The 72089-nt window shown below is 35.9% G+C and overlaps 2 protein-coding genes across 2 annotated transcripts; both read left to right on the top strand.

Moving 5' to 3' along the window:
- The first annotated feature begins 36653 nt into the window (after window positions 1–36653).
- Window positions 36654–49678, top strand: LOC114280190 (cytochrome b-c1 complex subunit 7-2, mitochondrial). The gene is made up of 4 exons (XM_028222519.2): window positions 36654–36881; window positions 36978–37135; window positions 48257–48304; window positions 49310–49678. The coding sequence occupies exons 1-4, from the start codon at window positions 36785–36787 to the stop codon at window positions 49376–49378; spliced, it is 372 nt and encodes a 123-aa protein (XP_028078320.1). The 5' UTR covers window positions 36654–36784; the 3' UTR covers window positions 49379–49678.
- A 16297-nt stretch (window positions 49679–65975) lies between these two features.
- Window positions 65976–69991, top strand: LOC114269708 (transmembrane protein, putative (Protein of unknown function, DUF642)). The gene is made up of 3 exons (XM_082894669.1): window positions 65976–66134; window positions 67467–67964; window positions 69138–69991. Exons 1-3 carry the CDS (start codon window positions 66065–66067, stop codon window positions 69671–69673), a joined length of 1104 nt encoding a protein of 367 aa, XP_082750795.1. The 5' UTR covers window positions 65976–66064; the 3' UTR covers window positions 69674–69991.
- Window positions 69992–72089: the final 2098 nt, after the last annotated feature.

The raw sequence follows: 72089 nt of genomic DNA, 5'->3' as shown, positions 1-72089 counted from the left end.
GTGGCGGGTAAACTATTAAACTATTATAAACAAAGTGGTGGGTAAAATGGTAAACTATTATAAATATATATATATATATATATTTAAATTATTAATATTATTTATTTAATTATATAAATTTTTATTTCAGTTCTTGTAATTCAATTACAAATAATTGTACAAATTATTAAGGGCTTTTTATTGATAAATCCCATTTAGGAGTGTTTTAACCCAAGAAGTCCATGAAAGAAATTTATTTCCACTTAGTCTCTTGTATTTATAGTTTTATTCCATAAAGTCATTTTTCTTGTTTTACACTCCTTTTTTAGACTATTATACCCTCATATTTAATATTATTATATATTACACAGGAAAAAATAAACATTATCATTATGTTTTGGTAGTTCCCCATGTTGGTTGTCATGCAGTTTTAATGTCGTTGTGAATTGATGTGCTATGTGATTTTTGGTTGTGTTAGGGTTTCTCTTATGTTTTAAAAAGACGAATAGTGTGCTTTGTTTGTTTACATTATTGTGAAGTCAAACTGTTAACCCCAAGGTTATTCAACTTTAAATTCTTATTGATTTTGATTATTGACAAATATTTAGAATTCATTTTATTATTCATGTTTTCAAAATAATAGTATACAACTTTTACTTTAATGGTTCTAGAAGATTTATGATTCAAGAGTATTGTTTTTCAATGGTTTTTAACCCCTCAAAACATGAGATAGCACTTGTATGCAAAAATCTATTTATACTTGAAATAGGTCCAAGAGTCGACACCAAAATAGCAAGGGTCGACACCAGAGTGAAGCTCAAAATGTCTAAGTGCTCTAGAAGTAAGGGTTGACACCAAGAACAACAAGGGTCGACACTAAATTTCATAATGCAATCCAGCAGTAAGGGTTGACACCAAGAACAACAAGGGTCGACACTAAATTTCATAATGCAATCCGGCAGCAAGGGTCGACACTAAGAACAACAAGGGTCGACACTAAATTTCATAATGCAATCCAACAGCAAGGGTCGACACCAGGAACACCTGGAACTTAACTCAGAGAAAAGAAGAAAGCAAAGGGTCGACACCTAATTTGCAAATCTCACTTGCCAAATCAGATCTGGATTGACACAGCCCTTTTCTCAACCACTTTTTCAGAGTTATGTGCAAAATATGTCATCTTTTCTAACTCCTAAGCAGATTTTCTGGCACCATATCCTCTCCAAGAAGTTGACCTATGAAGTGCATTTAATGATCCTTCTCTTCCCAAGACATGTCTACAGTCTGCCTTCTCCATACTCTGATCAAACACAACTAGAAGATATTGTAACGCCCCGAAAATAATATGATAATTCAACAGTAAAGACTAATACACAATAACATAAACAGAGTATTAGGCTTTCATTAATCAGAGTCAATTTACGAAAAGGGCACATGCAGTACACATTCATAAGCTCTACCCTGAATCTATAGCATGTGGCACCAAACTAAATGATCAACAAAATAAATGCCCTAGCTTGTACAAAAGTAAATACAAAATAATCAAAATTGAGCTCTCAGCTCCACAATCCTCCCAAGCTAAGCGCTTGGTGGAGGAATATCACTGGCACCTGAACATGATTTTTCCCAAATAGGGTGAGTCAAAGCCCAACAAAAACAATCTAGCACAGTATATGAACTTTAACAAGGTTATAAACATGATGCACCCGACCAATGCTCAAGGATAAAATCATTCACAACTCTTTTTCCAAAAACATATCATATCAAGTGTTATATCATAATCCATTTTATATCAATTCGTTTCATGTCATTTCATATCTCCTTAATTCATGAGTCATATCCATTGTTATCTAGAAGACCCAACTGAGATTACAACTCGGTGGTTTGCTTACCACACAACCATTATACACAAACACTTCACTTTGCCATTTTATGAAAATTTCGTCCACAAGATCGGCACCCATGTATACGAGCGGTTTTTGGGACTTGCACCCGGGACACACAGGCCAACTTAATTTAATGGAGTCCATCTCCTTTCTCCTCCCAAATATGAAGTACATCCCCTTTCTCCTTCCAAACATCATACATATACAATGTATTAAAACACTGTCATATTCAATAACAACCAATAATGAATTAGTTTCAATTTACCTAATCCTCATGCAATTTCTATAACAACCATAGCTATCCTCCACCGATAGCCCAAAACAGATATTTCTAAACAGATATACAATCTTCTCAACAGATGAATTATTCAAACTTCCGTAGGTGAAAGATAACACGTATCTAGCTACACCATTTCTATAAATGTCTATCCCATTTCACATTTCTTATACAATTTCCATTATTTATACAAAATAATTATTCAATGCATTTTAGGGAAAAACTCTCATTTATCTCAATCTCATCCCAATCACCCAAATCAACCATTTTAAAATAACCCAAGGTCACATACATCTATTTGAAAACCCCTCTTTGGAATTTAAATCCCAAACCCTGTTTGTTAAAACCACCTCAACACCCAATGTTCCTCACGTACCAAGGAACAGACAAGTTAAAACTCATAGAGAGTGTAAAAAGTCCCTACCTCAAGCTTAGATGACCAAGACAACAATGAAGGAACTTCAAAAACATCGAAACCAACTTCTATTTGGATCAAAACGAAGCTTTAAAGACATTCTACCTTTCTATCAAAGGCACACAGGTAGAGAAACCAACGGATCTAGGTGAAAATGTAGAGAAAAGGGGAATTTTAGAGAGAGAAAGTCCCGATCTAGGGTTTTTGAGAGAAAGTAGATGAAAAAGAAGGCTGTTGCGAACTGATATATGCACAGTCCGCTCGAGCGCAAGAGTTGAGGCTCGAGTATCAGACATAATAAGTTGTTCTGCTCGAGCGCAAGAAAAAATGCTTGAGCACAGAAATGCACACTCCTAGTAGTTTTACAGACAACAGGCCAACGCTCAAGGGCAATAAAGGCTGCTCAAGCACCCACCCACTCGAGCGTAAGAAACACCGCTCGAGCATAGAGACACCCTTCCAGTAGTTTTGCAGACCTGCAAAAATACTGAGAGTTCGCAAAACCCGCTTGAGCACAAGAAGTGCTGCTCGAGCAGAAGACCAAAAATCAAGGCAACAAGAGTTTGGAAACTAAGCAACCAACCTATCCTAAATGCAACCACAACAATCCAAAGCCAAACTAAAAGAGGTAAAAGGAAAACAAGATGTAAACAATAATATGAAACCATCAAATCCGAGTCCGGGATACAACAAGGGTCGGGTCAAAATCGAAATTGCTATAGATATCTTCCATGATTTGCTCCAATGGCTAAAATATGTGTCTCTACCTCTCTCCAACAACTAGAAGCCATTAATGCTATAAGAAGAAGCTCTACTTGTTCGAATAACACACTTCTTCAATACAACAAACCCAGAGCAATCAAGAGCTTTTAATATACTCTATTGTACTTCCATTTTCACATCTGAGTGAGTCTTAAATTACTTGTGAGCTTACACTTTCATATCCATCTTTTGAGAGAATATTTATAAAAGATGACAGTTGAACCTCTTTCTCTTGTTCCTTATTTTCTGAGTGAAACACTTGTAAAGTGAGGCACTTAGTTGGGAGGTCCTCAACAGATTGAAGTAAGTCCTTTGTAAAAATCCACAAGCTAGGTGAAGCTTGGTGGTGCATTAATTTTTAATGAAGAAATTCTCAAGGAGGTCTCCTGAGGAGTGAACGTAGGCCAGTGAGCCGAACCACTATAAATCCTTGTGTTGAGCTCTTCTTTTCTTTTCTTTTTTTTATTTTCTGTGCATTTATTCATTGTCTGCTGCATTTAATCACTTAGTCTTTTGAAATCTATTTTCTGGCCAAATTTTTTAATTACCCAATTCATCCCCCCTTCTTGGGTTGCTTTCCTGTTTAACAATTGGTATAAGAGCCTCGTCTCTAGTATTGTGACTTAACCGTCTTAGAGTGATCTATGACAATCCCTAGCTCCTCTTTTCCTGAAGGTCAAGCCTCAAACCGACCACCCTTCTTCAATGGCACAAATTTTAATTATTGAAAAACCCATATGATTATGCATATCCAATTTATTGACTATGAAATTTGGAAAATTATCTGTGATGGTCCTAACGTCCCCACCAAAATTGTAGATGGTTTGTTAGTTCCCAAACTTCAGAGTGAGTGGACTAGTGCTGATTATAAGGACATTTAATCCAATGCCAAAGCTGTTAATTTGTAGTATTGTGCACTTGATGCTACTGGGTTTAATAGAATATGTACTTGTACAACGACAAAAAAAATTTGGGATAAACTTATTGTAACTCATGAGGGAACCACTCAAGTCAAAGAGCCTAGAATGAGTTTGCTTGTTCATCACCATGAGCTCTTCAAGATGAAATCTGATGAAAACATATCCCAAATGTTCACTCGCTTTACAGATATTATAAACTGTCTTAAATCTCTTTGGAAGACTTATACGAAGACAGAAATTGTCAGAAAATTTTTCCGATCATTGCCAAAAAGCTGGGAGAACAAAGTTATAGCAGTGATAGAAGTAAGAGACTTGTCAATATTAAGTCTTAATGAGTTAATGGGATCTCTTCTAACCCACAAGATTATCATGCAAGAAGGAAAAGAAGAAGAAGACAAGAATAAGAAGAAAGGGATAGCTTTTAAGTTTACCTCAAAATCTCAAGAGGAAAAAGAAGAAATGGCTTTCATTACCAAAAGGTTCAAAAAATTTGTGAAGAAGAAACAAGGTGTAAGGAAGTTTTTCAAAAATGACTTCAACAATGATTTTCAAAAATGAGAAAATCATAAAAAATCTGAAGCTACTTGCTACGAATGTAACAACCCGAGACACTACAAACCGAAATGTCTAGAGCTCAAGAAACAATTCAAGAAGGACAAGAAGAAAGCCATGATCGCAGCATGGGGAGAAGATTGTGATGACAGCCACTCAGAGACTGATATTTGCAAAAATGAAGTCATAAATCAATGCTTAATGGCACTTAAAGATGAAAATGAGGCAAATGATGAATCTTTTACTTTTGACAAATTACAAATTGCCTTTAATGAATTGTATGCTGAATTTAAAAAACTGAGTTCAAAAAGTAGTTGTCAAAAGAAAGTGATTTTGAGTTTATCACAAGAAAAGGAATCCTTGACTTCTAAGATCAATACTTTAGAAAATGAAGTCTTGTCAATGGAAAAGGAAAAAGAATTTTCAACTGAAAAGGAATCTTCTACTTTTAAAAAGAAAATAGATGATTTGCAAAAGGAAAATGGAATTTGAAAAATGAGAAAATTGTTTTAAATGAAAACATAGAAGATTTAAAAAATGTTCTTTCAAAATTCACTCAAAGTAGAGATACCTTAGATAAAATTCTCAAAAGTCAAAATCAAACCTTTGGAAGGATGGGGATTGGATATAAACCTTTTTCAAAAGCAAAAAATTTTAAAAAGATATTTGTTCATGCATCATCTAACCATTCTCGTCTCACATGTCATTATTGTAGAAGAAAATTTCATATCTCTCCTTCATGTCATGCGAAGAGAAACTCATTTGCAAGAATGAAAAAGGAGTGGGTTCCCTAAAACACTTTAATCCTAATTCTCATGGACCCAAGAAAGAATGGGTACCAAAAAGCCAACAAAAATTTTATTTTTACAGGTGTGTTTTAGGTCAAAATCCAGCAACAACCGATGGTACCTTGATAGTGTGTGTTCAAGGCACATGACTGGCGATAGAGCAATGTTCTTAACCCTTAAATCCAAAAAAAGAGGTCACATAACCTTCGGAGACAATAGTAAGAGAAAGATCATCGGCGAAGGTAGTATTGGTAAAACTTTTTCACCAATCATCGAAAATGTGTTGCTTGTTGAAGGATTGAAACATAACTTACTTAGCATTAGTCAAATGTGTGATAAAGACAATCATGTCACTTTTGAAAAATCTCACTGCACCATTAAAAATTCTGCTGATAACAAAGTGCTTTTTGTTGGTCATGGGCATGAAAATGTGTATGTATTTGATTTGCATAGTTTATCTCCTAATCATGAAGTTAAGTGCTTATCTGTTATAAATGAATTTGGCTGGCTATGGCATAGAAGGCTAGGACATGTTCATATGGACTTGCTTTCAAAACTTGACTTAGTTGTTGGTTTACTAAAAATTGATTTTGAAAAAGATAAACTTTGTGATGCTAATTAACAAGGAAAACAAACAAGAGCTTCTTTCAAATCCAAAAATATTATTTCCACTTCTAGGCCTCTTCAATTGTTGCATATTGACTTGTTTTGACCTTCTAGAACTTTAAGTCTTGGTAGTAAATCTTATTGTCTTGTTTGTGTGGATAACTATACTAGATTCACTTAGGTGATTTTCTTCGCACACAAAAGTGATACTTTCTCTACATTTTCAGCTCTTTGTAAACGTATTCAAAATGTGATTAGTCTTGTTATTTGTAGCATTAGAAGTGATCATGGTAGAGAATTTGATAATGATGAGTTTATTTTATTTTGTAATGAGTATGGCGTTGATCATAATTTTTCTGCTCCTTGAACTCCTCAACAAAATGGTGTGGTAGAACGAAAAGATAGAGTTCTTGAGGAAATGGCTCGGACTTTGCTTTGTGAAAGTAATTTGCTAAGATATTTTTGGGCGGAAGCCATTAACACTACTTGTTATGTTATTAATCGTGCCATGATTAGACCCATACTTAAAAAAACGCCATATGAATTGTGGAAAGGTAGAAAACCCAACATTGGTCATTTTCATGCATTTTGCTGTAAATGTTTTGTACTTAATAACAATAAAGAAAATCTTGAGAAATTTGATGCAAAATTTGATGAAGCCGTGTTTTTTGGCTATGCAAATTCTAGTAAAGCTTATCGTGTCCTTAATAAAAAAAACTTTACTCGTTAAAGAATCTATACACGTTGCTTTTGATGAATCTAACTCATTTTCTTCCAAGAATATTGTTAGTGATGATATTGCAGATTCTAATTGTAGACCGCCCGAAACTCTCTCCGCGCACCACTCTTTCGGAGAGGGCGCGAATTGGGTTCTAGCTACTACAGTTTAGACTCCTGTCACGGTTCTGAATCTAATCTCACAAAGTGCAATGTAAGACCAATAAATCACCAAAGAGTCCAAATCTGGCAAATCGTTTTGGAAAATCGATTTTAATAAAAAAACGTCAAACATGGACTGCTTTCCCAGATTTCAGAGTCGCCACCTAAATATTTTGTTTTGGGAAATTTAGAAAACCCTGACTCATGCCAAAAGCCACGTATCCACCAAAGTTGCCTCGGCTTGGGAACTTGGGTACGAGGGGGGAAGGTCATGAAATGAGCACCCCCGTTCGCCCGATCAAAGGATCGGCCTCTACCAAACATGACATGTTGTTTTTGAAAACACATGTGTTCTTGTTTGATTATTAGCTAACCTTACTATGTGATGCGCACAACATACAAGTATAAACTAAATCGCTCGATTTGGAACAAAACATCTCATGTTTGTTTTTCGAAAATGGTTTGAAGATGCTACTCGCAAGTAAGCTAAAGCACGGATTTGTCACCCTCGAGCGGGCTTAAAACATGATGATTTTACCACCCTCAAATAGGTTTAAAACTCATACTTTGATGAATTGTTCCAATTCAAGTAATGAAGCCTTCATCCACAGGCATTCATGCAATTAATCACTTAAGCAAATAGTCTCATGGCAAGCATGCTATCATGGCAACATACACATCTCATGCAGTATGCTAAAGCGTAAACACTTACAGTGTACTCCGAGCCAAAACATAAAACTAGTTAGAAATCATGCATGATCCTAACTATACAAAGATGCCTAATGCAACACATGCAAAAAAAAATGCAACTAAATAGGCTCGACTATCTAAGATGGCATATGAAATGCAGCAATTGATACATGTATTCAAATAGGAATTGAGATACGATGCAGTTTGAATGATGCGCCGAGCCCGGTGCATGCAATACAAATGAATGATGCAAACATGCAAGCATAAGGTATGCTAATCGAAATATGCCCTAATCTAACCACTGAAAGCAGGTAAATAAAAGGGAGAAAGACGTGGGGTTGGAAGACATTCACACACGCACGCACACTTATTACAACATTTGCCCTCTCGATGGAGGGTCTGAATAAATACGCTAAGCTAATCTAAGCTAAGCTAACCAACTAATCTAATTAAGCTAATTAGACTAATTATTACAAATTAAATGAATAACTAGCAAACTAATTACTAATTATTACAACAATTAACTAATTAACAAATTAATTAATTACATTACAAAACCAAGCTAACTAATAATTAAAGCTTTAAACCATGCTACCCCAGCAAGTTAAAGAAGATTGAACATGCATGCGTCGGTTCCCGCCCTGAAAAGCTCTCCGGTTTGCTCTCTTAAGGCTCTGTCTGCAGGGTGTCTCCAAGAATTAGCTGTTGAAACTTACCAAACCAAGGCTGAGGAGTGCACCAGTGGCCTGCCGGCCATGAAAGGTGGCTGCCGGCCACCTGCCGGCCAAGAGTGGCCTCAGCCGGCCAACAATGAAAGGGTGCCGGCCATCAATGTGGCACTGCCGGCCACTGGTGTGCTGTGACACCATTCTGCAACAGAGCACAAAAACAGAGGAAATGAAGGGTCTCCCTAGGGCATGTGTATATTGTGCCACTCCAAATCATTTCAAAACATCAAGGGAGAGGCACTATTGGATCCAAAACCATCAATCAAGCATGCAATGCATGATGGCTAAAGATCCAATCTTGCACAAATTCAATAAATGCAATGCAAACAAGACTATAAGACCACGACCTTATCATTAGAGGATCAAAAGCAATGGAGACAAAGGGAATTGGCTCATTTTCATCACTTTAAGTATGAAATGGACCAATTCACCTTGTGTTCAATGTGACGTCCGATTGAACACCATGCAATGCAAACAACATGCTATGCTTGGCATGAAACACAAGACTCTAATCATGTAAGCAATGCATGCAAGACATGTTAAGGGCCCAAAACACTAAGGCTAGTGAAGAGCATCATACAAGAGGCATGCAATACATAGCCTAAACAACCATACTAGCTCTGGACAGAGCTCAAACATGCCAAATTAGAGGCTGCAACATGCTGAAATTGAAGCTCAAAGGACTAGACAAACATGCATACATGTTAGGCCACAAACAAGGCATAATACACAACCCTCAAAAGCTATGAATAAGTGAAGTATATGAGAGTATGACTATACTATATGCACTAAAATTACATGCCAAATGGTGCCATACCATGCAAACATCACATGCACAACATGTTAAAGGCCCCAAAACTTAAAGCTAGTCAAGGCCCTTTACACTACAACCATACTAAGCAATGCTCAAATGACTTTAACCACTCAAAACAGACCTAAGGCAGGTCAAAACAGTAGCAAAAACATGTTAGACTCGCAGCATAGATGGCAAGAAAAATATGCTCATTTGATGGCTCACAAACAAGGCATAAGGGCACAACTCTTAAACATAATGAAAGGGTGATAAATCGGAGAGTATGACAGAAGTTTATGCTCTGAAATTACATATCAAATGATGTCATACCACACAAACATCACAAATATAGCATGCTAAGGGCTTCAAAACTCAAAACTAGTGAAGCCGACTATGCCATAGCTATACAAAGTTAAGCATGTATGACGGAGACCACTTAAAACATACCTCAAGCATGTTAAATCAGTGGCAAAAATGTGATGGTGCAAAGCTAATACATGCTAGAATGATGAACTAAAGCATGAAGCATGTTATGTCAACAAGTAGGATTACACTACAAGTATAGGATGCAAGCAACCAATGACCAAACCAACCTAAAACAGAGTTATAGAAGGTCTGAAAGGTCACAAAAATATGCCTAAACAAAGCCACAAAGAAGTAAAAACACATGCTTAAGTATGAGGCCAACAAGGCAAGCAAGCAATACAAGAGGAGAGGGGACCCCCCTCTCATTTTGGACCTTAAAACCACCTTTCCACCACTGAAATTCCTCTAAGTTTCAGTGGTAGAAAGGCCATGCAAAGGCTATTACAAAAGCTTCAAAGGATGGCTCAAAAGCTTAACAAATAAGGCATACAAGGGGGTGAAACACCCCCAACTCTCACAAGGCCTCAAACAACCATTTTTAACACTTAAAAATAAAGCTTTTTGTAGTTGACAACTAGGCCAAAAGTAAGCATGCAAAGATGGCCTAAACTAGTACAAAAACAACCCTAAAAGGGGTATATGCTTACCCTTGAAGAACGATAGCAAGACATCAACTTCTCTGAGCTAAAACCAGCTTTTTGAGTCCAAACAAGACCCTCAAGTACCTCAGCAACAAGGTTGTGGTGTTTGACTAGGTGTTGTAGTGCAAATATATGAAGAAAAACACACTCTTAAGGCTCAAAATAGCACAATATAGAGAGAGTGTGAGAATTCTAGAGAGAGAGAGATTTTTGGCTCTGAGATTTTCTGAACCCTGGAGAGGGAGAGGGGCCTCTCCTTATATAAGCAATCTAAGCAAAAGCTTGCTTAACAAGCTTGAAACTTGCCTCCATTCCTCCATACACGTGTATAGAGGATGGCTCAATGAGCCATAGCTGGCTCAAAATATCTAAAATAATATATGTTGAAACATGGTGGCCAGCTGGCCATCAGTGGTGGCCGGCAGTGCCTCATTGATGGCCGGCAAGCCTTATCAATGGCCGATAGGGCTAAATTGATAGTCGACAAGGCCAAAAAAAGGCCGGCAGTGCACCAAAAGAATCATGCTAAAAGGACCAACACATGGTCCAAAAATGGAGCAGAAAAGGACATAGGGTTTCGAAATCTCAAATCTGTGACGTTCCGCCGCAAAATTCGAGTACTCGACGAGCAATCAAACTTGTCAGTGGATGTACCTACAAGCATATCCAAGTCTTGAGGACGGTAAAAAATGGGGTGACTACACTAATCCAAGAATTTAAGGCATTTACTTATCGAAAAATGATGAACTTCATTCTTCGGAACCGAATGTTGAAGTCTCTATGGAAGATCTTCAAAAAGAGTATGCTTATCAAGCGAAGGAAAATGATCTATCCAAAGAATGGAAGTATGCTCATGGACATCCCAAAGATCTCATTATAGAAGATGCCACACAAGGTGTAAAAGCTCGTTCTTCTATTCATAATGTCTGTGACAATTTAGCTTTTATTTCTCAAATTGAGCCAAAAACTTTTTCTGAGGCTGAACACGATGAAAACTGGATTTTTGCTATGCAAGAAAAGTTAAATCAGTTTAAAAGAAATGAAGTTTGGTTTCTAACTCCTCGTCCTAAGGATCATTCCATTATTGGAACAAAATGGATTTTTTGTAACAAAATGGATGAATCTAGTGTTATTATTAGGAACAAAGCTAGACTTGTAGCCCAAGGTTATAACCAAGAAGAAGGCATTGATTTTGATGAAACTTTTGCACCCGTTGCACGTCTTGAAGTCATTCGTATGTTGCTTGTATTTGCTTGTTTTAGAAATTTTAAACTTTACCAAATGGATGTGAAAAGTGCTTTTCCGAAAGTGTATGTTGAACAACCTCCCGATTTTAAAAATCATAAACACCCAGAAAACGTTTATAAACTTTCAAAAGCTTCGTATGTTTTGAAACAAGCCCATAGAGCTTGGTATGAACGCTTAAGCAATTTTCTTATTAAAAAAGGTTTTTCTCGTGGAAAAAGAGATACCACTCTTTTTATAAAAACAAAAAATGATGATATGCTCATTGTTCAAATTTATGTTGATGATATCATATTCGGAGCTACTAATGAATCTTTGTGCAAGGAATTTGCTAAGGATATGCAGGCAGAATTTGAAATGAGCATGATGGGAGAGCTAACATACTTTCTCAGATTACAAATAAAACAAACCAAAGATGGAATCCATTTATCTCAAGCCAAATATCTCCTCAAAAGATTTGAAATGGACTTATCCAAACCCGCAGCAACTACCATGAGCACGTCGATTAAAATCGACAAAGATGAGCAAGGTAAACCAGTAGATAAAAAGAAATACCGAGGTATGATTGGTTCCTTACTCTATCTAACAGCTAGTAGACCCGATATCATGTTTAGTGTGTATGTGTGCACATTTTCAGTCGGCTCCAAAAGAATCACACGCCACCGCAATAAAACGCATTTTTAGATATCTTGTTAGCACTCCATTTTTGGGTCTTTGGTACCCTAAAACAAATGGTTTTGACCTTTATGGTTACTCGGATGCCGACTTTGCGGGATGTAGACTTGACCGTAAAAGCACTAGTAGCACTTGTCATTTTCTTGAAAATTCACTCACATCATGGTTTTGTAAAAAAATAAAATTCTGTGACTTTATCTACAATTGAAGCAGAATATATCGTCGCCGCCAGTTATTGTGCTCAAATGCTTTGGATGAAACAACAACTTTTTAATTTTGGACTTCACTATGATCACATTTCTATTAAAAACACTAGTGCCATTAATCTTTCAAAAAATCCCATATAGCACTCACGCACTAAACACATTGAAATAAGGCATCACTTTCTACGAGATCATGTACTTAAAGGTGACATTGAACTCGAATTTGTGCCTACAAGCCAACAATTGGCCGATATCCTTACCAAGCCTCTCAATGAGGAACAATTCTACTTTATACGAACTAAGCTTGGTATGTTAAACATTCCTATGTGACGTTAAAATATGTCCTATTATGCTTCATTGTGTTATTTGTTGTGAAAACAGTAGTTTCTTGTCTTTCAAGACCCTTAAGGGTCGACCCCCTGTTCTATAGAGTCGACACCTTGTGAATCAGTCTTATGCTTTCTATTGATAAGGGTCGACACCCATCTTCTTTGGTGTCGACACCAGTTGATTTCTGATTCACTGCTTTTTAGAGTCGACACCTCTTTTCGAGGGTGTCGACAACTTATGTGTCTGAGGACACTGTTTTTTAGTGTCGACCCCTTCCCCTAAAGGTCAACACCTGTATTTGGCCAAGGGTTTACCGAGCAGTCTTTTCAAATTCGAAAGGTCGACCCCTTTCTTCACGAGGATCGACACCCTCTCAAGGGCATATATACCCCGCGACCTTTCCATTTTCTTGTGACACCTACCAAAATCTAGCCCTAGCCTATTTTCTTATTTTGACGACTTTCTCCAATGATTCACATTCTGATCCTCTTTCATCTCTCTCGCGATCTCTATTCTTCCTCTCCATGGACTCTCAAGCCCTTTCTTATGTCCCAACTCGAAAGCAATATGGAAAATTTTTTGCCTTAAAGTGGTTGTGATTTCATTCAATGAAAATAAATTGAAGAAATTGATTTTTCAGTACATATTGACCCGGGGAGCTTATTCTATATCAAGTTCTTTTATTGTCTTGATACATATATATTTCTCATTATTTTTGTTTTGGCCTTGTAGCCCTTTTTATAGGGAGAGTTTTCAATCTCATTTTTCAAATTCAAATCCTTTATTTGCAAAACTCCTTGAAAAGCTCTTCTTAATGCCTTCCTTTTGAAACTCATACTTTGAAAACTTTAAATATTTGTCATCATCAAAAAAGGGGAGATTGTTAGCCCCAAGGTTATTCAACTTTAAATTCTTATTGATTTGGATTATTGACAAATATTTAGAATTCATTTTATTATTCATGTTTTCAAAATAGTAGTATATAAATTGTGCTTTAATGGTTCTAGAAGATTTATGATTCTAGAGTATTGTTTTTCAATGGTTTTTAACCCCTCAAAACATGAAATTATCACTTGTATGCAAAAATCTATGTATACTTGAAACAGGTCCAAGGGTCGACACCAAAATAGTAAGAGCTAACACCAAAGTGAAGCTCAAAATGTCTAAGTGTTCTAGAAGCAAGGGTCAACATTAAATTTCATAATGCAATCCAGCAGTAAGGGTCGACACCAAGAACAACAAGGGTCGATACTAAATTTCAGAATGCAATCCAGCAACAAGGGTCAACTCCAAGAACAACAAGGGTCAGCACTAAATTTCAGAATGCAATCCAACAGTAAGGGTCAACACCAAGAATGATAAGGGTCAACACCAGGAACACCTAGAACTCAACTTAGAGAAGAGAAGAAATCAAAGGATTGACACCCAATCTGCAAGGGTTGACACTTGTAAATCTAGGTTTAAAAAATCTCACCTGCCAAATCAGATCTGGATTGCCACAGCCCTTTTCTCAACCACTTTTTCAGAGTTATGTGCAAAATGCGTCATCTTTGCTAACCCCTGAGCAGATCTTCTGGCACCATATCCTCTTCAAGAAGTTGACCTATGAAGGAGAGCATTAAATGAAAAGGTTGTGCATTTAATGATCCTTCTCTTCCCAAGACATGTCTACAGTCTGCCTTTTCCATACTTTAATCAAACACAACTGGAAGATATCTTCCCTGATTTGCTCCAGTGGCTAGAATATGTGTCTCTGCCTTTCTCCAACAGCTAGAAGCTATTAATGCTATAAAGAAGAAGCACTTCTTGTTCGAATAACACACTTCTTCAATACAACAAACCCAGAGCAGTCAAGAGCTTTTAATATACTCCATTGTACTTCTATTTTCACATCTGAGTGAGTCTTAAATTACTTGTGAGCTTACAGTTTCATATCCATCTTTTGAGAGAGAATATTTGTAAAAGATAACAGTTGAATCTCTTTCTCTTGTTCCTTATTTTCTGAGTGAAACACTTGTAAAGTGAGGCATTTAGTTGAAAGGTTCTCAATAGATTGAAGTAAGTCCTTTGTAAAAATCCACAAGCTAGGTGAAGCATGGTGGTGCATTGATTTTTAGTGAAGAAATTCTCAAAGAGGTCTCTTGAGGAGTGGACGTAGGCTGGTAAGCTGAACCACTATAAATCCTTGTGTTGAGCTCTTCTTTTCTTTTCTTTTCTTTTCTGTGTATTTATTGATTGTCTACTACATTTAATCACTTAGTCTTTTGAAATGTATTTTCTGACCAAATTTTTTAATTACCCAATTCACCCCCCTTTGGGTTGCTTTCCTATTTAACATAAACATTTATCAGAGGAGAGAACGAGTAGTGCTCTGTTTGAAGAAGACGAATATTGTGCTATATTTGATTACATTTTCTTAAGGTTAGTATGTAATGGATGCACGTCATTTGTGATTGGATTTATTTGAAAGATTGTGTGCTCTGTTTTTTGCTTTCAACTTCATTTTCTGGTATTGATGGTCATGCAAGTTTTATTTGGTTGTATGGGGTTATGGGTTTTGGTTGGTTATGTGGGTGAGTTATGGCTTTGTTTTTTGAATGAGGTGAATATTCACATCGCATTAAGAATGTGAATGTATATGAATGATTATATGATCTGTTTCTTTCTTTCAACATCATTATCTAGATTAGATTTTGGTTAATTGTATGGGGATATGGGTTTTGCCTGGTCATGTGTTTGAGTTATGTCTCTATTTTTTGAATGTGGTGAATATCACATCAAATGAACAATGTGAATGTTCATAAAGTGTTCAATTTTGTTAGTATGTAATGGATGAATGTCATTTGTGATTGGATTTATATGAAGGATTGTATGCTCTGTTTTGTGCTTCCAACTTCATTTTCTGGAATTGATGGACATGCAAGTTTTATTTGGTTGTATGGGGTTATGGGTTTTGGCTGGTTATGTGGTTGAGTTATGGCTCTGTTTTTTGAATGTGGTGAATATTCACATCTCATTAAGAATGTGAATGTATATGAATGATTGTATGGTCTATTTTTTACTTTCAACATCATTATCTAGATTAGATTTTGGTTGGTTGTATGGAGATATAGGTTTTAATTGGTCATGTATTTTAGTTATGTCTCTGTTTTTTGAATGTGGTGGATATTCACATCGTATGACCAATGTGAATGTTCATAAAGTGTTTAGTTTTGGGATTAGCTATGCAAATTATAGACTTAGCGATTTTTTTTTTGGCATGATGTTAGTGTTCATATACAATTGTTATAAACCTTTGTTGTGGTGTTTGTGTGTTCATAATGTGATTGTTCATTTCTTCGTTTTTATGTCTTTGTAATAGATGGATACCTTTATGTTGTTGGTGTGCTCATATGCGGGCAGTACTACTGTAATAAATGTGGTGCGAGCATTGTCTTATACACATTTCGTGGAGTGTGTGTAGAAAATGGAGTGAATTATCTGTTGATTGTGTTTCATTGTTCTATCGGCTACCCGGGATTAATAGGTGTAATTTGAACAATAATGATGAGTTTCAAAGTATGTTATTACTTGCCAAATCAATGGGGGTTCAACACATAGAGGTTGTCATTGAGTTGAAAAGTGAAGTTGGTCAGTCTAGTAGCTCTGGTTCGCTGCGTGTGGACGGTGGGGATGAAATGGATGCACTCCAGAGATTTTACCATCATAAGGAGAAAAAATTGTTGTCAGCCCCTTGGGCTGATGTTATTACATATGTGGGACAACGATTTGTAGGAGGTGCTGAAGAATTTCATGATGTTTTATGCCAGTATGCAATCCAATGTGGGTTCCAATTTAAGTATGTCAAGAATGAGAGAGCGAGGGTTATTGTGGTATGTGCGATGCGTGGGCTATACATTGTAGAGCACAACCAGCAAATGGATTTTCCTATTTTAAGAGGTTGAATAACGGACATAACTGTGGTACGGATGTCCGAACATCAAAAAATCTAATAATCAATTCTGACTTGGTATCAACTATTATCTCTAAAATTGTTAAGGATAAGCCATTAACTCCCCCGTGTGAGGTTGTCAGTATTTTGAAGTGGGACTATGAGTTAGATGTAAGTTACCATGTTGTGTGGTTGGGGTGGAGAAAACAAGGGAAGTCATTCACGGGGATCGCTCATTATCTTTTGACGAGTTACGATGGTATTCGGATGTCGTGATGCGTTACAATCCGGGAAGTTATGTTAATATTGACTACAACTCGAGCACTCAAAAGTTTAGCCCCTTTTTTTGTATCATTTGTTGCGTGTATTTTGGGGTTCGATTTTTGTCGACCGTTGTTATTCTTTGATAGGACTTTTTTAAAGGGAGGTATAAAGGTTAACTACTTGCCGCAACGGTGAAAAATGGGAACAATGGTTAGTATTTATTGGTTTTCAACTGATGTAAATATTTACATTACATTCCATTCATGTTAGAATGTGAATATTGTCAGTGATGTCACTAAATAACAAGTAAAATTATAAGATATTATTTACAACATGCCTACAAGAATTCACATGTAAGCAAAATAGAGTAATAGAATATTGACATGATATAAATGTTCATAGCACCTATTTGATTCGTGTTTTTAATTTAACACTTTGTTGTTAATATTCACATTGGAATATTGTGTTAATGTGCTCGATGTTGTTGTGTTGCATTTGTCGTAGGTTTATGTCCTATAGCATTTGCGATTGTTGATTTATGGTTCTTGCACGAGCTTGGGAAGGTTGTTGATACTAGGCAACAAATTACTTTCATTTTGATCGTAATATTGGGCTACTAGAAACGATGCCGAAGGTATTCCCATCGGCTCACCACGTCTATTGCTTACAGCACTTGAAGAACAATTTAAGGGACTGGATGAAGGGTATTGATAATCAATTTAGGGACCACTTGGTTAGTAGTTTGTGCGATTGTGCATATGAACCAACTGTGGTGGGTTTTCATAAAAAGCTTGAGAAATTAAAAGAGAATGGTGAGCAACGAGCATATAATCTTTTGAAGGAGTTGGCACCTGAGCATTGGGCAAATTCATATTTCAGGTAGGTTTATACGCTTATTGTATATCTGATGTGAAATTTCATATTCAGGTCGAGAAAATTCATTTCAATTATTGTGTAATGTTGTTATATTTTGTAAGGGCATGCATTATGGGGAGATGACATCCAATGCAGCGAAGTTGTTTAATAATTGGATCAAAGAAGCACATAATCTTCCTATCACTCGGACGATGGACACTATTCATACTCAGTTGATGCGGCAAATATCGACGCGGCAGGACCAAACAAACAAGTGAATGAGGTTATTTGTCCTACATTTGAAACCATGCTTCTTGATTCGTTCAATGACAGCAGGTCTTGGCAGGTTAGTAAGGCCAATGGGGATGTATTCAAGGTTCATTCAATATGTAGTGACCCTAATTTTTCGCAAGTCATATTTATTATTATTACTTTATTTTATTTTTGACTTTATTAATTGTGTGGATATATGAGAATTTAATGTGGTATTTAATTAATTTAATGTGATATTTAATTATATATAATTAATTTGAATATTTATATATATTGATATATATATATATTTATATATACAAAGGTGTTTTATATATATATATATATATATATATAATCTTATATTTATATTTATATATGTTGTAATTATGTTGTATTTAAATAACATAATACGTCAATTAGGGTACAAAGCTTAGAGGCTCACTAAAACAAAAAGAGAGAGAGAGGGGCTCTGTGAGGAATCAAAGAGTGCAAACCAAGAGGGAAAGAAAAGAGAGATGGCAAAGGAGAAAAGGAAAAGAAAGGGGTTAGGGTTTTATTTTTGGGGTTTTATTAATTCTTCAAGTAACTTGTTGATCTTCGAAAAATAATTGTGAGTGCAAAACCCACTTCCTTTGATTTATGTTTAATTTATTGTTTTTATTTATTTATTTTTATTTATTTGATGTTGATTTGATTTTGTATTTGCATGTAAATGATGGATTGATTTCATTATTTCGTTAGATACGTGTGCAAAGTTAAGAGTTTTATGTATATTTATTTTATGGAAGTAATCACACCCATAGATAGATGAAATTAAAATAAATTAGGAATCCATAGATAATTCTGAATACTCCACCATGACTCCATGTATTGTTATTTTATTTGAGTGTTAGTGAGTAAGAGTGTTTTAAAAAAATGTGAGAATTATGAGATTTATTTGAATGCCTTAGGCTTGGCATTGTTATGTTTGTTCTCATGAGTAGATGAGAGATTGTGTGTACATATATATTGTTGCCTCGTTCTCAGGAGTGGACGAGTACTTTAATTTACGTGCGCACGTGTATACTAACCATCTGAAAAGTGTGGGTCAAACTCGAGACGATATCCGCATGCAAATTTGGTTTCGGAGCGGTGTTAGGTATACAGGAGGCACATGGGATATATGTGTAGGTCGGAAGTGAAAGGCCGAAGTGGTGAAGTTAAGGTACAAAGAATAAAATAAGAACTTATTGGTATAGTTTGAATTGCTTTGATTTGTACATCTTGAAAAATAGTAAACGACCTTGATAAATTATGAAATTTGGACAGAGGCATGTATACGTAATTCTAGACAACTTTTGTGTTTTAACTTTTTACTAAAAAGATCGATTAGAACTTGTTATCGGATTATCTTTGTTATAACAATTTTTGTTCATTTTAACAATGCATATTTTAGATGCTGTTTTAACCCATGAAACGAGCTCATTTTTATTGGTTTCGCGTAAATTGAAGTAGAATATTATTTTGAACACTTTGTTTTTTGAACTTTTCTGAAAAAAATTATCTTAGGACAGTTTCTTTTCATTTTCAGCTTCAGATTTTTCGGTTGAATTCCGTCTAGGTTCTTCTATCAAGTTTTTCTCTCAACCTATTTAGTTTCTACTAAATTTGTCCGCTTTTCTTTTATAAAATTTGATTTTGTACAACTTTTGTTTTTTGAGTTTTGATCAATTCGAATTATTTAAGCATGAAACGATGAATTTTTATACTTCTTTAGCAAGTTACTTATGATTAAATTATACTAACTTTATTTTCTTGCAGAATGGTGGGTTTTTCTAACTTTTTATTGAGGGATGACCCACTATATTTTTCTTTTTATTTTGTTTATTTTATACTCAATTTATATTTAGTTGTGTATGGGCAAAAAACTAAATGCCACCGTATCTCGAGAAACTACCCCTTCGTCTTCGTACAGGTGGAACTACTTGTCTTGTCCCATAATAAGAATTAAATGTACTTTTATTTGTGTTTGGTGGACACGTGGGTGTCAAATCTTGTACTCATACCAGTATAGTTGTATACTGACCCGTTTTATCTCTTGGCATCTCGGGTGCGTTCTGTTTGAGCGCAGCCGAGCTTCCTTTGCAGCATTAGTTGGGACTACGGTGGTGACGAGAAATAACTATAGTTGTTGGACATGTCACTTGAACTTCTTTTGTTTTCTTGAGTTTAGGGTTGATATTAGTTTATGTATTTATTATTTTTTTTATGACCTTAGTATTTTGATAATTTGGCATAGTGGGTTATTTTGTGACTTTACATTTTTTAAGTTGTTTTGACTATTTGTTGTTACTTTAATGTTGGAGGTATTAAATAGTTATGAAATTATGGCGAATGGTTTGGTTGGCGTTTTGTTAGTTTTTTTTTTTTTTTTCCTTATAATCTTTTGAGCATGAAAATTTACTTAAACTTTATGGAGACGAGAGCATTTAAATTTTTCTTTACCCCTAGGATTTAGATAATGGAGTATTGATTGACTATTTAATTATCCAAATTTTGGAGCATGACACAATACCATCTGTCACGGTTGATATTACGAGGCATACTTGTTTTTGTTTTCAATGGCAAATCAACGACTTCCCATGTGACCATGCTGTTATTGCAATTCAGAAGAGTCGGTACAATCTCAACAATTGTGTTAAACATTATTTTCATGTCGAGACGCATCGTGCAGCATACGTGGGTGCCATATTCCTTATACCATTAGTGGAGAAGCCGCCCTTCAATCCCATGGACTTCATCATATACCCACTAACTGTGAAAAGATCACCCGACAGGCCGAAGAAGAATAGGATTCCATCAAGAGGGGAGAAATTGAAGCAAATAAGATGTGAAAGATGTGATACGTTGGGAAGCCACAATCGGAATGTGCAAAGTTCATTTCAATATTGTACGTATGGGGGTTTTTATTCTTGTTTGGAATAAGATTACGTTTTGTGTGACAACGGGCATAAAGTGTGTTGGAATCAAGTTCGTGTATTTGCCAAACATAATACTGTGTTTTTTCTAATTTCCTTAGTATTGATTTGTTTATCTTTTTGGTTTGTTGTACCTAAAATATTGGCATTATGAGTGGTTTTGTTTAGCAAAATGAGGTTTTGTTGTGTATATTGTGATGCATGTATGTGTGTAGTGTGAATATTCACTTTTTTTTTACCACTGACAGCAGCAAAGTAGTTAACATAAATATTTATATCATTGTAACCATTCACATTACCAAATCATTTGATGTGAATATTCAGATTTGTATTACAATTGTCATCGTGAGTATTTTTTGCTAGCAAAATAGGATGTTGTTGTGTATATTATGGTGCATGCATGGGCGCGGCGTGAATATTGACATGCCTGTTACCATTTACAACATCAAAACATATGATGTGAATATTTACATCATCTATAACCATTCACATCATCAAATTATTTGCTGCGAAGATTCACTAATGTGTTAAGAAATATGATATTCACACCTGTCATATTGTGTTATAATAATACTTTCACATATAAGAATGTGTCTGATCCTTTCATGTTGCGAAAATTCACATCATGTCGTGTTTGCCAAAAAATAAATACAATCTTAATGTGAATGATCAACACGAAATAGGCCTTAAAATACATATACATATATTGAATGAAAAATTAGAGTACAAGCAATGATAGAGAATTGATTTACACTTGAGCTAGTCTGCTTCAATAAGTCAAAACTATTGATACTAAATTGTCTTAAATGTGGATAACAGTCATAGGTGGACAACCCCCACCTATAGGTTTTCATATTGCACTGTCTTTGTGTGATTCAAGAAAATGTGTACTAATGAGTCTCTTATTTGACACCATTCAAAGCGATTAAGGCTATCAACAATTTCCTCACGGTATGCATACACCCTGATAATGTAACACACTGTGGACCCACAATCTACCCTGAAAGTTATTATTGTTAGAATTTGAAACTTAGGTGTATGAGAGGGGGATTTTCGTAATCTCGGCTTGGGCCGCGGTTCTGGCCGGGCTGAATATGGTCCAAGCGTATTTGGGCCGAGCTGGGTTGGGCCGAGCCGAGGTGAAGCTTGCCCGGCTGAAGTCCAGACCAGAGTTGGCCGAGAAGATCCTCTGCCAGCTTGTCTTCTTTTGTTCGCTCTTTTTAGCTCGGTGATCGTGATCAGCCGCAGACCGGCCTAACTTGTCTGGAGCACAGTCGCACCGGAGTGCTGCTGAGCTCGGTAGTGATGGAGCTCAGCGAGTGACATTGTTAGGCTCGATAAGTAGCTCGGTCGAAGGAGGCCGGGTGATGCCGCCGGGCTGCTGAGTTCCCGCTAATGTTGTCTGGCGGTTGGTTAGGTGGTGTTCGCTAGATTTGTGCTGACGGATGGGAAAGCAGCACCACGTGTCAAGAGACTAATGGGAGCAGATTTGGAGTGCAGAGAGTATATAAGCTTGACTGCGCCCCCATGCTGGGGATGGATCATTTTGTAAGAAACACTTGAATGCTCAACTCTCTCCTCTCTCTCTCTATATCCCTGAGTGTGTGCTAACTTGACCGTCAGAGGGGTTTTCCGGCCACACACCGCTGGGTAGCTCACCGCCGTTGTGTTCACAGGTCGATCGGACAGACAGGGAGCTTGGAAGAAAGGAGTATGGGCTCGCCGGAATATTTGCTCCCCGTACAATTGGCGCCGTCTGTGGGAACTTGACAGACAAAACCTTGTCTTCCAGGCTCATCTGATTGCCGTCCATGGCGAACAACGACGAGATTCCGTTGTCTGCCATCGACGGAGTTACCCCGGAGTCAGGCAGACAGAGAGAAGGACATCCCACCATCCCTCCTATGGCGGACCTGGAGACTTCTCCAGGAGGACATTCAAGAGACGTGCGGCATAAGCGCGGAAGAAGCTTTGGTCATTCACGGAGTCCAGACGGTCACCGGCGGCAGAGAGAATCGCACGCCAGACGACTAAAACACAAACTAAGGGACCAAGACGCCGTCATCCGATGAATGGCAGCGGAGATGGAGGATCTTAAGCGGCATATCAAAGGGAAGGGTGTAGCTGGAGTGGGAGACCACAGTAAGCGCACCCAACCCCGCCGTTCAGGCAGTCAGAGCCAGCAGCGTACTCCGTCCATCTCAATCACCAGAAGTTACAAGGTTGGAGATTCCAACGCGCACGTAGAGAAGTCCAGCACGCAAGACAGCACCTATCAACCCTCACGTCCGACGACAACGTCGAGGTATTCTTATTCCGCTCGTTCAGAGGATTTGCGGGTAGTCTTGAAGGAACAGGCTCACCGGCGGGAGGCTCAAAGGGTGCCGGCGTTCCAGCGGCTATCCTATGGGGTTCACGCCAGTGAAGAGGTCGGAATGCCTCCACTCCGCCTAGCTGCACCTCTCCTTTTAGACACAGACTTGGTGAGGCTGAGCGCCACTCCTTTCTCCCTGGAGATAGAAACAACACCGCTTCCGACGGGCTTTCACCAGCCAAAGTTCACGCACTACGACGGAAAAACCGATCCATATATGCATGTAAGTCACTTCCGACAGGTCATGGCCGGACATAGGCGGAATGACGCTCTTATGTGCCTTACCTTCCCGTCAAGCTTGGGTGAGCTGGCCTTGAAATGGTTTGAGAGGCTGCCGGAGGGAAGCATCGAAAGGTGGCAGCAGTTGGCGGAAGCATTTGTGACTCGTTTCAAGACCAACACCAAAACGCCAAAGGAAGTGGACCACCTTCTCAGTGTCAAAATGGAGTTGAGCGACACATTCAAGGCATACAACTCCGGATACTGGGAAACCTTCAATGAGATTTTAGATTGCCCGATCAACCTGGCAATCACCCAATATAAGCGCAGTCTCCCGGTCGGACATAGGCTGCGGGACTCGCTTACCATGAACCAACCGACATCCATGGGCCAACTAATGCAGCGCATCAATGAGCACATCCGAGTTGAAGACGATGCAGCCGCAGCTACAGTGACGGCAAGTCCGGTAGTAGAGAATAAGAGAGTAGTGTGAAAGGTTCACGCAGTAGAACAAGATGATGGCCATGCAAACCACCCTAGAAGAGATATAGGGAGTTCAGTTTTTGGAAGACGTCTATAAGAAGGCTGAGGAAAAGGGGCATAAAACTTGCAGAATGTGAATGGCCGATCCATTTTCAGAACATCGAACTCTGCTAATCTAAAGTTTTGTTCTTAGTTCTATTTTTGTAACCCTTTTTGCCATTGGCACAATGAAACAAGCAGACCATTTTCTTGAGAATTGTTGTATTTTTGCTTCGCCAAGCGGATTTAGTGCGGTCCAAGGGGCAACTAACAATCATTTTAACAGAAAGATCAAAATTCCTTGCAGGGCGGATTTTGCTCGGCAAGAGATTTGTTGATAGTTTTGATCAACTTTGGAATTCCTTGCCGGTCGGATTTTGCTCGACAAGAGGTTTGTTAATGGTTTTGATCAACTTTGGAATTCCTTGCCGGTCGGATTTTGCTCGGCAAGAGGTTTGTTGATGATTTTATCAACTCTGGAATTCCTTGTCGGATAAATTTTACTCGGCAAGAGGTTTGTTGATGGTTTTGATCAACTTTGGAATTCCTTGCCGGTCGAATTTTGCTCGGCAAAAGGTTTGTTGATGATTTTATCAACTATGGAATTCCTTGTCGGATGATTTCACTCGGCAAGAGGTTTGTTGATGGTTTTAATCAACTTTAGAGTTCCTTGCCAAGCTGATCTTGCTCGCCAAGAGACAAGTCGCGAAGCGGACCTTGCTCGCCTACCTTGGAGTTCCTTGCCGAGCTGATCTTGCTCCCCAAGAAGGAAGTTGCGGAGCGGACCTTGCTCGCCTTCTTTGGAGTTCCTTGCCGAGCTGACCTTGCTCGCCAAGAAGCAAGTCGCCAAGCGGACCTTGCTCGCCGACCTTGGAGTTCCTTACCGAGCTGATCTTGCTCGCCAAGAAGGAAGTTGCGGAGCGGACCTTGCTCGCCTTCTTTGGAGTTCCTTGCCGAGCTGATCTTGCTCGCTAAGAAGCAAGTCGCCAAGCGGACCTTGCTCGCCGACCTTGGAGTTCCTTACCGAGCTGATCTTGCTCGCCAAGAAGGAAGTTACGGAGCGGACCTTGCTCGCCTTCTTTGGAGTTCCTTGCTGAGCTGATCTTGGTCGCTAAGAACAAGTCGTCGAGCAGATCTTGCTCGCCGACCTTGGAGTTCCTTGCCGAGCTAATCTTGCTCACCAAGAAGAAAGTTGCGGAGCGGACCTTGCTCGCCTTCTTTGGAGTTCCTTGTCGAGCTGATCTTGCTCGCCAAGAGACAAGTCGCGGAGCGGACCTTGCTCACCTACCTTGGAGTTCCTTGCCGAGCTGATCTTGCTCGCCAAGAAGGAAGTTGTGGAGTGGACCTTGCTCGCCTTCTTTGGAGTTCCTTGTCGAGCTGATCTTGCTCGCCAAGAAGCAAGTCGCCGAGCGGACCTTGCTCGCCGACCTTAGAGTTCCTTGCCGAGCTGATCTTGCTCACCAAGAAGAAAGTCGCCAAGCTGACCTTGCTTGCCGACCTTGGAGTTTCTTGCCGAGCTGATCTTGCTCGCCAAGAGACAAGTCGCGGAGCGGACCTTGCTCGTCTACCTTGGAGTTCCTTGCCGAGCTAATCTTGCTCGCCAAGAAGGAAGTTGCGGAGCGGACCTTGCTCGCCTTCTTTGGAGTTCCTTGCCGAGCTGATCTTGCTCTCCAAGAAGCAAGTCGCGGAGCGGACCTCACTCGCCTTGGAGTTCCTAAACCGAGCAAAGTGGATCACCGAGCAAAAAGTATAGCCCGGCCTTGTAATGTAATCCCAGTCACGCTAGCGCAGACAGAATTAAGGGACAATTGAGAGGGGGATTTTCGTAATCTCTACTTAGGCTGTGGTTCTGGCCGGGCTGAATGTAGTCCAAGCGTATTTGGGCCTAGCTGGGTTGGGCCGAGCCGAGGTGAAGCTTGCTCGGCCGAAGTCCAGACCAGAGTTGGCCGAGAAGATCCTCTGCCAACTTGTCTTCTCTTGTTCGCACTTTTTAGCTCGGTGATCGTGATCTGCCACAGACCGGCCTAACTTGTCTGGAGCACAGTCGCACTGGAGTGCTGCTGAGCTCGATTGTGATGGAGCTCAACGAGTGGCACTATTGAGCTCGATAAGTAACTCGGTCGACGGAGGTTGAGATGATTGTCTGCCAATCCGGGTCTTATGGTCGCGCATGTAGCTCGGCGGGAAGGTCTCCCTTGGACCGGCCTAACCTGTCTGGAGCTCGGCCTTACTGGGGTGTTACGGAGCTTAGTTGTGATGGAGCTCAGTGAGTGACATTGTTAGGCTCGATAAGTAGCTCGGTCGAAGGAGGCTGGGTGATGCCGTCGGGCTGCCGAGTTCTTGCTAATGTTGTCTGGCGGTTTGGTTAGGTGGTGTTTGCTAGATTTATGCTGACGAATGGGAAAGCAGCACCATGTGTCAAGAGACTAATGGGAGCAGATTTGGAGTGCAGAGAGTATATAAGCTTGACTGCGCCCCCCATGCTGGGGATGGATCATTTTGTAAGAAACACTTGAACGCTCAACTCTCTCATCTTTCTCTCTATATTCCTGAGTGTGTGCTAACTTGACCGTCGGAGGGGTTTTCCGGCCACACACCGCCGGGTAGCTCACCGCCGTTGTGTTCAAAGGTCGATCGGACAGACAGGGAGCTTGGAAGAAAGGAGTACGGGCTCGCCGGAATATTTGCTCCCCGTACAGTGTATATAATGGTTATGGAAGATGTGTACAAATTGATGTGAGGCTTACGATTCAGATGCTTACTGACAGACATCTACTGATATGATTGGTTGTGATGGATTTTGGCCTAATAACTTGGTCCATAGTGGCCATGATGGTCCAATAATGTGCACCACTACCTCGATGTAGTCCCTCTGTCATGGGGAGAAGAATGAAATTTCATATTAGGCACAAAACAACATAGTGCATACATCCAAGTTCCAATATTATACATCATGACAACTATTATATGTGTCAGCCACTTACGACTATTTGTGCTTGGTCAATAAATGGGTCATGTATGCCGGGTCTTGGTCATAATGAGTTATAATGCCTTCATAGATTGTCTTTGACGTCGTAGACAACGATCGTCCAATGAAAGTTATGGTATATTAGGAAGATGAAATATCTCTAACCTTGATAGTTATTGATATGTACATCTATCAATTTATTTCTTTTGTAAAGGGGGTACTCTTGCATGACTTTCTGCACACAATAAACATACAATTATGTACCAAGTATTTATATCATTGTTCACTGTTAAAGAAGTGAATGTTCATATCTTTAATTTGTCAATCAACCATATAATGTATTATGGTTGTGAATATTCACATTTGTTAACTTCTCAATCAGTTATATAATATTGATGTAAGTCAATAATATAATCACACAATGTTGAGGTGAGCATTCACATCTATTCAACATGCAATTCAAATACTGTTCATGTGAACATTCACATCAACATTGTGCATAAACAAACCAAAAGTCTAGTTGTTACCAAACACGTACTTGTGAAGATGAATGCCGAATCCTCCAAAGTTGGGTTGACCAACTCTTGTAGTTTGAGTAGTATTTCGATATGTGCATCTATCACCTGCACAAACAGAGGGGTGGCAGTACATATTTCTAGTGTCTATACAGTGTGTCTGTGTGTATGTATGTTTTGTATAAATTGACGAGTGTCATACATTGTTGTGTATTGATTTTTCCTTGATAATGTGTATGATGTCATCAAATACATGTTTCTAGACTTTGAGTCCCCTCGCCACACAAGCAACCTGTGCATTGTGATACCAAAAATGTAAATGTTAACTTTGCACAATTATAAAATGATCTAATCCATTATGTACAGATGTTAAGCTTCACATCATCATTAAAATAAATACAATCTCAATGCATATAATCACTTACTCATTATAGCCATTCTTGTGCAAATTTTAGACCTTTTGCCTATTGAGTTTGCTCATGTTGGCCCAAACCTTCATTTTGTTAGTCAATGTTAACTTCTTAGATTTTGTTGGGTGCTTTGTTTGTGGCTTTTTGGCCATATCTTGTACAATGTGGACTGTATGGGATTGGTCTTCTACTCTCTTTTTCTCCTTCTTTTAGCCAGGCAGCTCAAGGTATTGAAAGTCAGCCAAGCGATGCTCACTCCATACCTTCTGTATGATACGTTTCACGCTAGATGATGGGCTGAGAATGTCTTTTAGTGGTGCAATGGGATGCTTCTTAAGGCTGTCATGAACCTTTTGTACTTCGACTTGTGTGATAATATGGACGGACTGATCATTGAAAAGGTCTTGAAGAATTTTTTTTTCGCATCCTAGGTTGATGAATAATTTTGTCAACCGCTTAATTTCTGCATCCTTCCGCTCTATGCAATTCTTAATCTCCATGTCCACATTGGATAGGCCCGATTAGTCGAATAATTTGGCTTCAAGTACAACGATCACCCTTGCCCTCAACTCCCATGATTCTTCCAAGCGTTTGTATTTTGCTTTCCACTGCCGTACGAGACCCCAAGCTTTTTGGTTTTCTTCTATAAGCATATCCACGATGTCTGGTTCACTTGGTTGTGCTACGATGATACCTCTCTCAGCATTAGGGTTGTTAAAGTTGGTATTAATGTCAGCATTGACATCATTTAGGTCAACTACATCCCCAGAAATTTCATCATTGTTGTTACTGCCTTCATTGTCTTTGCTTTCATCATTGTTGTTTTCATCTTATTTGGGTGTTGCACTTGATGAATCGTCATGTTTGGGATCCACCATCAAATTGGTATAATGGTACCTCTTTGCTTCTGATGGAGATGTTATTAGCTTGCCGCCATATACCTGGAATTAAAAACATTATGTCAGTTATATAGTTCATTATGTCAATACGTGAATGTTCACAACATTTTAGGGTGTACTTTTACCTCATTTAAACCAAGCTTTAGCAAAGATATGGACTTCATGTTGGTATGTAAAGTCGCGAGGTCCCACTTCATACATCGAGGAATGGCATTGGGATTGCGGGGTTGTAAGATGGTTGTATGCTCACACAATCAGTACTAAAACAAATAACAAACGTCAATGTTGATTTCAAAAAAAATTAACACTTGCATGAATGTTCATATCAATAAACACTGTTGTCAATGTTTGCATCAGCAGCACACTGATGTGAATGTTCACACCAGTGTCTACTGATGTGAATTTTTACATCAGTACACACTGTTGTGAATGTTCCTATCATTGCACACTGATATGGATGTTCACACCAGTGTCTACTGAAATGAATATTTGTGTCAATACAAACTAATGTGCATGTTCACATCATTGATTTCAACCTTGACATCATTGCCTACCAATGTGTGTGCTACATTTGTCTTGGTGTCAACATGAGCAAAACACTAGTGTCAATGTTTATATTAGATCATTTTATTATGAATGTTCCCACCATTGCATACTATTGTGAACATTCACATCAGTTTGTAATGATGCCAAACTGATGTGTGTGCTACATTTGTATATTTGTTTGCTACATTTGAATGTAATGATGCCAAACTGGTATCAATGTTTACATTAGATCATATTGTTATGCGTGCTACATTTGTACATTTGTTTGTACACACTGATGTGAATGTTCACACTAATGTCCAACGTTCTGAAAAGCAGTTGCGGTCGTCGTAACGGTAGCGGTGGTGCGATTGTGGTTGCGGGGTGTAAAGGCCGTAGCGTAACGGTTACGGTAACCGGAACCATGAATTTTTTTATTTTTCACACAATTTGAAAAAAATTTACCGATACGCAGATTTTTTTTTCATGATTATGTTTATTGGGTTTAAAATAAATATTGATCAATTTTTGTAAATTTTTAAGTATGATCCAATATATTTCATATTTTTAAATCACTATAAATTGAGTTTTTTACATTTTATTTTAATAATTAATGACTTTATATTATACAAAAAAATCAATCACTAATTATTATATATAAGATAAACAATGACAAAAGTAAGAAAATAAATAAGAGCCTAAATATATATATATATATATATAAATATTTTAACCAAGCTAAATAGATAATACCACACTTATTATTATTATTATTATTATTATTATTATTATTATTATTATTATTATTATTATTATTATTTTCAAACAATATATAGATAGACATACACAAACAAAATAGTTGAGTGGTAGTAGCTGAATAGAATAGCATAGGTCTTACAGCTTCAACAAATCAATAGCATGTTCTTCATCTTTCCTCTTCTCTCTTTCTATCTCTTGCTCCTCCATCTTCTCTCTTTTCTCTATCCCTCTTCCCCTATTTTTAGCATTTTTTTTGTGTGTTTTTTCAAAAGAAGCAGTTCGAAACCGTTACGTAACGGTGCGTAACAGGCCGCTACGACTGTTACGGCATCGTTACGATCGCTATGGCAGCTACTATGGCCAACACACCTGTGAATCTCAATCACACTGCAAAAGCGACCGTAACGAGTGGTGGTAACCACCACAACCGTTACGTAATAGCGTTACAGCGTTACGTAACGGTTGCGGCCGCTTTTTAAAACCTTAGTATCTACTGATGTGAATTTTTACATCAGTACACATTATTGTGAATGTTCTTATCATTACACACTAATGTGGATGTTCACACCAGTGTCCACTGAAATGAATGGTTGTGTCAATACACACCGATGTGCATGTTCACATCATTGATGTCAACCTTGACATCATTACCTACCAATGTGTGCGCTACATTTGTCTTGGTGCCAACATGAGCAAAACACTAGTGTCAATGTTTACATTAGATCATTTTATTGGGAATGTTCCCACCATTGTATACTATTGTGAACATTCACATCAGTTTGTAATGATGCCAACATTTACACTAATGTCTACAGATGTGTGCGTCACATTTGTTTTGTTGCAAACAGGAGTGAACAAACCCTGTGAATGTTTATATTACATATATAATAAGATTTATGGGATTTATCATTAACAACATAACACATCCAGTGACTCGTCCTGGTTTTCCCCAGTTTTGGCCCACTGACCCCATAAGAGTTGCCCGGATGCTCTCAGCCTAGTCATACTCGATCATCTTATCTAATAGGTCCATGTATAAATAGAATGCCCATCCAATTATTTCTCCGGATGTGGAAAAGAATAGTTTCACGCATGCATACATGCAAACTAATCTTGCAACCTCTTCGTTGTCTTATTTCTTTGTGCCATTTAATACTTCATTCAGAATTTGACGTATTTCTACTGCACTTAACCGACAAATATCCTTGCACGTTCGATGTATGATGTCGGTTGTTGGTTTCGCACCATAAGAGAGGTCCATTGGCTTGGTGCCGCAGTTCACCCCAAAAATAAGTGATACATCATTTCTAAAAATCTGAATGTTTTTCTCCCCAATATAAAACCTCCTACTAGATGGCTTGAATGTTTGCACAATACGTACAATGACATCATCGTATTTCATGCAATGATTGAGGTTAACTTCATTATTGAACAAACAATCAAATAGAGGCCAAAATGGTGTTTTCCTAAGGTATTTCAATTGACCATTTATAAATTTTGTACTCTTCAATAGTTTCACCAATTCAATGATATTAGACTGGTAGTTGACCTTTTTCATGTTCACTTGTTCAGGACTAGCTATTTGATCAAGTTTGCCTTTGACATAAGCTTCCTCTCTCTTTCTTTCGCCTTGAAATTTATGGGAAACACCTGTTTGTTCAAATACAAACAAATTTAACATTACTGTTCGTAAATGAATAGTGATAATAACTGTAAATTATATGTCATGTGAATAATGAGATGATCATGGTGAAATATTATGTGAATGTTCACATGAACAGGTTACAACACATAACAACCCAACATGATACTACAACAAACCAACAAAAACAAACATGATGCAAATGTGTGCGATGGGTACAGTCTTGTGTTGTTAATATTGCCATTGGTTTGTAGTCATTACCAATATCTAACAATCTGATGTAAATATTCACATTATGTACAATGGAAATCAGATTGAACCAAAAGAGGGTTAACAACCATTTAATATTAGGGGCTTTACATCAACAAGCAACAATACTAATAACTTTGTCAATATCTACATCATATTCCATTGATATCAGAAGGTGAATATTGACATTGATGTCAGAATGTGAATATTGACATTATGTTCAGGATATAATATAATTATTTCATCACCATCAACAACCAACAATACTAACAACTCTGATATTGACATAAAGGAGGAGATAATGAGTATATTACAAAACAATAACACATGACAATTTAAGACAAATAAGTCATTACCAATATTTAATAGTCTGATGTAAATATTGACATCATGTATAATGATATACACATTGAACAAAAAAATGGTTGACAACCATCAAAGATTAGGGGCTCTAATTGCTTTATAACTATCAACAAGCAATAATACCAACAACTCCGTAAATATTTACATCATATTCCATTAATGTTAGAAGTTGCATATCTACATTATATTCATACTATGAATATTGATATTGAAGTAGATATTTACATCAATGTCAATATTTACACCATATTCACATTATATTCGATCACCCTGTAAATATTGTACATTTGTCAATATGATGTTTACATCATATTTCATCATATTTCAATTTGAGGAGAAATTGGAGGTTCTATGGACATCAACAATCAGCAATACAAACATTGACAAAGGGAAAAAAACAGAGTTCATTGCCAAATTATAACCACAAACAACATTAATAACAAAGAAATGTAAATTATACATTTGTTTGTTAATGTTATTCACATTCAACAAAAAATCAAAATCACCAACATGGACAAAGAGTGAAAATAGGGATTTCATTACAAAATGAAATCCAAAAACAACAATAATAATAGGGGCAATGTAAACATATACATTTGTGATTAGATTATATTATCATTGTTTGAAAAACAGAGAGTGGAATGATTGTGCTTACCTTTAGTCCTCATTGTGGATGGGATATGTAAATCGACAGCCGGGGAGAACCAAGGAAGAACGAACCCCAATCCTTTCGATGTAAACCTTTGCAGTGGTGCGTTGATGTGGAATAGTAGTGGCCGGCGATGGTTGGCGGTAGAGGATGACGGTGGTGAGGCGATGTGAAATCTAGGGTTACAGTTTAGGAATTTTTTGTGCCAACGATGAGTTTTTTTGGGGGAATGAATGTGTTGTGGAGTGAAGATATGGAATAGGAATGGTTGGGTTTTCAAAATGGAGTATGCGCGGGAGAAATGAGAGCGTATTTTGGTCTTACTACACTGAATGGGACCTAATGGAATAATAAAAAATGATTTGGGTTTTATGGTATAAAAGTCTTAGAAATAAGATTTATGAATAAAGCTCCCACTTATTAACTATTAACTATTATGTTATTTTGTTTTTGTTTTTATTTTTATAAGATCAATCTTTTTATTTTTTTTAATTATTTAACTGTTGCAAGTTGTTTTTTATTTTTATTTCTCGAAATTTGACCATTGGTAAAGAGAGGGTCGGATGGGCGGGCCGGGCTCGGCTGCATGCAAGGCCCGAAATTTTTTGGGCCTGGTCGGACCACAAATGGAAAGCCTAGGCCTAACGTACTGGGTTAGGCCGGCCCCACCTTAGGCCTCGGGCGGGTTTCTGGCCGCCCATGGGTCTCGGGCCATTTTTACACATCTACTATATATCTGATGGCTTACGAAGATGACCATACCGTTTATGGTGGCAAGGAAGATCTTGACGAAGACGATGATGAGAGCGAAGACCCCCCCACCAGACCTTGATAACAAGGAAATCAAAAACGAAAAAGAAGAAAAAAAAAAGATGATGACACTTCCTCTCCTAGTCTTGCCCCCAACAACCCCATACTTTGCCTTCATCCCCGTCACCGTCGCCCCCAAACTCTCTTCCTCACCACCACTGTCTTTGTTCTCGATCCGAAGCGTCAACGCATCGATGACGTCACGCTTATCGAGAATAAGCCTCTCGCGGTGTTGGATGATTCGCTAAGACTGTTTTAACGACGTTAGACTGATGAAGACGAGATCGAGATCTTGCAGGGGTTTCTAAACTACCCAAATCAGCGAGGGGGAGAGAATTCATCTCACCATCATGATACTACGATGTTTTATGATCAAATAAAAAGCAAGTTACAGTTCAATTTTAGCAAGAATTGACTTTTTCACTTATTGTTTTGTTCTCAAGGCTTGCACATAATTATTGGATGTTTTGAATGGTAAGATTGTTTATGGGTTTGTTTTTGAGGAACTCGATTGTTCGTTTGTATGCAAGTTGTGGTGAGATGGACAATGCTCGGTTTCTGTTTAAGAAAATGCCGCAGAGAGATGTTATGACTTGGATTATAATGATAATCCAGCCGGTGAAGCATGAAAATGTCGATGGAGTCCGGATCATCGACCGCCCTTCCCTGCGACCCTTCTTGCATCGTTCTAAAATGACGTCGTTTTGGAGATATATATATATATATATATATTTCCTTCTTATTTTGTTTTTCAACCCCTTTTCGTTTTTGAATGCTAGCCCCTCTAAGAGAGACTAACAGAGAGGTAACGAATATAAAGGGCTATATGGGCGATGTGGTTTCCCATCGAGGCGACGGAGGCAAGGCAAGGTAATGAGAGACGACGGTGAGACAAGGGGAGGCGGCGAGAGACGAACAGAGAGAGACGACGAATAGAAAGGGCGAGACGGCCGGCCGACATGACTTCTTCAATGAATTCATATTCAACGCCTTTCATTTTCAGAGCAATCTCAACTCTACAAACAAAATGGCTTCCCTAAACACCAAACAACTTCACTTGTTCTGCCATTTCAACACTTGTTACTTAGAGCTCTTACTCTCAAGAGTGTGTTTGTATGTGTTTGAAACTTTGAAGTTGATTATGTGTCTAGATTTGATGAGGTCTTATAAAGGAACTTTGCTATTAGTTACTCAGCGAGCAAGATTATATGTCTATTTTGATGACTCCATTTACTATTTTAATCAAATATGTAGTTGGTAAGTCGAAACCTATGGTAGTCTAGGCAGAGGATATAAAATGATGGAAAAATTGGATAGTTAAAGACTCTCATTTTTGGTTTTTCATATCCATTTACTATATTGATCAAATATGTTGTTGGTGATTAGAAACCTCCAATAGTCTAAGCAGAGGATATAAAACTATGAAAAAATGGGAAAGAGTCAATGAATAGGAATTTCTTTATGATTTTCGTTGCATCCCTATAATTTCTTTATCAATTTCTTTATGATTTCTAGATCAAGATAGTGGCTTGTCGTTGGTGGCGAGATCGAGAGAGAGAGAGAGAGAAAGGAGCTCGGCTATGGGTGAGTTGGTAGTTTTACAGAAAGAAAAAAAAGAGCTAGAAAAATAAGAAGATAAAGGAAGGAAGGTTCTGCTTTGCTACTCTATTTTTATTTTATTTTGAAATTTTGCTTCAAAACGAAGTATGAAGGGTGATAGATGATCCGGACTCATGTCGATGGGTCTTTTGGGTTGTTTTCGCAAATGCCAATTTGGACAGATAAAAAAATTGAACAAATACCCCTTTTCCTCTCTCTTTTCTCTCTTTATATATATGTATATGAAAATTTGAATAGATAAAATAAAAAATTGAACAGATAAATTTTTTTTTGAATAGATTGGTGGTTTTTATAGAACTAAGGCCTGGTTTGGGAACAGGCTATTTTAGTAACTTTTTGGCTTTTTACGAAAAGATATGCAGAAAAGTAGAAAGGTGTTGTGACAAGTTTTAGTTGATTTTTTGACTTTTTGGCTAAAATAGCCACTCCCCAAACGAGGCCTAAATTTAAACCTAAAGAATTTCCACCAACAAATGTCTTTATGGCTCCAATAGCAACAATGTTTAGTAGCTCGAATTTTCATGGTCTGAATGACTCGAATGTCTCAAAATAACGTCGTTTTTTGGATAAAACGACGTCGTTTTTTGGATAAAACGACGTCGTTTTGATACATTTGAATCATTCGGACCATACAAATTCGAACTACCAAGCATTTTTGCTCTAATAGAACCACTAAAGGTGTAAAATCAGACCGGTTCGACTAGCCTCAGGCTTTTACCAAAATCAAGCCCGATCAAGCTGATGTAGTTCTAAAAACTCTAGGTCCAGACCTAAACTCAAACCCAAGGATAAACGAGCTTTAGGGCCCAGGCCTAGACTTGACCTTTTTTTATTATTATTATTTTAGCAAAATAACTTGAAAGGTGACGTTAGGTGTTGAACGAGTCAGGCCTAAGGCCGGGCAAAATCAAAAAAATATGGCCTACATCCTAGATGGGAAAAGGCCGAGCCGGGCCAGGCTGGGCTAGGCTAGGCTGGGTTCTTTGAACCTAGTCAAGCGGGCAAATCATTTTTACACCCTTAAGAATCATCATTTATACGGGTTAAAATATGAATTTATTTTTTAAAAAAATAGACACAAAAAAAAAAAAAAAACATTGAAAATTGAAATTTTATTTGAAAAATCCGAAAACGACACCGTTTTCCTAGGGCAACGGCCTTATTCCAATTTTGGTTCCGGAAAGAAGGGGAGATCGCAGGGATATCAAAACTGTTGAGAGAGAGATAGAGAGAGAGAGAGAGAGAGAGAGAAGGTGAAGTGCAATGGCGTCGTCATTGTCGAAGTGGCTCGTAGACCCAAAGAAGAACTGGTTTGCTGCTCAACACATGAAATCTGTCTCTACACGCCTCCGCAGATACGGTTTGCCCGATAGATTCAATATCATAGTTTTTTTTTTTTTTTTTTTTTTTCCGTTTCAATATATGTTTGTTTTGATTCGTTAATGTGTATGTGAAGGTCTTCGATACGACGATCTGTACGACCCCTATTACGATCTGGACGTGAAGGAAGCTTTGAATCGCCTTCCTCGAGAGATCGTGGACGCGAGGAGCCAACGCCTCAAGCGTGCCATGGACCTCTCCATGAAGCACGAGTACCTCCCCAATGGTTTGCAGGTATCTCTCTCTTTGACTCCCTCTGTTTGGATGCTGGGAAAATGCACGAATTTTTTCACAGAAAATATTTGTTTGGTTTGAGTTTGAAAATTGAGTTTTTTTTTTTTTTTTTTCGTATTTTTTTATTTTTAGTGAATATTTTAAAAATTTTAAGTATTTTTTTTTACTTTTTTTAGATGTGTATCTAAAAAGTAAAAAATTTGTGAAAAAATATTTTAAAAAATTAATAAATACATAAAAATACAAAAAATGTACTAAATTTTTGTATTTTTTTTTGTATGTTTGGTATTTAGTGAATTTTTTTTTAAAAATTTACAAATTTTTTACTTTTTAGTTATATTTATGTTAGGTGTGTCTAAAAAGTAAAAAAAAATGCTTAAAATATTAAAAAAATTCAGTAAAAACAAAAAAAAAATACGAAAAATAAGAAAATAGAATTATCTAAAAAGTGATTTTGGAAAAATGGAACCAAGCAAGCTGATTGCTTCTCTTTGGTATCTGGATAAAATGTGGTAAATTGCTCAGAAAATATAGGTAAAGGAAGGATAAGGATTTGTTCTAATAATCTGTTTCATTGATGATGACATTTATTAGAGTCCATTTGGTGAGAATAGAAAAAGAAATGAATGTGGTTTCTCACCATTTTGCTTGGATGATATGAGAAGAAATTAAAGTGGACACATTTTTCATTTTAATTGCTTTGCATTTTTTAGATAGACTAGTGGTGGGTGCAAACAGAATGCTTTTGTAATTTTACACTTTGGTGATTTGATGAATGAAGATGACGACTGAATCTAATAACTGTTAGCAGTTATTTTCTGAAGCAATTAATAGTATGGGTATTTTTGGGGGAAAATAGGAGAAATTATTCAATGCTCCTGGAGTAATGCTCCATTCCGTTTACAGGTTGATACTTATCAATTTGTCTCCTAAAATTCTAACATAAAGTAATAGGTCTCATGATTTAAACCAATAACTACTCAATTGGAGCACCACTTGGACTTGCTCCAGGATGAATAATTTCTCGGGAAAATAGGCATTGCAAAGCTTCAAAACCTCGTGAGTTGTCTGCTATATGTAGTAGTATAGATAGTATATAAATATAACTAGATAGGACAGACAATAAGTATTATGAAAGTTTTATATACAACAAGTTTTGTTTCTCTCCAAATCTTACCAATTTTGATGAGAAATGAAACAGAAGTTTTAAGAGACTTCTTTTCCTCCTTTCTCACCATTTCTAACCTTTCCAAATATCCAAGCAAGTTATAATAGCTCTCTCTCTCTCTCCATTTCTTTTATTTTCTCGCTCAACCCCTCAATCTAGATGGGATGTTAGGGGAAGGAAAGAAACTAGAAGAAGCTGTTTAACCGAAATTGACTAGCAGACAAGGTTCTGAAAAGCGGTTGCGGTCGCTGTAATGGTGGCGGCAGCGCGGTTACGGTTGCGGGGTGTAAAGGCCGTAGCGTAACGGTTGCGGTAATCAGAACCGTGAATTTTTTTATTTTTCGCACAATTTGAAAAAAACTTACCAATACGCATATTTTTTTTCCATGATCATATTTATTGAGTTTAAAATAAATATTGATCAATTTTTATAAATTTTTAAGTATTATCTAATATATTTCATATTTTTAAATCACTATAAACTGAGTTTTTTACATTTAATTTTAATAATTAATGACTTTATATTATACAAAAAATCAATCACTAACTATCATATATAAGATAAACAATGACAATAAGAGAATAAATAAGAGCCTAAATATATATATATATATATATTTTAACCAAACCAAATAGATAATAATCACACTTATTATTATTATTATTATTATTATTATTATTATTATTATTATTATTTTCAAACAATATATAGATAGACACATACAGTGTTGTGAAAAGCGCGCCTAGGCGCAAGGCGAGTCGAGGCGCACCCTTTGCGCCTGTACAGGTCCCAGGCGAGGCGACTTGAGCCAGGTGAGCGCCTTAGCCGCGACTTGAGCCAGGCGAGAGAGGCGCAAGGCTCTCGCCTAGGCACAACTGATTGTTTAAGATGTAGATCTGATCTAACGACTCAGATGAACCTTTCGAATGGCTCGTAATCACAGAGGATTACAACTCATGTACCATATGAGCCAAATATGACTCAGATGAACCCTAATCGAAGTCGTCTCTTCCCCTTTCGCCTTGCAATCGACTTCGACTTCGACTGGGCTGCTGGAGCTGGACTTCGACTGCGACTACGACTGTGACTGTGACTGCGACACTGGACTTCGACTTTGGCTTCGCAGGTTCGAATTCAGCTTCGCAGGTTCGACTTCGACTCTCTCTCCCCTTCTCCTTCTTCTTCGTCTTCGACTTACAGTTCTGCTTCGACTTTCAGTTTTTTTTTTTTTTTTTTTTTTGGGCTTTGACTTCTTCAGTGCTCTGTTTTGCCTTCGACTCTTCCTCTCTCTCCTTCTTCAGTGCTCTGTTTTGCTTCTTCTTTTTTAATTTTTTTTTTTCAATTATTTGAGTTGAGTCTCTGAAAAAAAATGTAAGAGAAGAATTTACAAAAAAAAATTACAAAAATTAGGGAAAAAAAATTATTTGTAATATGTAAGAGAAGAATTTATCTGTTAAGGAAAAAAAATTACAAATAATTAATTATTCACAAATAATTAATTATTTGTAATATGCTATTGATATTTTTTTCCCTTTGTCTGTTAGGGAAAAAAATTACAAATAATTAATTAATACAATGTGGTATTGGTCTTTTTTTTTTCCTTTATCTGTTAGGGATTAAATTTGTTTTCCATTTATTCTTTTAATATAATTATTTTTCCTTTATTAAATTTGTTGTGTAGAAAATGACATCGGAAAGTAATAGAAAAGATCTGGCGTGGCAATATGCCCATTTGGTAGAGGAGAATAATTTAAACAAGTTCGAGTGTAATTTTTGTGGTAAAGTATCAAATGGAGGTGTTTATCGGGTGAAACAACACCTCACGGGAGGTTATAGGAATTTCACTGCTTGCCCGAAGTGTCCTTCTCATGTAAGAGAAGAGATTAAAGAGTTCATGTAAAAAAAAAGGACACAAAAAGAAGAAATGAACATGTTGCCTGATTTCGATGACATGGACAGGGAAGATGAAGATGAAGATGATGATGTCGTTGAGATCAATGTCAATCAACACCGTAAGTTGACAAGTAGTAGCCAAGGTTCATCCAAATCCAAATCCAAATCAAAAATGCCAAAGAGAAAAGGGCCTATGGATGTTTACGTCACACCCAATCTTGAATCAGTGGTGAAAAATCGAAGAGACCAAGCAAAAGGAAAACAAACCAAAATTGATGCAAATGACCCTTACAAAAAAGAAATGAGAGCTCGGGCAGTGCAAAGATTTGTAAGGTGGATGTATGATGTTGGTATCCCTTTTAATGCAGTAAATTATGAGAGTTTTGGACCAATGATTGAAGCCATTGGCCAATATGGTCCCGGTATGAAGCCACCGACTTACCATGAAGTGCGGGTTACCCAACTCAAAAAAGAAGTGAAACATATTGAAGATTTGATGAAGAATTATAAAGAAGATTGTGCAAAATACGGGTGTTCCATAATGGCTGATGGTTAGACTGATAAGAGAGGAAGGACATTGATTAACTTTTTAGTTAATTGTCCAAGAGGAACCATGAGTCGGTTGATACTTCTAGCTATTCAAAGGATGGGCAAAAGCTATTTGAATTACTAAACAAGTTTGTGGAGAAAGTTGGAAAAGAGAATGTGGTGCAAGTTATCACTAATAGTGCTGCAGCTAATGTGTTGGCGAGCAAGAATATTTCCTCTTTCTTTACATCAAAATTGTTTACTCATAGTTTGTTTTGTATTTAAAATTTAAAAACTTGAAAATAATAATTCTTTGTTATTGTTACATTATAAGGAGGTTTTTGGAAGCTAAGTATGAACACTTGTATTGGACACTATGTACTGTTCATTGTTTGGACTTGATATTAGAAGACATTTTCAAGATACATAGACTGAAAAAGACATTTGAAAGGGGTATTGCAGTACATGGCTACATTTACAATCGGCTTACGTTGCTAAACATGATGAGGCGCTATACAAATTTGAAGAATTTAATCAAGCCTGCAAAAACTAGATTTGCAACCGCCTTTTTGACTTTGTCTAGGATGCATCAACAAAAAAATAATTTGAGAAAAATGGTCACCTCCGAAAACTGGACCTCAAGCAAATGGGCAAAGGAGCCACAAGGTAAAAGAATGGTACAAACTTTGTTGATGCCTTCATTTTGGAATACTGTTGTGTTTGCCCTTAAGGTCTCGGGTCCTCTTGTCAAAGTGCTTAGATTGGTTGATACCGAGAAGAAACCTCCCATGGGATACATTTATGAGGCAATGGATGGGGCAAAAGAATGCATTGCAAGTTCATTTGATCATAAAGAAGAGAAGTATAATGAAATCTTCAAAATCATCGACAAAAGATGGGATGTCCAATTGCATCAGCCTTTACATGCAGCTGCGCATTTTCTTAACCCAGAATTCTTTTACCCAAAAGCGTTAGAGGTGTAAAAAGATCATGAAGTGATGAATGGGTTTTATGAATGCATGCAAAGGTTGGTCCCGCATGTCACTGTTCAAGATTTGATCACTAATGAGATGAGTATTTATATGAAGGCTGAGAGTCTTTTTGGCGAGTCTGTTGCGATTAGGCAAAGAAATACAAGAGCACCAGGTAATATATTATAGATTCATAGAGTTTATTTTTAGTAAAATTTTTAATAAAACTCAATACTTGGTAACAGTTATTTTTAACTAGTGGATTATCGCAGCTGATTGGTAGGCATCATATGGTTCTTATACTCCAAACTTGCAAACTTTTGCCATAAAAGTCCTTAGCCTAACATGTAGTTCATCGGGTTGTGAACGAAATTGGAGTGTATTCGAACATGTGAGTATTTAACATTTTAACTAATTTTTTGTTCAATTCAAATATTTTTTATTCTCATTATATAGAATTTAATATCTTTTTAATATTTACAGCTTCATAGCAAGAAAAGAAATAGATTGGAACAATAACGTCTCAATGATTTAGTGTATGTCAAATACAATAGAACATTGAGATTTAGGTATAACATGCGCAACACTCTTGATCCCATATCTTTGCAAAATATTGATGAAAGCAATGAGTGGTTGCGTGGGAGGATGGATGGATGGAGAATCAGATGAAGATAATGAGCCTGTGTTTGATGATGATGATGGCTTGACGTGGGCCACTGTTGCTAGAGCTTCTGGAGTAGAAGAAAGTAGCTATGCAAGTAGAGCAACAAGGTCACGCTCAAAGGCACAACTGAGGATATCTAAATCATCAACATCGACTCCACTTCAATTAATAGATGAAGAGGAAGCGGGCTCAGATGACATAGAGAAGGAAGATGTTGAGGAATATAAATCAACCGATGGAGAAGAAGATGTTGCCATTGATGTTGAGGATGATGATTGACCGATACCGACCTAACCTACCCTTTCTTTTGATATTGATGTTTTTAAGCGTTAAGACGTATATTGGTATTTGTTGGATATTTCTGTTTTGGATGTTTAGGGTATGTTTGGTAACGTTTACGTTTTCAGTTTATATTTACAAAAATTTTATAAACTGATTTTTGTTTATTTTTAGAAAAACATGAACTACAAACGTGTTTGGTAATTGACAAAATGTTTAAAAAATTTTAAAAATATAAAAAAGAGTGAGAAATGGAAAGTGGCGGCGAAAAATGGTGGTGGAAAGTGGTGACGGTGGGTGGTGGGTAACTGGTGGTGGTGGGTGATAGCGGGTGGGTGGTGGTTGTGGGTGAGTGGGTGACAGTGGCGGGTGGTGGGTGGTAGCGAGTGAGTGGTGGTGGTGGTGGCGGCGGGTGATGGGTGGTAGTGGTGGATGGTGGGTGGTGGTGGGTAGTGGCGGGTAGGTGGTGGAGTAAGTGGCGGTGGTGGTGGATGGGTGGGTGACGGTGGCGGGTGGGTGGGTGACGGTGGCGGGTGGTAGCGAGTGGGTGGTGGTGGTGGTGGCGAATGATGGGTGGTGGTGGTAGGTGGATGGCGGATGGCGGGTCGGTGGTGATGGTAGGTGGGTGGGTGACAGTGGCGGGTGGTAGCGAGTGAGCGGTGGTGGTGGTGGTGGTGGCAGTGGCGGGTGGTGGTGGCAGGTAAGTGGCAGATGGCGAGTGATGGTGGGTGGTGGCGGGTAGGTGGCGGGTGGTGGTGGTGGTGGTGGTGGGCGGGTAGGTGACAGTGGCGGGTGGTAGGTGGTAGCGAGTGGGTGGTGGTGGATGGTGGGTGGTGGTGACAGGTGGGTGGTGGGTGGGTGGCAGGTGGCTAGTGGTGGTGGGTTGCTGGTGGTAGCAGGTGGTGGATAGTGGTGGCAGGTGGGTGGTAAGTGGTAGTGGCAAGTAGGTGGCGGGTGGTGGTGGCAAGCGGAAGATGGTAGTGGCGGGTGGTGGGTGGTGATGGGTGGATGGCAGGTGGATGGTGGGTGGTGGTGGTGGTGGTGGTGGTGAGGGGTGGGTAGTGGTGGCGAGTGGGTGGCTGGTGGGTGGTGGTGGGGGGTGGTGGGTGGTGGTGGTGGTGGTGGTGGTGGTGGCAGGTGGTGGGGGGTGGGTGGTGGTGGCGGAAGATGGTGGTGGAAAATAGTAGCGGGTGGTGGCTAGTATTCGGTGGTAAAAAAAAAAAAAAAAAACTGAAAACTCAAAATGGAAACACAGTTTTTGTGTTTTCATTTTTTGGCCAAATTTATAAACTAAGACCACTGATTTATAAATCAAAAATTTTATCAAACAAGTTTTTATTTGAGTTTTTAAAATTTTTGTAAATATAAACAGAAAACTGAAAACGTAAGTGTTACCAAACGACACCTTAGTGTTTATGTTTTTGTTTTTATTTTATTGAATGTGGATTATTTGATTTTTGAAAATTGGAATGTTATGTAATATGCACTTTCATGGCTTTGAGAATTATTCTATATTTTGTCTTGAATCTTGATTTCTTTTTATTTTTTAAAAAATTGTTTTAGTACTATGAATGATTAGTCTATGTTAATTTTTCTATTTTTTACAAAGACTGTGCGCCTTACTTCAATAAAGTCCGCGCCTCGCCTTGCGGCTTGCGCTTAGGCCCCGAGAGACCTTCAGCGTCTTAGTGCGCCTTGAGCCTTTAAAAACACTGGACACACAAACAAAATGGTTGAGTGATAGCAGCTGAATAGAATAACATAGGTCTTACAGCTTCAACGAATCAATAACACGTTCTTCATCTTCCCTCTTCTCTCTTCTCTCTCTCTATCTCTTGCTCCTCCATTTTCTCTCTTTATCTTCCCTCTTCTCTCTATCCCTCTTCCCCCATTTTTAGCTTTTTTTTGTGTGTTTTTTTTCGAAAGAAATAGTTTGGAACCGTTACGTAACGGTGCGTAATAGGCCATTACGGCTGTTACGGCACCATTATGACCGCTACGGTAGCCGCTACGGCCAACACACCTGTGAATCTCAATCACACTGCAAAAGCGGCCGTAATGGGTAGCGGTAACCACCAAAACCGTTACGTAACGGCGTTACGTAACGGTTGCGGCCGCTTTTTAAAACCTTGAGCAGAAGAGTCAAGTCTTAAGGTGCATCTTTTTTAGTTACTAAAGAAACAATAAAAACTTTCACGTTAGTTAAATGTACTTACTTGTGTTGGTATCTTAGGTGACTGCAGGTTTATATATTCATTTGGTTGCTTCCAAAACAAAAGAACATAAAATTTTGAGGGCCCTCCAGTTTCCTATTGATTTGTTCTTCGAACCATGTTGTGTGGCTTTTTAGATAATTATGAAAAACCAGAGGGCGATGAATTTCTAAGGTTAGTGATGAGTATGTGCAATCACTTATAAGAATCCTAACCGTTCATAATGGTGATTTGTTATACTACCAAACAATGTAATCTTTTAACAAGATTGCATATTTGATAAGCTTTTGGTTGAATTGACCTATTTGATTTTGAAATTCCAACCTATATCCCTTGATTATACCCTCCGTGTGTGTGTGTGTGTGAAATGTGGTATGTGGATAGCAGGTCATATTCCTCGATCTTCATTTAGCTAAATGTTCTTCCCGCCAATTGTGAGAATCATGCTCTTGGAATAGCACCATCCTTTGTACTGAACCCACTAGAATCGTTTGTTCCTTTCTGTGCCCTGCTCTACTTTTCAGTTGTTGGAAAGCAGCCATGCATGCTTATAAACATGAAATACCTGAATTGTAGGAACCTTGACAAAATGGTAATTTTGATTCTTCACTCATAACCTCCTTTTAATACTCTTCATCAATTGCCTATTTGCTTCATTAGGGTCTTAGGATAATACTATATTTTTGACACTTTGTATAAATTAAATACCAAAGAGGACGAGCAGTCACTTCGCATAATCAATCTTAACTTTATAGTACCCTTGATTAGAGGGAGACCACCGCTGGGTAATGTTCTAATCTAAGAGGCATGGGCGTGAAACATGCATAGACATGCTTGGGTATGGACATGGGACACAATGATTTTGAAAAAAATAGGATATGGACACAGCGGAGACATGACCCCAAAAAAAAAAAAAAAAAAAACACTTTTTTTTATGTACTTTTATTTGCTATGTATATTGAATATAAATTTAGGGCACAAAAATATAAGAAATATCAATGTATATGTGGGTATATTTTTATTTTTTTCACTTTCCTCCCACTTTGTTTTCATATATTTTATTTTACTCCCTAATCAATTTTCTAAAATTATATAAAAAAATCTTCACAGATGTCTGAGGCGTGTTAAAACACTGGACATGCATGTCCCAGGTGTCAATGAAGTGTCCTTAACGTGTTTTGCAAAAAAATAATATTAAAACAATGTGGCGTGTCCAACACATAGACACACGTGTGCTTGCACAGAGTACACATGAGTGGAAGGTCCCAATTCCCATGAAAAATGGGGGACTGTGGCTGCCAGTTATCCTTTTGAAATTTTGGCATTCAAGTTATTGTTAAGCCATTCAAACATTGGCATTGAAATTTTGGCACCCAAGTTGGAGAGCAGACACTGTTCTCGGTTAATAGGTATCCCGGATGTTAATTTATTCATCGGAATGGGTAACCGACTGCTATTGTAATTTGCTCTTTTTGTTCTTTTTTGGACTGCCAAGTCTTGGCTGTTTTGTTCATTTATTTCTTTATTATGATCTGTGGATATTGCAATTGTTGCATCATGGGGATGGCTTTATCCATATTGGAGTTTGTTGTTTGCAACCAAATATTATGAGAACCGTCTTTGGATGGATGCAACAAATAATAAAATTTGGTGTAATTATGTCTTACCCCACAAAAGAATGATGCGGACAAAAGCTGCCATTCTCAGTTGTTTTTTATTTTCTGATGTACTCTGTTTAAGTCTGTAAATATCTGTAAAATCCTTGAATTTTTGCTACCCAAGCTTCTCTCTTCTTTTCTAGCTTGTGTAGCTTACTATTCCTTTCGAATATGTACCTGAATGTTTAAAAAGAATATTCCCTGAATTTGGGCATGTGGGGTGAAGAGGCCAGGGTTTCTTTTACAAGCAAGACACAATATATATATGTATGTATGTAGATATATATTAGTAGAAGAATGTGTTCATAGAACTCAGAAGTGAGATTAATCAAAGATTAGAGAATGAAAGGTCATCTGAGATGGTTTGATCATTTGTTGTTTGGGCCAAATTAATGCAGTGTGGATGAATGAATTGACTCAATTAAATTTAAAATTTTTTAAAATGACAAGAGGGAGGTTGAAAGGAATATGGATGGGGCTTGGAGGGGACATTGTCACCATGGATGCTTGTTGTGGATATCTATATTGTGCTTGGCACGTGGTGAGCCCTATGGGCGTCACATCATCACCATCACACATCTACGTGGCAGACCCCTGAGGCATCACGATGAGTTGAGGTTATATGCTTAGCCTAAGCAGGGGCATGCACACCACCAAGTATGAAAATAGGACCGCAACTCACCTTGATAGAGCTAGCTCACCTAGATCTCTCCATGGCCCTTCATGACTCATAAAAAATATATCCTCTGCCCACTCACCCCAGCTCCATAGCAACATAGTTAGACCATTGGCTCACTTATGTTTGGCTCACCCATGTTTACTCAATTGCTCAGATGAGCCATTGGCTTACCCATGCATTCACCCCCTTGGCTGTCTAGGTTGGGAGCAGGACCTAGGCACTCCTGCTTGGGATCATTGGAGGATTGTGAATTGAAGGCTAAGACCTCGGGATCGTCAGGGTCATGTAACTGTCTCTGCAGTGACAGTTCAACCTTGACCTGGCTTAGAGAAAGGGGACATAGACCTTACAACTCTTGCATATATGATACGCCTCTCAAGATATCATACTTACACTTGTAGCTCCTATCATGTAGGCTTCCCAAGGACCTGAATCATAGGGCACAGCTAGTGGGGTTGATATCACTCTCCTGTCGAGTCGATGAGAACTTGCCACCCGTCTTAAAGTTGCTTGGGCTCGAATACTCTTGGAGTCTATATAACGGCATCATAAATGCAGCCACAATCATAACAAGAACAACAAGATTCATACAACATATACAAAGTGTTCAAAGTCTCTCATTGCCACCACTTTCCTCTCTAAGCCTGCCTTGGTCTTCTCCTCTTCCACCTCTGGTGATCTTAGGCCATTGAAATGCCTGCCATCTTTCCAGAGGTCAACGACCAATCGCCTCTAACCTCTCTCACCCACACTTGTAATTCCAAACATCAATCCTTCTAGTGTGTGTGTGTGTGTGTGTGCGCGCGCGCGCATGTGTGTGATGTTCATCTCAAATTGGGCTTGTTTTTCATGAAATGAGATTTTTTCTGTAATTATTTGAACTCTTTTATGAGGATGTATCACCTTGAACTTTGTCCTACAAATTGATTGTAAAAAGTAAAAACATTTGTCAAACTGCTGGTTGTTCATATGCTTGATGATGATTTCTAAGAATAGATGAGTTTTGGTGTTGAAGCATATTAATTTTTTTAGTTCCCAACTAATGTTTTCACTTTACTTTCTCACAGGAAATGCAGACGCCATTTAGGAGTTATCTTCAAGATATGTTGGCCCTTGTAAGTGCTTAGATATTTAAGTTATATGCGTACTACGTGTACTTTTGCTATATTGCTTTCAATTTCTTATGTATAACTAGTTTTCATCCTTTTAATGTATGATAGTATTGTTGACTTTATCTATTATTTCTTATTCTGATTTTATTACTTATCTTAGGTTTAATGATTTTATTATGGAAAATTACCACAATTTTTTGTTGTAGTTGTTATTCCTTTATTATATCACTGCTCATAAGATAGCAAATCGAAATAAACATTTTATTTTAATACGAATTTTTGTGGGAAGTCTTGCATGATTGGTGTTTTGATTGCTTTAATGTCATTCTTCACTGTCTTTGCTTGTTTCTAATATGAAAAAAGAGAGCCTTTTGGTGCCACGCCAATTTTCCAGTTTTAATTCATGCCACGTTAATTATGTTTTGTTTTAATTTTTACAATTGGCTATCTATATATTTACTGTGTTTTGTGTGTTTAAGTGATTAGACACATGTTCTCCAAGAATCCAAAGAGTGTTTCAACTCTAAAAAAAAAAAGGCGACCCGGTGCATGAGGCTCCTGCTAAAATGGGTCTAGAGAGGGTAAGATGTACACAGTTTTACCCTCATAAAGAGACTCTGTCCTGCTCTAAAACAATTTGGAAAACATTTGGACATGTTTTGCACATGTCCGATATTTGTTTGGGCATGTCCATGCTTCTTAGCATATTCTTTGCAAGTAATTTAGAAGAAATTATTGCATCATTTATATTCAATTCAATATGCCTAGCAAATCACAAAAGTAAATTTTTCAACAAAGATGTGAATTAGGAAGCATTGGTTTTCCCTCTTCTGTTGGTTTCTGTTGCTTATTTAACCCAGTAAGGTGGTACTCTTATGATTTGTATTTTGGCAGTCTGTTTTGTTTGGGGTTCTATTTTCTAAACCAGACTATTGGCTCTTGGTGTTTGCCTTTGTGTGTAGTGGACATTCTCATGAACAATGTTTTAATATATCTTGTACTTTGCAGGTGAAGAGAGAGAATGCTGAACGTGAAGCGTTGGGAGCGTTGCCCCTCTATCAGCGCTGCATTCCTTAAGCGTATTTCTGTTTCTACCTCACCTACTTCTAATTGAAGTGCATCTTTGATGGAAGAATAAGACAAGAATGGTATTCCTGTTGGGTTCCATGGGCATGGAGAAAGAGCAGCAGCATCATGTGAGTTTTACATTAGTCTGTTTCTCTTTATATATGCGTTGACTGGAGGATCGCCGAACTAGCCACTATAATTGTTTCTTTTCACAGCATCAGTTTTCATGTTGTGATTGATTATATTCATCTGCTGGATGCACATGTTCAGCAGTTTTTTTTTATATAAAGGTACAATTGTCTGCATGTATGAAAGTTGAGTTCTTTCCTTCTCCCATGCTTTCTGTTTCACCCGTGTGCTTGTATTAGACACCAATAGGCAATATGTCAGCCTCAATGAACCCAAATGTTTGGACACTTAACAGCAGTAGTATGTGCTATGAGGCTGCAACCCTAGGTTTTGGATTTGAGTCCTGCCTGAAAAAATACCTGGCTGGGCGGAGTGGGTGCGAAGGTGTTACACAGTTCCAAAATGTGATTGACGAAACATGTAAAAGACTACATTTCAATGAGAACAGAAGGGTTTGAAGCAAGATTAATGGAACACTTTAAGATAGGAAGCTTTATAATAACCAAGCGTGGGAGGTTTTCTGGGGTAAGATTAAGTCAGTACGCAATTTTGTGCAGAACCTTTTGCTTAAGCACACGGGTGACTGTATCATATGATCCTGTTGGAACAATCTTCTGTGTAAATAAAATATAATTTGCAGAAAGTATTGCTTCTCCCCACAAATTCTGAGGTAATCCAGAACTTATTAACATGGCATTCATCATTTCTTTTAAAGTCTTATTTTTCCTTTCAGCAATTCCATTTTGCTGAGGTGAGTAAGGAGCAGTGGTTTGATGAATTATTCCATGTTATTTACAAAATTCACCAAAAGGTTTTTCAAATTCACCACCTTTATTACTTCTAAGTTTCTTGATTTTCTTACCAAGTTGATTTTCAACTTCATTCTTATATTGAATGAAAGTTTTCAAAACTTCATCCTTGGTTCGAATTAAATAAATATAACTATATCTAGCATAGTCATCTATAAAAGTGATAAAATACTTTTTCTCACCTCTTGTTTGAATTGACTTAAAATCACAAATGTCATTATGAATTAATTCAAGTAGTTCCGAACTTCTTTCAATTGAATGAAAAGGAGTTTTGGATAATTTTGCCTCAACGCAAATTTTACATTTATGGTTTGAATCAATGTCAAATTTAGGTAAATATTTCATATTAATTAATTTGCGCAAAGATCCATAATTAACATGCCTTAGTCTACCATACCATAAATTTGAAGACTCAAGCAAAGAAGAAGAAGATGTATTTTTATTAATAACTGAGGATACAATGGTCATTACATTTAATTTGAAAAGGTCATCAGACATGTAACATTTTCTTACATACATCCCATTCTTAGTAAATACAAATTTATCACTCTAAAAAACTAGCCTAAACCCATTCTTACTCAATAAAGATCCAGAAATAAGATTCTTGCGAATGTCCGGTACATGCAGCACATTGTTGAGAGTGAGTTCCTTTCCAGATGTCATCTTGAGAACAATCTTCCCTTGTCCTTCAACTTTGGAAGTTGAGGAGTTGTCCATAAAAAGTTGTTCAATATTGTCCATTGTAAAATAAGATGTGAACATCTTTTTGTCGGCACAGATATGGCGAGTAGTACCTGTGTCCACCCACCATTCTTTAGGATTTCCGACAAGATTTGCCTTGGAAACAACTGCAGAAAGATTGATATCATCTATACCATTGGAAATATTGTCCACTTCAGTCATGTGGGCTTGAACAAGCTTCTTGCTTGTTCTTCTTTTGTTTTTGCCTTTGCTGCGGCAATCTTTGACCCGATGTCCCTCTTTGTCACAGATGTAACATTTGCTATTAAACTTGTACTTTTTATTTTTCCCCCCCTTTAGAGCCTTGTGATGAACTTTCTCCAAAAGACTTTCGTTTCTTGATTTTTGAAACATGTTCCACCACATTTGCCTTAGACTCCATAGGATGCTTACCAATCTGCTTCTCAGAATTGTTGTTGTCCTCCTCAATCCTCGAACGCACAATTAATTCTTCCATAGACATTTCTTTGCACTTGTGTTTGAGGTAGTTCTTGAATTCCTTCCAACCTTATGATAATTTTTCAATTAAGGCTGCAACTTGGAAGGATTCACTAAGAGACATGCCTTTTGCGTGAATGTCATACAGAATGAGTTGGAAATCTTGAACTTGGCTGATCACAGTTTTTGAATCAACCATTACAAAATTCAGGAATCTGCCAACCACAAATTTTTTTGAGCCGGCATCTTCCGTTTTGTACTTTTTCTCCAAAGACTCCCAAAGTTCCTTTGCTGTCTTGATAGGACTATAGACGTTGTATAATGTGTTGTCAAGTCCGTTCAAGATGTAATTCTGGCAAAAGAAATCGGCATGTTTCCAGGCATCAACTGCAGCAACCACTTGCCGGTCGGTTTCATCCTCTTTCAAAATAGGAGCATCCTCACGGAGGAAACGAGCCAGGTTCAGAGTTGCAAGATAGAACAACATTTTCTGTTGTCATCTTTTAAAATCAGTTCCTGAGAACTTCTCTGGCTTCTCACCGTGATTTACCAGTACTGTCACCATAGGAGAGGTGGTTGGCGTCATTGCAGCCACCACAGTAGTACTTGTTTGAGCATTTGTTTCAGTAGCCATGAATTCTAAATTATAAACAAAATTATAATTAGAATTTATTAGGGCTGAGCAAGGAATCTGTGAAATTCGTAATCCGATCCAGTCCAGTCCAATCCGATAGGTTTGGATTGATTTTTTAAATCCGCGATTTGGTTCCGAATTGAAGAATTAAAAATTCGTAGTCCACGGATTGGTTCTGGATTGAACCCCACGGTTCTGGATTGGAACCGATCCGGACCGTATACAAATAGTCTCTATTTTTATTATACATCATTCCCTATAGCATTTTCTCTTATTTTATATAAAATCTAAACTCAAGCCTAAAACCGTATAATATCTTATTTTATTACTTTTATTTGTTAGTTTTTAGTTTTAATTTGTAATGGTTTAAATACTTATGGTGAAACCAGTTTTCTTATGGTTGTTTAAATTCTAAAACAGTATGTCACTATTATAGAAAAATATATTGTTATTGTGGAACTAATATAGCGCTATGTTTATATTTTTATGAAATTAGAGTGTTATATATATATATATATATATATTTTGTTATTTAATTATATGAATCCGTGGTCCTAAACCGATCCAATCCATATTTAAATGGATTAGTTCGGATTGGTTCCATGATTTAACCGGATTGGATTGGTTCCAATTTTTCAGGAACCGTAGATAATGGATTGGTCTTGGTTTTACCCAAATCCGATCCAATCCGGACCATGCTCACCCCTAGAATTTATACTACACAGAAAATTAATCCAAATTCACAGAATGAAATTCTGTAAAAATAAAAGAAACAAGAATGTAACTTTTATTTTTCAATTAATTTGGAAATAAAATAAAATTTTATTTAACCAAATTAATTCCACACAGAAAATTAAATTTCTGTTTCACTTCAATAATTAAAAAAAAAAAACTAAACATAATTTTTTAATTAAAGAACACTCAGAAATAAATTTCTAAAAACCAAAAATAATTTCTGACAAAATTTCACAAATATATATTCTAAATTGTTAATGACACCAGTATATTACTACTAGTTGTCAAAGAAAATAGACAGTATATTACTACTATCTGTCAAATAGCATATAACCACTATTTATTTTTCCAACCAGAATATTAATTTGTAAATTCACAGAAAATAATTTTCTTAAAAGAAGAAAAGAGAAAGGGAAACAAACGAAAAGTTCTGTAAACAGAATAATTCGAATCTGTCTTAAGATTGTTAGAACAATCTTCTGTGTAAATAAAATAGATTGAAACTAAATCAAACAAATAAACAAAAAACGTACCGAATTTTTTTATCGAACCGAACTTAAAAAATCAAAGACCAAGTCGAGTGTATGACACTTTGTCCTTAAAACAGATTCGCCCCGCTACGGTGCTTACGGTTGAGTGGCGTCTATCTCCCAGGATACAATGATCTTAACCAATTTGTAGTAGCACTCCAAAACAAATTGTTTGGCGAACCAAACCTGTGTTCTAACTCTCTGAATATTTATTTTAAAATTAATATGGAGAATAATGCACCAAAGATGATAATTGGACAGCAAAAGGAATTATGCAGACTGATTTTTGGATCATTCGGACTACTGGAAATTGGCTGTATTTATAGCCAAAAAACCCTGTCCGAACAGGTGTGAATCTGTCCAACAGATTCAGTTCTAAAAGTAAACAGATGCAACCTGTTTTGAATTCAAACCGATTCTGACCGTTGCACTTTGAACACTTTTATTCAAACTATTGAAAAAGTATTCGTTGGTGGACAAAGTTTAAAACTGTTGAAATATATTTTTTTATTAAACTATTTGAATAGTTTAATCAATAAAGTCGTTAGTGGAACAGTTTTTCAAACTGTTTGGAATATTATTATTAAACTATTTGAATAGTTTAATCAATAAAGGAAAATGTACAATCTTTAGGAAACCAAAATTTGAATTTAAATTTAAATTAAATGCTCACAATAATTTTTTTGAAAAAATTCAAATGAATTTTGTCTAAAAAATTAATGTTAGACCCTAAAACGACGTTAACTTCCCATTCACTCATAAATAGTTTTGGCGTCCCATCTTCACCGTGTGACTTGTCACGCGCCAAGGAACACGTCACCTCTTCAGACCCACCCCAAAAGACGTTTGGGGCCCACTCAATTTTGGCCTCAAAGTTGGCCTAAAATAAGCTATATAAAACACCATTTTTCCTACAATATTGTGGGGGGAAGCAATACTTTCTGTAAATTATATTTTATTTACACAGAAGATTGTTCCAACAATTATATTTTAAATAAAGTATCCCGAAAGAAAGTAAGTCAAACACCTTATGAATTATGGCATGAGAGAGTACCATCCTACAAATATTTAAAAGTGTGGAGGTGTTTGGCTAAAGTGATTATTCCTAGTCCTAAAAAAACTAAGATAGGTCCTAAGACTATTGATTGCATTTTCATTGGTTATGCCAAGAATAGTAGTGCATATCGGTTTTTGATTCATAAATCATAACATTCCGAAATCATGTAAATACTATTATAGAATCGAGAAATGCATCTTTCTTTGAACATGTATTTCCAAATAAGACTAGACAAGCGACTAGGAACAATAAAAGATCTCATGATGCTATTACTAGTCAAGATCAAGAACATGAACATGATTAAGAGCAAGAGCTAGATCAAAATAAAGAAGAGGAACTTAGACGTAGTAAACGTGCTAGAACCTCAAAATCTTTTGGTCCAGATTTTTTAACATTTTTGTTAGAAAATGAGCTTTTAACTTTTAAAGAGGCTATGTCCAGTCCTGAAGCTCCTTTATGGAAAGAAGCGGTCGATAGTGAAGTTGAATCCATCTTGCAAAATCACACTTGGGAATTGGTGAATTTGCCACCAGGTTGTAAACCTCTTGGGTACAAGTAGATTTTCAAAAGAAAAATGAAAGCGGATGGATCAATTGACAAATACAAGGCAAAACTTGTGGTCAAAGGTTTTAGACAAAAAAAAAGGTCTTGATTACTTTGACACATACTCACCGGTTATTAGAATAACATCCATTAGAATACTAATTGTCATTGCATCTCTATACAATCTAGAAATTCATCAAATGGATGTGAAAATCGCTTTCTTAAATGGTGAGTTAAATGAAGAAATTTACATGGAATAACCAAAAGGTTTTTCTGTTCCAGGAAAAAAAAAGAAAGTGTGTAAATTGGTTAAATCATTATATGGTTTAAAACAAGCGCCAAAGCAATGGCATGAGAAATTTGACAAGGCAATGATGTCAAATGGATTCAAAATTAATGAGTGTGACAAATGTGTTCATATTAAAAACACAGACAAAGGTTATGTCATTGTATGTCTTTATGTAGATGATAAAACTACCAAGAAAATATTAAATAAACATTTTGACATGAAAGACATGGGCATCGCTGATGTAATTCTTAATATGAAAATTACCAAAACATCAGAAGGATATGCTTTGTCACAATCTCATTACATTGAGAAAATACTTGACAAATTCAGCAAAGATGATGATCATCTTGCTAGAACACCTGTAAATGTTAATTTGTATCTTTCTAAGAATGTACAGGAAAGTATTTCCCAATTAAAGTATGCCCAAATTATTGGAAGCTTAATGTACTTGATGAACTGCACTCGTCCGGATATAGCTTATGCAGTAAGTAAATTAAGTAGATATACGAGTAATCCAGGAGTAGAACACTGAAAAGCAATTATAAGGGTTCTTAGATATCTCCAATTTACTCGTAACATTGGGCTTAATTATACTAGATATCCAGCAGTATTTGAAGATACTGTGATGCAAATTGGATATCGGATACTAGAGATTCGAAGTCCACCAGTGGGTATGTCTTTACTCTTGGTGGTGCGGCTGTATCTTGGAAATCTTCCAAACAGACTTGCATTGCTAGGTCTACTATGGAATCAGAATTCATAGCTTTAGACAAAGTAAGGGAAGAGGCAGAAGGGTTTCGCCACTTCCTTGAAGATATTTCAATTTAGCCAAAACCGGTGCCTGCTATATGCATACATTGTGATAGTCAATCAGCAATTGGTATAACACAGAGTCATATGTATAACGGTAAGTCTTGACACATTCGTCGTCGACATAATACCGTGAGACAACTACTCTAATAGAATTATTTCCATTGAATATGTGAAGTCTAAAGATAACATGGCGGATCCACTAACCAATAGGTTAGCAAGAGAGTTAGTTGAGAATTCATCGAGGGGAATGGGATTAAAGCCTATTAAATAAAAGTTACTACAACGGTAACCCAACCTAATTGACTGAAGATCCCAAGATCTAGGTTCAAAGGGACAACCGAGTTGTGTATGACTCAGAATGATCACTGGGGAGTCTAACTCCTACCCATTTCTTTGATGAAATAGTAATGTCTGCAATGTTTGAGATTAAGTAAAAATTTTAATGATTCTTATATCTAGGTAAACCTAGTGGAGTATGGCAGGATACTCTTCGTAAGAATCACCTATATGAGTGTGAACTGGGCCGGTTCTATGAGATTTGTGAAGGGCTATAATTCTCTAGAGCACTTATGAAAGACCAGGTTGTTCAGGGCCAAAATGAACACAATAGTGAGAACTAAACTGTGTCTGGGGATATACTATGTGAGTTCTATTGTCTTGGTTTACACAAATGGCTGAACAGTTCAAGACATCATGTTCACTGGTTAGCTAGTAAATCCGATAGTGTCTCACAAGGGAAGGTTCAAAGCCAAAAGCTACCTATCCTTTACAGAATATTTCAAATTTTTGTACTCTCTGTAATTAGATCATATTGTTGCATTTTCTCTCCGCCAAATTTCATTCATGTGGAGGATTGTTGGAAAAATTGTGTTTTATATGGCTTATTTTGGGCAAACTTTGAGACCAAAATTGAGTGGACCCCAAACGTCTTTTGGGGTGGGTCCAAAGAGGTGACGTGTTCCTTGCCACGTGGCAAGTCACACGGTGAAGATGGGACGTCAAAATCATTTATGAGTGAATGGGAAGTTAACGTCGTTTTAGGGTCTAACATTAATTTTTTAGACAAAATTCATTTGAATTTTTTCAAAAAAATTATTGTGAGAATTTAATTTAAATTTAAATTTAAATTCAAATTTTAGTTTCCTAAAGATTGTACATTTTCCTTTATTGATTAAACTATTCAAATAGTTTAATAATAATATTCCAAACAATTTGAAAAACTATTTCACTAACGGCTTTATTGATTAAACTATTCAAATAGTTTAATAAAAAAATATATTCCAACAGTTTTAAACTTTGTCCATCAACGGATACTTTTTCAATTGTTTGAATAAAAGTGTTCAAAATGCAACGGTCAGAATCTGTATGAATTCAAAACAGGTTGCATCTGTTCACTTTCATAACTGAATCTGTTGGACAGATTCACACCTGTTCGAACAGGGTTTTTTGGCTATAAATACAGCCAATTTTCAGCAGTCCAGATGATCCAAAAATCACTCTGCATAATTCCTTTTGCTGTCCAATTATCATCTTTGGTTCATTATTCTCCATATTAATTTTAAAATAAATATTCAGAGAGTTAAAACACAGGTTTGGTTCGCCGAACAATTTGTTTTGGAGTGCTACTAGAAATTGGTTAAGATCATTGTATCCTGGGAGATAGACGCCACTCAACCGAAAGCACTATAACAGGGCAAATCTGTCTTAAGAACAAAGTGTCACACACTCGACTTGGTCTTTGATTTTTTAAATTCGGTTCGATAAATAAATTGGGTACGTTTTTTATTTATTTGTTTGATTTAGTTTCAATCTATTTTATTTACACAGAATATTGTTCCATCAGGTCCAACATCAATTTGTGTGAGAGAGAGAGAGAAAGAGAGGGCTTTGGTGGAAATTCACAGTATTTTGTAGTAATTTTAAAACGAAATTCAATATGCTATTATTAGACATTCCATGTGACACCATGAGCCGATGTCTGTTTCCTGCAGAAACCATCTTTTTTTTCTTTTCTTTTTTTTTTTTTTTTTTGGCCCTTTTAAGATGTATCATCAATATAAAGGTCGATTTGGTGTTTCAACTTGATTTTTTTTTTATTGATTTAAATAGTGTGATCGTCACTTTTGTGTTGATTTTTGAAAAACAATTGAACAAGTGTAACAATCTGAATGGTGTAGAGTATTACTCTAAAATCACCAATTAACTTCTCTAACAATAGATCACTGCATTACTCAACCCTATGGTTTGTTGGAAAGCATCAGGCAGTATACATGAAAAGACAAATATAATACAGTTAGATAAATGGTGGATAGCTTAAAGTTAATGAAGTAGAAATTAAATTCTTTCAATTATGTACAAAATGGTTCACATCTATGACTGTAAATCTCCACTATACAGGGTCAGTGATTGGTTATGTGTCGGTAGTGTTTTTAAATATTATGCACACATTTAAGTTGTGTACTCAAAACATTTCTATGTAGCATAGCCAAATGATTAAGGAGAAGTTATTCGGTGCATCTAGGATGGTGATTCTCGATGGCTTTGGGTATTATAGTAAAAGCACACAATAATTTTTTAAGATTGAGGGTTGTTTTTAGAATGAGGATTGTTATTAATCCCTACCTTTCTTCTTAGAACCTCCACTTCTTCCATTTTTTAAATTTCAACTTTGTCTCAAACCTAAAATTTCTCTTTTATCCTCATTCCTAATATTCTAATCATAATTTTCCAAGTCCTAACCATAACCCTAATCACCTCCAATAGTCACAACCATCTCCGACCACCCTTCACTGTCGCAACCACCACTCCCTCCGTCGCTACCACCATCTCCGACCACTTCTCACCGCTGCAAACACCACCTCCATTGAACGAGCGAGCGGGAGAAAGGCGTTTCGACGCAACTCTACTATCGTTGTCAATTTCGATGTCGATGACGCTAACACCGTTGTTCACGGGTTGAGGCTGTCGAAGAGTATGAGCAGATCGAGAGAGAGAGAACCTGAGATCTGAATCGGAGTAGGTGGCAGCGATGGCAACGCGATCACACCTGCGAAGGGTTAGGGTTAGGGTTCACGACGGGGTGAAGAAGAAGAGAGAGATGGAGAAGGAGGTGGTTAAAGATTGAGAAGGGGGTGGTTCGTGACAGTGGTGATCACGATGTGGTCACTGTGGTGATGGCCAACAACGCAGCAACGAAGGTGGGCTACCGACAATGGTTGCCAGAGTTGGTAGGAATGGGATTAGGGTTAGGATTGGGGATTAGAGGTATAGTTGGTATTAAGGTGGAGGTTCAAAAAGAAAATGAAGGGGTTTCATTTTGCTAAATGTGGTTCAAAGAAATGGAAGGAGGGCTAAAGTAAAAAGGTGGGGGCAAATAGTAACCCTGTTTTAGAATAGGTAATTTTAGTTGATTTTTTACTTTTTATGAAAAACATGTAGAAGAGTAAAAAAAAAAGAGTTTTTTGTTAAAACAAGCCTTGAGTCAAATGATCATGCAAGTAAAATCTAAAAATATTATGGGCATGGTTGTGAATCCCGTAATATACTGATATCTTTAAAATGAGGTTAACGAAATTAGTATTGTTAGAAAGATGTCGACAATATCATTTAAACGAGACTAATGTTAACTATATGAATTTTAAATTTTAAAATAAATAAAAATTGCATAATTAAAATGCTATTTAAGTCTCCAAATCAAAGTAGAGAGATTAAAAATAAAACATTCATTGAGTGCCAGTAAAAATTAAAAAATAAAATTAATTTGAGGAGTGCAATGAAATAAATAACAAAACTCATCATATTTTAAAAATATCTTCTTCTTTTCTTTTTCTTTTTTTAATTTATTATTATTATTATTAGTTCCTTAATTTCTTTGTATATTTTGCAACTCCCCTTCGCTCTACCCTCCTTCTCAACCATCACTTCCACCCCTACCACACTCCACCCCTCTCCCACCCTTCCCTGCACTGTTCCATTCCCCAAACACGTCTTCGCCACCGCCACCTCATCCCTACCCTACCCAACCCAACCCAACCCAACCCAACCCGATACTGTAGACGACCCAAACTCTAGTCGCTAACACCAACCAAAACACTCCACAACCACTACCTATCTTATGGGGGATTTTATTTGCATCAAACAAATTATTAAGTACATCCAATTTTTTAGTACAATTTATTAAATTATTTAGGATTATAATTTATTTTCAATACGCTCTTTTTTTCCAAATCACTTTTTAAGATACACTCAAATAATAAACAAATCAAAAATATCAAATTACACCCCACTTTAAAAAAAAAAATTGAAAAACTCTTAAACAGATTTTTTTATTTTAGTTATTCCTCTTATTTCCTCCAAACACCCTTCAAAAGATTGTACGAAATAAGCATCGTGGGAATAAACCTCAATTAGTTCATCTATAAACATGTAGAACCATAACAAGGACATAGATTTTGGCATCTTTTACAAAATTGAACCTAGGCAGACAACGCTTGCTTGAATGACTCTTCAATTCTCCAAAATCAACATACCCCGTCACTTAAGCTATGTTGTTAAAGATATTATAATAAGTCGCTGTTTATCGATTGGCTTTTTTTAGTTAGTTTTTTGGTTTTTTGATTATTTTAGTTTGGGACTAAAAATTTGTTTAGTTTGATTTTTTTTTTACTTTTGTAAGAAAAAAAAGTGAAATGATTACAGTTTGAGTGTGACATTTTATCTTATTGACTTATTTAGCGTATTTATCTTTTGTACTTTTTAGCCATAAAGCTAATGCCAAACGAAGCGTAAGATTGCAAAACAAAATCACTTTAGACTTTCCAAAGTTCTTTTAAGGGTTGTTTGGGGTGTTCTAAATAAGTGTACTTTTTGTCTTTTTGGACTAAAAAGTAGAGGAAAAAAATATGGATGTTTGGGTTAACTTTTTGACTTTTTACGAAAAAATGTGTATTAAAATATTGTATAAAATTGTAAAATTACGAAATTACCCTCGCTGATACAAGCAGCAGTACTGGCAGTGCACTTTCTGTCTCTTTCCAATTTTTTTTTTTTTTTTAATGGTATATGTGGCTACAAGTGTGCCTTGTTTTCCATTGACTTGGATGTGTAGCTGCACAGTTTTGTGCAACGTTGTTTTCCCCCTTTTTTTTTTTCTTTTTTTTTTCAATTGACAGATCTCCTGCCAAAAAATAGATAAATAGTATGAATTTTTTACTTTTTTAATAACTTTTTTACTTTTTAAATTTTTGTGATGATACCAAACCAGCCCTTAGTATTGTTAAACAAAAAGGCTAACGAGACCAAAGTATCATTTTGTAAAGGAGATGCAGATTCTTAACAGAATTTCTTAGTTGTAAGTTGCAACTGGCACATAAATATGGTCAAAAATATAAAATTGAAGATAAAAAAGAATCAATTTTGAAATTATAGAGTAAATTCTCAAGTTAGTGCTATGTAAATTTTAAGTGAGATACTCTTGTGAAATTTCATCAACGTCAAAGTCTTGGACACAATTATCCAATAGGACAAAAGTAAAATATCTATAAAATAATAATATTGATGATGATAGTGAATTTTGGTAGAATGGATTGAAATTTTGAAATAAGAAAGAAATAATGAAAAAATAATTGAAACTTGAGAAAGAAGGTAAGAGAGTTGAATTTGAAAAATATGTATAAATGATGTTGGTGTACTATGAGAAGAAAATAATATTTTATTTTAAAATTTAATTGTATTATTCTTATTAGTAAATTTATACTAAGGTATAAGATATTGAATTATTATTTAGATATAAATAGAAGGGTAAATTACAAACACACCCTATGAGATTTACTTAAATTACAAATTATTCCTTGTGATTTTAGAAATTACATTATGCTCCTTAAGGTTTCTAATTTCATAACAAATAAGTCATTTTATTAATAAATCATCAAATCAATTAACAATTTTTAATAATATTAAAATTTTATTTCAATTAATAATTTAGATAATTTTATTATTGTATAGGTAAACAGTTAGAAATTTCACTTTTTTAACTAATTCTGTTAAATAAAAAATTCTAACAGAAAGATATTTATAATTTTTCAAACTATAGAGGGTAATTTATATTTTAAGCAAACTTCAAGAGATGTGTTTGTAATTTATCCTAGAATCACCCTACCTTATGGTGTATCGCTTTCAGTTTTGGGTCCAAAGTGAAATTACATTGTCGGAGAGAAGGACAAAAGGGTCCCTCGCACTGGGCCTGATAGAGCTCTCTATCTGTGATTGCACATGCAGTGGAGATGAGACTGGGACCTGAAAGGTTCATATGTCGGCCCACATCGTTGATAAGGTCTTTTCCTTTCGTAAAAGCCCAAACAAACAGCCCACGATTGTGGGTTTAAATTTGGGGCACTCCCATAGTACTTGTGGGCCTTAGTACCCTGCTAACTGGGCCCCCAAATCCACGTGACATGTTTCTTTGCCCTCTTTTGAGCATCTCTAAGAGGTGTTTGTTAGCCATTATAATTAATTTCATTTTATTTTGCTCACTTTAATGGGCTAATTAGTACGATAGCTAGTTACATTTGTTGAACATTGAGAGGCTATTTAAATTAATTTATGTGAATAAATGTGTAAAATAAATAATAACATTGGAGCATATAAATGAAAAATCGGTTAAGTAAAATAAAGAGCATACGTTTTTCATATTTTAGCGTTAGTAAAAAATAAAAAATATTATTCGAGTTGCTCTTATACACTCCAAAATATTAAGTGGGTGGTTGGAGTTTACTTTTATTTTTTTTATTTTTTTTTTAAGGAGTTAAAAAATATTAATCGTTGTGTTTGGTTTCAATTTTTTAAAAATTGAATTTTTTATTTTTCTTTTTTTTTAGTAAATATTTTTAAAATTTTAAGCAATTTTTTTACTTTTTTAGATGTACTTTACTTGTAAAAAAAGTTTTTTAAAAATCAATAAATACATTAAAAATACAAAAATATACTGAATTATCATATTTTTTATTTAAATATTTTTAAAGAATCAGTGAAAACAAGAAAATATAGAAAATAAAAAAAAAATTAATTTTTTAAAAAGTGATTCCTAAAAAGTGAAACCAAATTGTTTAGAAACTTGTTGAAAAAGTTATTTTTTGTGAGTAAAAAATTGATTTGACATTTATTTTTTTAGCTGATGACAAGTAATTTAATGACCTTTTGGTTTTTTTAACAAAAAGTTAGCTGGTTTTGTTAGTCCCCAAACACCCCCCAAGTTTAAGGACCTATAATATAGTATTTTGGTGGTGCTACATACCGTAATTAATATACGTACTAGTATATCAATTAGTGTTATGTCATTATTACTGATCCCATCTATTATACAAATACTTAAAATCTCTAAAATTATGATATATTGTTTATTAGTATATTAGTCATTATATTAATTGGTACATGTAATATTATTCGTAGTCTTTTGTGTTAAGAATTAAAGTGTTGGGTGGAGATTAAATGTGTGTATTGTAAAATCAATGTATAGATTGAATCTAAATCACATATTTATGCAGCATGACTAAGTCCAAAAACAAAATTAAAAATTAAAACCAGTCACCACCATCACCGCTAACATTATTATTAATATAATGATAATTAGAAGTACATTAATTTTAACGTTATAATTCTGTTTGTTCGAACATAAAATATATATGTCAAAAATATTTTATTAATTTGAGTGCTTGAGCCTAAGAAAGTTGAGTGCTTGGGCAAGGACTTATTCACTATTATAGTCCCGTTTGGTAAAACTGTGAGAAAGTGATTATAACTTATACTCTAACAACTTATAGTTTATAACTGTGAACATAAGCTGATTTTTGACTTATAAATTAAGCTTCTCCTCCCCCATTCAAAGAATAAATTGATTTTTGACTTACAAAAAGCTATAAGCTGTATTGTTAAGCTGAACCAAATACATCAAAATAGTTTAAATTAAGTTAAAAGCTGAAATAAGCTGGAAATAAACCCTACCAAACAGGACTTATTTGAACTTTTTCACCTTGGTTGTATATTTAGGAAGAATTACACATTAGTAAGACTAAAAAAAAAATTACAAAAAAGTTATAAATAATATAAATATTAATAATTAAAAAATAAACATTTTCACTTTTTTGTAAATATTTTTTCTAATCCCACTTATATTCAATCTTCTCTATTTTTTATGACGTTCACAGTCAAACATTAGAAAATACAATCAATAAAATTATTTTACAAGTGAAAAATTTGTACATTTATACAAACGAACCTTAATTGTTTTTTTATTTTTAGTAAGTAAACTCAATGAAAAAATGTGCTGAAAAATCTCTTGGTACGGATACATACCATCTAATGAAAAAAAGAAGAAAAAGGTATAAAGATGGGGGGCTTTTGGTCATTAAGCTTATAAGTTGATTTTTTTGTTTATTATGAAAAGATGTATAAAAAATTAGGGGAATAATGTGACCTAAATAAATCAATAAATAACTAATTTATGATATTGCCAAACCAAGCTTAAATACATGGCAATGTGGCAAGAATCCCTCACAACAAAAATCTATGTAACAATAGTTCTTCAAATTCTTTTGAATTTTTTTGTTTTTTAAATTTTTTTGGTCGAATTTGTGTTAATTTTTTTTATTCTTTAAACTTGTATAGTGTAGAAGGAACTGTAAAGTAAAATAATAATAATAATAATAATAATAATGATTTTTTTTTTCTAATTTTTTAAATTCTTCTTATTCTGTCATCAGTCTAGTTCAATAAAATCTAAAAGTATAATTTTTTTGAAAAATTATCCCCACCCCAAAAAACAAATACTAAAAAATAATAATAACACAATAGATTGCATAAATACAAAAAATAGAGTGTTAATTATACTAAGACATCCCAACTATTAGTGAATATCATTTTATCTCATCGTCTATAAATACATATATATGTGTATATATATATATTGATAATGTTAACTATGAAATCGTACGAAGGCACTCTTTTTAGAGGTGGTCTATAGTAAGGGTGAGTACGGTTCGAATTGGTTGAGTTTAACCGTAAACTAAGACTAATTCATTACTTACGGTTCCATCAAATTTGGAACTAAACCAATCTATGAAAATTCTGAAACCAATCCGAACTGAACCACTAAATATCGGTTCGGTTCAGTTCTTTTTGGAACTACGAATTTTAAAAATATATTATTATTCACAATATGATCATAAAATATTATTCAAAACCTAAGAATTATTTACATGATTGTTTAAAACTAGTTCTATCACTATACAAAAATATGCATATAGCGGTAGAGAATTATAATTTATACATATTTGATACTAATATAATATTTTCATATGTACATTTGGTAACAAATTATATATAATCTAAGCAGTTCGATCCAATTCCAAATAAATTCGTAACTATAAAATCACAAATCGAACAGTAAAGTACGGTTCACCTATTCAAAAAATCGTAACCGAATTGTACATTGAGAAACACAAACGAAATTGTGCAATTTGATCTGAACCAGACCGATTTACGATTTTTTTTCCTTTTTTTATACTTAGCTCTAGTTTGTAAAGATAAAAAGGATACATTTTTATAATTAAAAGGTCAAAATATTTGAATCATGGATAAAAAAGATAAAATAATATTCGTGAATAATTTGGGGGGGGGGGGGGGGGGGGGTGATGGTGTAAATAACCCAAAATTAAAAGGGGAAACTCGTGGTTACGTAGTGGTAGGTAACCCCATCCATGTGACCTGAGTCCTGACATTACATTCGTCACGTTGCCACCGTTTACAGTCTCAAATGGCATTTCTGTTATTATCTCAAAATGTAGGGGCTTTCATGGAGATAAGCATGCATAAAATGCCAATTTGCTTCCTCCACTTCAACACACAATTTTGTTCTCTCTCTCTCTCTCTCTCTCTCTCTCTCTCTCTCTCTCTCTAAAAAGAGCAGGCAAAAGAGTTTGAAAATGGGAGCACTCACTATACTGTCGGTGCTACTTTGCGCCACCTGCCACGTCGCCTTGGCATTCACCGACGGTAAGCTTGATTTGGTTGTATTCTTTGAGTCCAAAGTTGATTTTTCAACAAAAACTGATTGATTCGAAAGTTGATTTCTAAACCAAAAAAAAAAAAAATTAATTTTAATTTAAATATTAAATGTGTAAATTAAGACAATGTGGTGGGTAAAAATAATCATTGTGTAACCTTTTGGTCACAATATATATCTGGTGTAGAAGTGAAAATGAAAAATTATATTTTATAGTATTTTTGATTAAAATGATGCAATAATAACATTTTAAAAAAATATAAGTCACTTTCATCAGCCTTTACTTTAAAGTGATAAAATTAAAATTTATTATATCATTTCTATAGTGATTGTGTGTATAACTTTTTTATTTATATAGTTTCTTGGTGAAAATAATGACGACACTCATTTGACTATATATAAGGAGGTTTGTGGGAGCTTCCACATTTTGTACTTTTGGATATTAATTATTAAACAAAAATCAATTATTCAAATATCAAGTATCATATTAACTATCAAATTAGGTTTTTGCACTATAGTTAAAATCTGAACTACGGATTTTTGTTTACTAAGGCTCAATTTGGGAAGAAAGTTATAAGTGGCGTTTTGGCTTTTTGCCAAAACGCAAAAAGTGATTTTTTTTGGCCATAAATTGATTTGGGATGTTGGTTATAAGTCAAAAGAAAAATTACGAAATTACCCTCCATAGATAGAAAATAAAAGGGTAAAAATGTGTAATTTTTCAATTGGCTAGGGATACTTTGGTCATTTCATTATGATTTGACATTACAAACAAATATTAATGAAAAAAAGTCAAAAGTCACTTTTTACCAACTTCCCAAATCATTTGTGTAAAAAAAGCCAAAAGTTTAGTTAAAAGTCAAAAAGTCATTTTTTACCATCTTCCCAAGATAAGCCTAATGATAAGATTGAAAGGGTGGTTGGAGGTAGGATGAGAATAAGTTAGGGTGTTCAAAGAAAGAACAAGAAATTCAAATTTGGGCTCGTGTGCCCTAAGAAATGGACGTCCAACAAACTTCTTGGGGGTGTATTTAGGTTTCGTTTGGCAAGTGACTTTTTTAGTTAAAAAGTTATTAAAAAAATCAAAAAGGTAGCAACCTATACCAAAAAGTCCAAAATTTATTTTTCTCTCTACTTTTTGCATATCTATTCGTAAAAAATCAAAAAGTCATCTCAAACATACTAATTTTTTTTACATCATATTTTAGCTAAAAAACCAAAAAGTTACTAAAAAAACATATTCCCAAACCAAGCCTTAAGGGCAGCTCGAGATTTGTTAAGACCATTAACATTAAATACCAATTTTACCCTTCAAAATACAGGATTGTTAGGAAACGGCAACTTCGAGCTTAGCCCCAATCCATCGGACATGAAAGGGACAGTGGTGCTAAGACACAACGCCCTACCAAAATGGGAGATATCGGGATTAGTAGAGTACATAAAATCGGGTCAAAAGCAAGGCGACATGTTGCTAATAGTGCCAGAGGGAGCATTCGCTGTGAGGCTAGGCAATGAGGCGTCGATCAAGCAAAGGGTTCAAGTGATCAATGGAATGTACTACTCCATCACCTTTAGTGCTGCCCGGACTTGCGCCCAAGAGGAGCGACTCAATGTGTCGGTGGCGCCAGACTCCAGCGTGCTTCCGATGCAGACCTTATATAGCAGTAATGGTTGGGACTCATATGCATGGGCATTTCAAGCAGAAGTTGATGTGGCGGAGATAGTCATACATAATCCTGGAAAGGAGGAAGATCCGGCTTGCGGACCACTTATTGATTCGGTGGCCATTAAAGCTTTGTATCCTCCCAGAGCAACCAACAGTAAGTTATTCTTCCAATCATTGAGGCTAAGTTTGGGAAGTCCCAAATAAGCCAAAAAGCCAAAAAGTTACTCAAAAAGTTAAAAAGTTAACACTATTCACCAAAAGTCAACAATTACGGCTGCACAACTCCTAATTCAAATTTTTCTCTACAAATCAATTTTTACAATTTTTTATTACACATTTTTCAATAAAAAGTCAAAAAGTTAACCCAAACATCCATATTTTCAACCTCAATTTTTTAGTCCAAAAAGACAAAAAGTGCACTTTTTTAGTCTTCCCAAACTTGGCCTGAATCATTAGAATTTAGTTAATTTTTCTAATTATTCATATGAAAATGATAATCATACAAAAAAACTTATAGAAAATGATGTGAATTCTACGATTATGATTTGCTTAGGTAGGAAAAGAGATATGGAGGACATTACACTAAAAATCATAGTTGATACAAATTGGAATGTCCATTAATTAATTGAAATACTTTCTATTAAATGCTATTTTTTTCATAAAAATTTCATTGTGGTCCTATTAACATATGAATATCTACGTACCCTCTCAACATAATGTTAATTGGACTCAATACAAATTTGGTAATTTTTCCTTTACTAGACAATAATTTTAACTCTGCCAATACATGAAATTGCATAAATTATATATTTATGTGTGCCACATCGGTATTTGGGGCACAATTTCTTTGTCCTAAGGGGTCACAAATTGATAACTCAATGTCTAATTGCAATGTTTCTTGCTTGTCATCTTCAATCCAACATGCAATGTTTTGACAATGCCAGCTTCAATTGACCTGGAAAGATGCTTTCTCACATTACTATTAGTCATCATATTGAATATAGTAGGGACAATATTGTGTCTTTAATTTAATATATTAAAACTTGATGTTCACAAAAATCTAATATTATGACTTCAAAGATAGTTAGATGATAATTCTGTCTTACAATTCATGACAAACTTGATCTTTTTGCCACATCTCGATCCCTATGCCAGGTTATCTATCTACTATACGATCAGAACTAGAGAAACTTATCTCATGAGATTGGGGATAGGAAAGAACATGACAGAGAATCTTGTTTCGTTTCGTGATAGCATTTAGGTGAACAAGTTGAAGTGTCACTTCACTTTGTAGATGATTGGATAATTGCTTCCATGTTATGTGCAGAAAACATATTAAAAAACGGGGATTTTGAAGAAGGACCATATGTTCTCCCCAACACATCTTGGGGTGTCCTAATCCCGCCAAACATAGAGGATGATCACTCTCCCCTGCCCGGTTGGAAAGTCGAATCTCTCAAAGCTGTCAAGTACATCGATTCCGACCACTTCTCAGTGCCACAGGGAAAACGGGCGGTGGAATTGGTGGCTGGAAAAGAAAGTGCCATTGCTCAAGTGGCACGGACAGTCCCCGGAAAGGTCTACGACCTCTTCTTCGCTGTGGGAGACGCTAGCAACGCTTGCGAAGGGTCCATGATCGTCGAGGCTTTCGCAGGCAGAAACACCATTAAGGTCCCTTATGAATCTAAGGGCAAAGGCGGGTACAAGCGCGCAATCCTTAGGTTTGTGGCTACTACAACGCGAACTCGTATAATGTTTTTTAGCACATTCTACACCATGAGAAATGACGATTTTTCTTCCCTGTGTGGGCCAATTCTTGATGATGTGAAGTTGTTGAGTGTTCAGAAGCCACGACGAATGTAAAAATACTCAGACTATGCTTTAGTAGTAGTCTCATGTATTGAGGAACTGTTTTTTTTTTTTTTTTTTTTTTGGTGTGTATGAGATTTGAATATTTATTACGGCTGAGTAAGGAATTCGTGAAATCTATAATCTGATCTGGTCCAGTCCAATCCAGTAGATTTGAATTGATTTTTTGAATTCGTGATTAGGTTTCGGATTGAAAAATTAAAAATCTGTAGTCCACAGATCGGTTCCAGATTGAATCTCACGGTTCCGGATTTGAACCGATTCGGACCCTATACAAATAGCCTATATTTATATTATACATCCTCTCGCATAGTATCTTCTATTATTTCATATAAAACATAAACCCGCATAATATCTTCTTTTATTACTTTTATTTGTTGATTTTTTGTTTTAATTTGTAACGGTCTAAATACTTATGGTAAAACCAGTTTTCTCATGGTTGTTTAAATTCTAGAACAGTAAGACATGTTGCTATTGTGAAACTAATATAATACTATGTTTATGTTTTTATGAAATTAAAATGTTCTATATTTTTTTTGTTATTTAATTATGTGAATTTGTGATCTTAAACTGGTCCAATCCGTGTTTAAATGATTCCACGATTTAAACAGATTGGATTGATTCTAATTTTTTAAGAACCATAAATAATAGATTGATCTTGGTTTTATCACAATCGAAACCATTCTCCCTCCAAATATTTATACTAACAATATGTATTTTTGTTGTAAAGAGAAGCAAAGGTTGAAATCTTGGTTCAAGTTGGCATTTTTAGGTATGGTATATAGTCTTATAATAAATATATTTTATACTAATGGTGGGATGGTGTGGCGTAAAAAGTCATGACTTCTAATTTTTTTACAAAAAAAAAAAAAAAAAAAAATCAATTTTTTTAGTTTAAAAAATTACTAAAAAAAGTAAAAAAAATTAAAAAACCAACTTTTTACTGGGTGGTTGTGTACTTGGTCGTCAGAATAAATAATAAAAATTTAAGTTATTTAAGAATTTTTTTTTGAACGGAAGTTATTTAAGATTGTTATTTGGATCCTGATTATAGATATGCAGGAATTTAATTGTTCTTGCTATTGAACCAAACGTTTTAGAGGAATTTACAATGGACTTGATTATGGGCTAACTTTGATGACTATTACTTTTTCAACTTGCCCGTGTAAATTTATCAGGAACCAAACTAGACTTTTGTCTTCTCGTAGGCCAAAATTTGAATAATATTAGAAATTTATAATTTACTCACAATTATATATGACAGTGAATTGGGCATTATATGGTTGAATTTGTGAAAAAAAAAAAAAACACATGTAATTTGCAACAAAGAGATGAGTCCAAAAGAAAAAAGAAAACTTAAAATTAAAAGAAGAAAACAAATAAAAAATATAAGAATAAAAAAAATTACAAAAGACAAAAGAAATAGAAAAGCACATGAATTGTTTTAAAGTATAAATAAATAAATAAAGGTCGGGGGCCAATACACATCACATAAAAAATAGCAGTAAAAAAAAATACACATATAGTCAAGCCAAAAGTGAAAGACTACAACCCCTTACAGTCTCCACATAGATCAATTCCTGAAGTTTATGCATACAATTAAATCATAAAAAATGTCAAAATATACATGTCCACATAATAAGACATGATTCTAATAGAAGTAACGAAAATGACAACAATATTAAACTTGTGGTAGTTCAATTGACTAGAATATTTAATACCCACAAAGAGATTAAAGGTTCAATCTTGTTACAAACAAGGAATTAATATGCTAAAGTTGCTATTTCACATGTAAAGTTGGTTTATTATTAGACTAATATGAACTCATATCAATAGTGTATATCGTTGACCTCATATGATAAGTTGAGGAGGACAAGCATTCAAAAAAAAAAGAAAAAAGAAGATTAATCAGACATAATCACATTATTAATTCATATATATATATATATATATATTATAGTAAATGAATGATCTATTCTTAAAAATATATAGGTCATATAAATACAAATGATCTATTAATATTACAATCGATATTGAATCAATTTAATACAAATGATCTATTAATATTACAATCGATATTGAATCAATTTAATTTTTTACATGATTAATTTTTTTAATCAATTATAAAAAATGAATATTTAGATTAATCATGGTCAATTTTACCATACAGTTGAAATATTCAATTTTATCAAATCCGAACTCTTAGGCTACCTCCTCTTTTATATATATATATATATAATAAAATAAAATGATAATATAAATTGGAGGTGAGGGTTTCTCTATAAGCTTCTCCCGTGGCTCTTTGTCCTAGTGAAGATGGATGTGTTTCAAATCAATTTTTGTCCTCAGCGATGATAGAGACCTCTTTTGTGGAGGACCCCTACAATCCCCTTTCTGATCCACACCATTC

This window comes from Camellia sinensis, chromosome 11, assembly GCF_055761805.1.
Source record: "Camellia sinensis isolate YWXY chromosome 11, ASM5576180v1, whole genome shotgun sequence".
NCBI lineage: Eukaryota > Viridiplantae > Streptophyta > Magnoliopsida > Ericales > Theaceae > Camellia > Camellia sinensis.
The sequence above is the reverse complement of the archived record's forward strand: the minus strand, read 5'-3'. Positions and strand labels throughout refer to the sequence as shown.

What these genes read in the sequence shown, in the direction of transcription:
- LOC114280190 (XM_028222519.2), top strand. Translation starts at nt 36,785, where the DNA reads ATGGCGTCGTCATTGTCGAAGTGGCTCGTAGACCCAAAGAAGAACTGG. An exon ending in TACACGCCTCCGCAGATACG is followed by an intron (nt 36,882 to 36,977) that starts GTTTGCCCGATA and finishes GTGTATGTGAAG; the next exon opens with GTCTTCGATACGACGATCTG. An exon ending in ACCTCCCCAATGGTTTGCAG is followed by an intron (nt 37,136 to 48,256) that starts GTATCTCTCTCT and finishes ACTTTCTCACAG; the next exon opens with GAAATGCAGACGCCATTTAG.
- LOC114269708 (XM_082894669.1), top strand. Translation starts at nt 66,065, where the DNA reads ATGGGAGCACTCACTATACTGTCGGTGCTACTTTGCGCCACCTGCCAC. An exon ending in CGCCTTGGCATTCACCGACG is followed by an intron (nt 66,135 to 67,466) that starts GTAAGCTTGATT and finishes TTCAAAATACAG; the next exon opens with GATTGTTAGGAAACGGCAAC. An exon ending in TCCTCCCAGAGCAACCAACA is followed by an intron (nt 67,965 to 69,137) that starts GTAAGTTATTCT and finishes TGTTATGTGCAG; the next exon opens with AAAACATATTAAAAAACGGG.